We start from the raw sequence: 72,089 nt of genomic DNA, 5'->3' as shown, positions 1-72,089 counted from the left end.
CTCATAGTAGTAAGTCAGAAGTCAGCTTCCTTCCCCTTTGTGTTAGGATGCCACCATGCGTAATCATCCTGAAACAAAGGTGCGGGGGAGGATTTGGAAAACTTGTTCCTAAATAAGCTGTTTTCTAAGTTGAGCTCCCCTTCTCTAGAAAGTTTCCTTAGGAACATTATGCATATTGGAGACGAAGATAAAACCCTTTTTATTAAAGTAAAAAACAATGTTGATAGTTGTTGGTGATGTCCAAATAATATTTTCAAGTCATATTATAATGATGGGGTTTCCCCCAGTACTTTGGATTGAAATAAACGGGTTAGAATGGAGAACAGATGACAGGAGTCTTCTCTGAAATTTCTGAGAGGCCACACAATCTTAGGTTGAATAAAGAAGGAATAAGAATAGGAAATACGGGGCCGGGTGTGGTGGCTCATGCCTGTAATCCAAACACTTTGGGAGGTCGAGGCAGGTGGAACACCTGAAGTCAGGAGTTGAAGACCAGCCCGGCCAACATGGTGAAACCCCATCTCTACTAAAAATACAAAATTAGCCAGGTGTGGTGATGGGCTCCTGTAATCCCAGCTATTTGGGAGGCTGAGGCAGGAGAATTGCTTGAACCTGGGAGGTGGAGGTTGCAGTGAGCCGAGATCGCGCCACTGCACTCCAGCCTGGGCAACAGAGTGAGACTCCGTCTCCAAAAAAAAAAAAAGAAAAAAAAAGGAAATACGGAAAGATGATGATTTCTTTTAAATACATTTCCAACAGTATTTCTCTGTTTCCTTTTTTAGAAATCCTTTCTGTTCATAGGGCAGTTGGGGTAGAGATGGACACACTTAGCCAGCACGGCTTCTTCCGTGGAGGATGCACCGTGTGTCCCTGCTGTGAGATGTAGACACCTGAGTTTGTGTGTTCAGATACTTTCGAAGAAGTTTTTTTGGTGAGACTTCTTTGGCAAAGAAAGCTGCATATAAAGTTGTTGATGCAGTGTCTGGAACATAGTAATGATCGACGCAGGAGGAAGATAAGGGGGAAGGTCCCTGGAGAGTCTCCCACCAGCCTGTGCACTGGGAGGAGGGGATGGAGCGTCAGGAAGTTCTCACCCTTTGCAGCTAGGAGCCTGGCCTCTCCTGTTCCTGGGTGGTGAGTTGGGATTCAGTCTGTGAGATGGGGGCCTGTTCATAAAAACCCTTCTTGCTTTGCTGAGAGTCTTTTTCCTTTTTGCCCGATAGATTCCATAACCCCTCACCCTTCAAAGGGTCTGTGTGCGTAACTTTTCCTGGTCATGTGACAAGAACCCAGTTTTTTTCTGCAATAGTAAGGAATCAGTGAGCATTAGTATTCTTTCTCTTTTTCTTCCTCTTCTCTTTGGCAGTATATTTTTCGCTTTCCAGCTGTAGCATCTGTTAGTGTAATATTCGTATTTGCCCTCAAGTACTGCATTTTCCAGGTTTCTGCAGCTTGGACTTTTCTGTCTTGGTAGAGTGAAGCAGAGGTAGGTGGGGAGGGGAGATCAAGTGAACCCAGCCTGGCTCTCCTTTTATTTCCCTGGAGTTAGAAGCCACAAGTTGTCCTGAGGAGGCTTTGCTGTTCTTGTCACTCCTGACTTCAGCAGGAATCAAGGACAAAATAATTGAATGATAAAGGAAGATGGAAGCAGCTATAATCAGCTGTTCAGTTCCAGTAACAGGAAAAGTAGTCCTCAAACTTTAGAGGACATAAGAATGACCTAGCATGCCAGTTAAAATTCATTTTCCTGGGCTCCTCCCCAGAGATTCTGAGTCCAAACTTAGGTAATTCTTAGTTTTTAATGTTTTGGTTGATCACTAGTATTGCACAAAGATTAATATATTTTTAAGAGTTTTTACCACTCTTTGGTAAAGTTTGCTACCCTCAGGGAGCCCCAAAATTACGGCTTAGAATTCTTGGCTTAAAAAATGAGCCAAACCATCCCCATACCTATGTATGACTCTCGGGCAGTCATGTAACATGAACAAGCTTTGGCAGTGGTGTGAGACTTATTTGTAAATTGCCAGTGTCAACATAATTCTTTTCTCATTGGCATTGCCTAGTTAAGGAGTCAAGTCTCACTGTGGTTTGTTCTCTCTGTGGTTTCCGTAGGGTTGGGGAGAAGGCTACAGAAAAACGAACCCTTTCTAGTTTTGACTGTCTAGGGAGTAAAAAAAAAAAGCCTGTCATCTTTCTGAATTAGGATATAAGACGCCTGCCCTGAAGGTGGCAAATCAGACTTCCACACGCATTGCCTTCATTTAGCCAATAGCCCGCTCTGAATGTGTATATTACGATGTGCAGTTTCATTCATCAAGGGGATTTCGGGCTCCAGCAGCACGCAGCCTCCAGTCTTGAGTGACTCCTGGGCTTTGGCTCAGCAGTTAACTCCTCCATAAAAACAAGTGTGTGCATCTGGCTGTTAGAAGAATTCATGCTCATCCGGGTAAGGATAAACTGGAGAAATTATTCCTTTTTTTCCCTTTGGGTGGTTTTGAGGTTTTAGAAAAATTGATCCTCTCTTTGAGAAGAGTTCAGAACTATTTGTCTGAAGTTTTTCCATCCAAACTGCTTTATCGTATTATCCACTGTCTTACCCTTTTCCTGTGAAATCTACCCTCTTCAAAACATAGTTTCATTTTCAAATTTTAAAAGATAAGATTCCATTTTTCTTTCCGTGCATGAAACTTTAAAAATTAAATCACCACAGTTGCTACTGGCTTAGAAGTGGGGTCTTATATTTTTAGGAAGTATACTTTAAAAGTTAGGCAGAGGGGAAATCTATGTTTGCATTTGATTTATGAAACAGCGACTGTTACATTAAAGGGCGGATTTTCAGACATACTACTTGATCTGCTCTGACAAGCTATGAGCTCTCTCTCTGCCACTTTTCTCCCGAACTGTGTTCTAATGGTGGAATCAGCTCATCTTTTTTCCTTAGGCATGTGGTTTAGTCTGTGTACATTCAGCGCGGTGGCATTTTTCTTGAAGAAGTGACTAAGGCTTCTTGGATGAATTCTGTCTTTGAAAGAGGTAGTAGAATTGCATCAGAAAGGCATTTACAGTAAATGGCTACCCCCCCTTCCTGTAATGACCGCATGTGAAAGAATGCATTAATTCTTGTTTTGAGGAAATGAGAGTTGTAGAGTTCTATGAAAAACTCCCTTTTTTATCATTAGTTAGCCAGGTTTGAATGTTCACATTTTAAAAATCAGGCTCATTTTGTGCTATCTAAATAAAAGTCACAAAGATACAGCTTTCCACTCCATGTTCTATGTGGAGTAACCAATCATCCTGAACTCAAAAAGAGGAAATTATGTTGAATATGGCTACAGTTAATGGCATAAGCCTAAACTAAATTAATTTCTTCATAGTCTTTTTTTTATATTAAGTTACTGTGCTTCCTGCTATGTTGCTGATTTGTCCATCAGGATTTGATTCTCAGTGCGACGGACGATGAAGACTAAAAGGAAACTCCCATAGATGATCTGGTCAGGAGTTCTCATGGAAGCAGTACCGCCCCCTAGGTGACAGAGTGGAAATTTATGAGGGTGTTCTGGTGGTACAATGAAGGATTTTTCTGTTTTTTTTTTTTTTTTTTTTTTTTTTTTGAGATGGAGTCTCACTCTGTTGCCCAGACTGGAATGCAGTGGTGTGATCTCAACTGACTGCAACCTCCGTATCCTGGGTTCAAGCAACTCTCCTGCTGCAGCCGCGTGAGTAGCTGGGATTACAGGCCCAAGCCACCACACCCAGCTAATTTTTGTATTTTTGGTAGAGACGGGGCTTCCCCATGTTGGCCAGGCTGGTCTCAAACTCCTGACCTCAGGTGATCCGCCGGCCTCAGCCTCCCAAAGTGCTGGGATTACAGGCATGAGCCACCTCGCCCAGCCTAATGAAGGATATTTCATGAGTGAGAGCGAGAGAACTTAATGTCCCACAGTAGAAAAGATATAAAGAATTGCCCTGTAGTACACATGACTTTCAGTTATCCTGTTGGACATTCATGTAGGGAAAGATCAGTTTATAATTTTCTGAACCTAGACTTTATTTTTTCATAAAAATGCAAAATAATTTTTGCATACTTTTAATATACACAGAATAGATTCATTTTCATTCTCTGGTCCACCTATACTACTTCTTTCATTTTCCTGCACTTTTAATATGGAAAGCTTCTAATCTGACTTCTCTTAAATACAAGCTGCTTCTTTATAAGTAAGTTACAAGCATCTATTTGATTACATAGTTAATTGTACCTGAAAATTATTTATATAATGAAATGTGAAGTATTTTTTATTATAAATTGCTTCTTTTAGATTATCTTTTATGTACATTTAGGATATTCATGTTTTAAAGCTGCATGTACAGTAGTTAATATTATCAACAAATTTGATTTTAGAGTAGTAAATGGGACATGACAGAATTTTTTTGTCATATAAAGAGAGCTATGAGAATAATGGGTAGGGTTTTGAACCAATGAACCAATCCCTGCCTCAACGTTTAAGGAAGGAGGGTATGCAAATTACCCAGATAGGAGGGATGCTTATCTTCTTCATGAAGTTCCCCAGGGAAGATTTCACGTGTACCTCATTAATTTGTATTAGTATTTTGAAATCTTCATAGTAAGCTAGTTCTTCTGTATTAATATTTTCTAGGAGTCTTCATATGTCACTCTAAAAACATGACCGGGCCAGGTGCAGTGGCTCATGCCTGTAATCCCAGAACTTTGGGAGGCCGAGGCAGGTGGATCACTGAGGTCAGGAGTTTGAGACCAGCCTGGCCAACATGGTGAAACCCCGTTTCTACTAAAAATACAAAAATTAGCTGGGCATGGTGGCAGGTGCCTGTAATCCCAGCTACTCGGGAGGCTGAGGCGGGAGAATCACCTGAACCCGGGAGGCAGAGGTTGTAGTGAGCTGAGATCGTGCCATCGCACTACAGCCTAGGCGATAGAGCAAGACTCTGTCTCAAAACAAAACAAAACAAAAAACAAAACATGGCCAGGCACAGTGGCTCATGCCTGTAATCCCAGCATTTTGGGAGGCCATGGTGGGCGGATCACCTGAAGTCAGGAGTTCAAGACCAGCCTGGCCAACATAGTAAAACCTTGTCTCTACTAAAAATATAAAAATCAGCCGTGTGTGATGGCACACTCCCGTAATCCCAGCTACTCAGGAGGCTGAGGCAGGAGAATTGCATGAACCTGGGAGACAGAGGTTTCAGTGAGCCGAGATTGTACCACTGCACTCCAGCCTGGGTGACAGAGTGAGACTCTGTCTCAAAAAAACAAAACGAAAACAAAAAAAAACTGTGACTTTTGGTTACTCCCCTTCTGTAGAAAAGATGAGCAGGTATTGAGAGAAGTAAACTGTAAACTTGCAGAGGAGTTAAAAACAGACTCAGGTTTTCTTGAACAGTGGACATGGTGGCACTGTCCCTTTGTCATGAACATAGTCCACATATGCCATTACAAACTGTTGACAGTACTGTAAAATATAACACATTCTAGGTAAGGTATTGTCTATATGGTAGATTAAATCAGAAATACAAAGGCTGGGTGTGGTGGTTCATGCCTGTAATCCCAACACTTTGGGAGTCTGAGGTGGGTGGAGCACTTGAGGTCAGGAGTTTGAGACCAGCCTGGCCAACATGGCAAAAACCCATTCCTACTAAAAATACAAAAGTTAGCTGCACATGGTGGTGCACACCTGTAATCCCAGCTACTTGGGAGACTGAGAAAGGAAAATTGCTTGAACCTGGGAGGCAGAGGTTGCAGTGAGCTGAGATCACGCTACTGCACTCCAGCCTGGGCGACAGAATGAGACTGTGTCTCAGAAAAAAAAAAAAGAAAAGAAAAAAAGGAAAAAAGAAGTACAAGTGTGAGGTTAAGTTACTCAAGCATGTGCACACATAGTGTTCCCTATTGTTATTTGAGGCTTGCATTTTTAATTTCATAGAGCTTTTTCTTGTAGTTCTTTTTTGTTGTTGTTGTTATGTTGATGTAATTCTCAAGTATTTCCAGGAATACTAATAAATTGGGGGTTTTTTTTAGTTTTTTTAGAAAAAAATCTTTTTCCTAAATATTCTGTTTCTTTTTTGTTATTGTTGTTTATCTTGGTTTTTCTCTTTCATGTTGCAGACTTTTAAAATATATATTTGATTTTCTTTTTAAAAATGAAGTGCCATTACGGCTGCCTAGAAGTTCTGCATGACAGCATCTGCCTCTAGCAGGCTTCAGCCTGGGTACACAGAGCCACCCTGAGCCCTCTTGCTGGGGAACTGCTAGATGTCAGAATGAGGAGGGCTTGACTGTGGGGTTCTCTTAACCACACTAGCTATTTAGTCTTCACCAGACGTTTGTTTAATTTTTTTTAGAAAATTATCTCCCTTTTCTTATTTTTGCTCTGAAGTGGGGAAGCTATAAGGTTTTTTTTTTTTATAAAGACAGGAGTAGTCATGAAAAGAATAATTGTTATTTCCAGACTTTTCAATTACTCTTCTCCTTTCTACCTTTCTTGTCACTTCTGTCACAGTTCTTACTTTTCCTGAGTCTGGAGCCTGTTTGGGGTCCATCTGAATAAAATCAACTCTTCACTGCCTTGGCAGTACCCGCTCAGAACTCTCCGGGCTGTAAGCTGCCTCTGCTCAGCTTCATCGCTCAGTGCTCTCCCCACATCCTTCTGGCTTCCTGACATTTGGTGAAATCTCTCAGGCCCCTGAAACTTGTTGTTGTTGTGGGTCTACATACCCCTTTTATAACGGTAGTGGGGTCTTCCAGGCGCCCTGACCGCCATCATGAAAGGAGAAGTACTTTCATTTGTTGATTTGTCAGAAATATATCTGAACAAGTAAATTGGAAATACCTTTAGTCAGGCATTTAGCCAGGAAAAAGATTAGATGGAGCATGATGACTGCAGTGGGTACTGGGGCTTGGGAAAACGAACCCTCACAATTACTGGATTGGGAGGAAACAGTGGGCTGACATTATTATACAAAGATACACTTTCCAGCCAGTAAAGACATAGCCATTAATCATAGAGCCCCATAAGAGGATCTTTTAGCTTTGTTGCTAGAAGAAAGTTGCATCTTGTAAAACATCCAACTTAGTCATTTAAAAAAATCTTTAAGTAGTGGTACTTGTTCCTGATCTTAATACAAATTAAATGTGGATACGCTTGCTTGATTTCTTCCCTGCCCTTTAGCATAAGAGCTTCTGAGAGAATTTCCTATTCTTCCCTTCTGTACTATTTATTTCTTGGGCTATAGACCCTCATACTCCCTCTTCTTTTTCTTATAAGAAGCAATTCACATTCTCTTTTCCCATCTCCTTTGTGGAAAAAATCTCCAAACCCTTATTAATTATCCCTTTGTCATGTTCGTCAGGTCGGTCCTGAAAGTGTCAGCAGACACTGTGAAGATGGGAAAAGTAAGATGTTGACTAGTTCTTTAACTTTTGTGACACAAGTGGTGTCCGTTTGTGTCAGAAGAAAGCCTGAATTGATGTTTCCATCTCATGCTTCCCTCCTTTTACTTAGGAAGCAGTTTCTTTGTGAAAAATCCCTGGAGATCTTTCTCAGAGGTATTCCACAGTTAGGGCCAATTACTGCAACATGATGGAAGCTTTAGGTTCTTCTCAGGCCTAGCCTCATTTCTAGCACAATACTAGGAGGCTAAAATCTACCTCTAAAATTTGCAAAGTAATAGTGATGGATGTTAGCTATTTTTAATGTAGCTGCTTAGAGACAATTGAAGATAGTAAGGGTCATAAGGGCCTTCTCCTATCTGACCTCTGTACCCCTGTAAGTTGTTTACCAGCTTAGAGCCTCCTGTACAGTTCTAGATCAAAGAGCAGGTCCTCTGAGGCCATGCCCTTGGAAGCAGAGATGGAGAGTAGTGAAATCTACTTAGCTCTGAGGGTGTGAGCTCCCAGGCAAGCAGAACACACTTGGGATTTTATTCCTGGTATTGACCAGAACATCTATCATCAGCCTATGCCAAACACCCCCTTTCCACACCTTGTTTCTCCCACCTATTTCGCATAACTTCCTAGAGATGAAGAATGTTTCTGAGTGCGGATTGTCAGATGTCTGCTGAAAAATGGTGGGCCTAAAAAAAACATTCTGTGACTGCAAGAATGTAGAACACTCCCACACTGGTTCTGGGACCTGGCCTGTTGGTTGGCTATTACTGTTGAATGAGAGGAGAACCAGCAAATTCTTTCTTTTCCTCTGGAGGAAATACCTTGTATGGATGGTTCCCCAGAGAAGAGAGAGCCATGGCTAGTTGTGAACTGAAATAATCCAGATACAGGCACCATTTGATGGGATCTAAGTGTGCGAATCAAATTGCATTCTTCAGGAGGACATGGGGATGTCAAGACAATTAAGGAAATCCTACCATCCCTCCATTTTAATTGATGTAAAATTTACATGCATTGAAATGCACAGACATTCAGTGTACTCCTGTTCCCAGACCCCAGTTAACAGAGAGAACGTTTCCATCACCAGGTTTCCTCTTGCCCCATTCAGTCATTCCCCGCCCTCACTGGCAAAAACTTTCTGCTTTCTATCATTGCAGTCTTGTTCTTGAGCTTCCTCTAAATGGAATCATGCAGTATATACTCTTTTGCGTCTGGCTTTTTTTTTCACGCAACAGTTTTATATAGTTGTCTGTATCATTCTTCCTTTATTGCTGGGTGGTATTCCATTGTATGAATAGACCCAATTTTAAACTCTGTTCTCTTGTTGACTGACATTTTGATTATTTCCCCATTTTTGGCTACTATGAATATTAAGCTGCTGTGAATGAGTTTTCTCTCACTCTCACTCTTTTCTTTTTCTTTTCTTTCTTTTTTTATTTTTTATTTTGAGACAGTCCCACTGTGTCACCCAGGCTGAGCTGCAGTGGGGCAATCTCAGCTCACTGCAACCTCTACCTCCCAGGCTTAAGCGATTCTCCTGCCTCAGCCTTCTGAGTAGCTGGGACTACAGGCACGCACCACCACACCTGGCTAATTTTTAAAATTTTAGTAGAGATGGGGTTTCACCATGTTGGCCAGGCTAGTCTCAAACTCCTGACCTCAAATGATCCACCAGCCTCGGCCTCTCAAAGTGCTGGGATTACAGGCGTGAGCCACCACACCCGGCCCACTCTCACTCTTTTTTAGGTTTAATTGCTGCACCGTACACTAGGTGTATGTGTACCTCTGTAAGAAACTGCCAAGTCATTTTCCAAAGTAATTGTACCATTTTACACTCCAACAAGCAATTTATGAAAGTTCCAGGTGACCCGGTATCTTAACATTGTATATTGCTGGTTTTTCTACTTATAGTCGTTCTCTTGGATATGAAGTAGTATCTCATTGTAGTTTTCAATTTGCGTTTTCTAGATGAATCACATATACTTATTGGCCATTTGTGTATCTTCTCTTTTGAAGTGTCTGTTCAAGTCATTTGAGTCTGTTTTTCTTTTGCCTGTTTTAAAATTGGACTGTCTTATTATTTTGGTTGGTAGGAATGTTATACATATTCTGAATACAATATTCTTGTCAGAAGTTTATAATGCAAATATTTTGCCAGTCTGTGGTCTACCTGCTGTTTTTTAAAAGTGTCTTTTGATGAGCAGAAGGTTTTAATTTTGAAATAATTTCATTGATCAAAAATGTTTTTCCTTTGCGAGGCCAAGGCAGGGGAAGATCGCTTGGGCCCAGGAGTTTGAGAGCAGCCTAGGTAACATAGCAAGACCTCAACTCTCTACAAAAAAAAATATATATTTTTAAAAATTAAAAAAAAGATTTCTATATTATCTGTATTTTTTGTTTCCTAAGTAATCTGCCTCCCCAGGATTGTGCAGATATTTCTCTGTGCCTTCTGTTAGAAGACTTATAGCTCTAGCTTTTATGCTTTAGTTTATGATCTATCTCCAGTTGATTTTTGTATATGGGGTTAAGTAGAAGTCGAGGTTCATATTTTTGCATACATTTTCCCAGTTCTAACATGGATTGTTGGAAAGACTTTCCTTTTTCCATTGAATTGCTTTGGCGCCTTTCTTGAAAATCAGTTTTCCATATATGTGTGGGTCTATTTCAAAGGAACTTAAAGAATGTTTGTATAGACCACATGCGGCATGTACTCAAGTCTAGGAAATAACAGTTCACATTGGTCAACCCTCAAGTGACTGGCATACTCTTTAACTTCTATATCGTGAAATATTTATGTCAAAGATCACTGATAGAAGCTGTATGTGGTGGGAGGCATTTTTTGCTTGTTTTTTGAAGCTAACCCTACTGAAGCCTCCAGAAGTTCCAACATTCCCATGTTAAATGTGATGTTCTTATCTGCACAGAAATAGACCATAAAAAGTGAGATCTAGCCTGAGCCTGCAGGCGACTTCAAGAAGAACAAAATTAACTTCACTTTTCTTATCTGAAAAGTTGGATATGTGTGGATTCAAAAATGAGTGATTTGGAACTTATTATAATGAAATGTGGGCCAGACAAAAAATAAATAGTCTTAAGAAAGATGTTTTTCGTAATGTAAAGACGCTTGTAAAGGAAAAATTGTTTTAATAACAAGTATATTGTATGCAAAAGTAGATCTGATTTTAAAGAAGCCTTGTCTATGAGTAGAATCTCTACTTGGAAAGGTTTTTGTAAACGGTTTGGTTGAGCATATTTATTTGAATATAGAACTTTCTTTCTTTTAAAAGATTCCTTGATTTGGAAACCAAAGGCTGAATAGAGTAGGAAATGCACCCAAATTATTCTGTTAGAAAGGTACAATAAGTGGTGATGCTCTCTTTTGACACCCTAAATTTTAGGACTTTGAATTTGGTGCTTTCATGGTGTGGTGGTATAGGGAAGTGATTAGCGCGGGACTCTGAGGCTGGGCTGCCTGGATTGGAATACCAGCTCTGCTACTGAACACCGGCGAAGGAATCGACGTTCCTGTGTCTCTCCCTAAATGGGGAGAATAAGAGTACCTGCCTCATGGTTTGGGTTAAAGTATACAAAAGGCTTAGAGCTGTGCCTGGTTCATAGTGAGCACTATGTAACTGCTGGCTGGTAATAATATATTAACTTTATAATAAAGGAACACCAAAAAAGGAATGAGTAAAGGAAAAACATATAAAGCAAAAGTGCATTCCACTCTGCTGTGATTCAGCTGTCTCACTCTTCATAATAGACTCCCCAGTTGGCTGAATCGGTCACGTTTTGTTATTAATTCCCATTCTCTCAAAAGGATATAGAATTGAAGTGTTTTCTTTTGAGCTCCTTGGGAAATGCGTGCTCTGAAAATACCCGGGGATGCTTCATATTCGTTACCAGAATTATCTGTCTCTACAAAAGGACTTTGCAAGGAAAGACGCATTTCAAGTTGACGTCGTCCCCTCCACTCATCTGAAATACCACCTTCCCAAGCCTGTGTTTGGACTTGTATCTTTGTGCTCAGCTCCTGGCCCCTGTTTCTGCTTTCTCTAGCAGTTTCCTGGCAAAAGCGGGAATGAGAGCCGAGCCTGGGAGAAGTGGCCAGGACAGGCCTCTACCCACTCAGCTTCCCACCATCACCCGGGCAGCCAGGAAGAGCCTTGACTGTGATCACCTGCCCACATTTAGTAGGGTTGACAGCACCAGAAACAAAATCTGGCTCAGACCAAACATGAAGGTCTGTTACTAATGATGTAATTTCCGTCAAAATCCCCCATTTGGGTTGCACAGACAGACTGGGTTTGACTATAGAATGAAGAGGGGTTGTGCTGCACGTTGTCATGGGGGGCCATCGTGTTCTGTGTAGACCATTGTCTTTGTTGTACATATGCGATGAAGGCCTACAGAAAATTGATGTCACTTACTACAGCTGACTTCCCGGATCTCACTGTGTGGAAGATGCGACTTCTCACAAGGCCCTGCTCAGCATAGTAACGGTTTTGTTTATGTTCTTAGTGTTGTTTGATAGATGCCACACACGCATAGAGGACTGGGATGTGGCGCCCATGACTTGGCAGGCGGGAGAAGCACACTTGAGGAGGCAGCTTTCCACTCTCCAGCAGCTGATCCGTGCCATCCCAGTGCCCCTGCATCTCCCAGCGGTTCTGCACACACTGCCCACTCTCCACCTCCTGCATCTCACTACTTACTCTCAGTAACTGGCCATCCCTCCGCTGTCACAGAGGGAAGAGAGTCCAGAAGGTGGACTCACTTAGGTTCTCGCTGTGAATGAGCACTCCTCATCTGCACCTGCCTGGCTTTCCTTGCCTCCTGTTTCAATGGAAGGGGAGTCCTTCCTCGTGCCCAAGGCCCTGAACCCCATGCCCTTCCCTCTCACCTTCTGAAAGACTTTCTCTCTCTGACCGTGTACTTTTTTTTCCCCACTGACTTTGTCCTGCAAGCACTGAAACCTACTTAAGTCTTTCCCATTTTAAACAACACAGGCCTTCAGTATCACCCTGCCTTTCATTACCTCTCCATTCACTTCTCCTGCCAGGGCCAGCCTTTTGGATGGATTGTCTCTAGTTACTCCCTCCCTGTCCTCACTCCTGCCCACCCCTCAGGCTGTTCCAGTCTGGCTTTTGCACCGGTGACCAAGTGGATTCCGCTGTAGCCAAAGCCAATAGTCGCCCTCCTCTCTTTCCTGTGGGCCACGTTCGTCAGATGCATTTGGATTCTTGTCTTCTCCAACCTCTCAGTGGTGAGCAGGCTTTGACTCGTTCTCCTCCCTGGCCTTTGAAGACTCACCCTACCCTTCTTGCTTTTCCTTCTCATTGCCCTTTTCAGGATCTTTCTATCAGTCTCTAAGCTCCTTACTAATATTCCAGTGCCCACTGGGCATCTGCACTTGGATATCTTGTTGGCACCTCATATCCAAGAGGTTCCAAATTGATCCAAATACCCAAGCTTGAAACCTATGACTTATTGATCCTTTCTCCTCACCTTCAGAACCCAGTAAGAAGGCAAATCTGGTCAGAATTCTACCTATCAACAATTTTCAAACCCATCTACTTTATCTGTCATGTCCTTCTTCTTGGTCACCATGACCTTTTATCTGTGTTAATGGATTAGCAACTCTCTCCCTGCTAAATTTTCCCTAATCCATTCTCTGACTGCCTTCAGGGCGATGCTTCTAAAAGCATCCTCATCCTTCTCCTTCCCTGCTTTAATTCTTACCCATTTGTTAAATGTCCTGTACCCAGATTGATGGGGGCCTCTGCAGAGCACGTGTTCCAGCCTGTGCATAACCAGGTCATCACAGCACTAACAAGTTCATGGGGAGTTGGAGAAGAGAGTTGTTTCCCACTCCACAGAACTTTATGAAAATCCCAAATGTAAATCAACCACTCCTGCCCCAGAGCTCTTGGTCATGGGCTTTGTATCCCTTCCATCCTTCCTCAGCCTCTCCCATCTGTAGTAACCCTACCCTATTTCTCCCTCTTTACTTATTCAGAGCATCTCAGTTCTTTCCTGAATGTTCTGATCCTTAAGTTTCATTCCTGTCTTGTCTTTGTTTGGGTTTCCCTAGAAGCAGATTTTGAAAAAACATGCAATCTGGTCTGACTTCACTACTGAGGAGCTGTGAGACCTCTCTGTGCCTCAATTTCCTCATCAGTAAGATTCTACTTTATAGGATTGTAGGGAAGATTAAATTATGCATAGAAAGTTTTAAAGCCCTATCTGACCTATAATGGTGGTCAATAAAGCTTGCTGTGATAACAGTGATTACTATTATTATTAAAAATATCACTACCTTCGGGTTGCCATCCTCAACCAATCTAGCTAGACCAGATTAGAGCCCCCTCTTATGTGTACTAATAGCATTGTATGCCTCCTTTACATTGTAATTGCCAGTTTGCTACAGGAAGGATGATGAAATATTGTTCATCATCTAGCACCTAGCCCAGTGCCTGGCAGAGTTATACAAGATGTACTCAAGTATTTTTTGAACAAAATTAATGAATAAAATGACTTGTAGAAAGAGCCTTCCAATTACACTTGCTTTCTTACCTTTAAATAGCCACCTCTTTAAAAAAAATAAAACACGGCCAAGCGTGGTGGCTCATGCCTGTAATCCCAGCAGTTTGGAAGGCCAAGGTGGGCAGATCATCTGAAGTCAGGAGTTCGAGACCAGCCTGGCTAACATGGTGAAACCCTGTCTCTACTAAAAATACAAAAATTAGCTGGGCATGGTGGCGTGTGTCTGTAATCCCAGCTACTCAGGAGGCTGAGGCAGGAGAATTGCTTGAACCGAGGGGGCAGAGGTTGCAGTGAGCCGAGATTGCACCATTGCACTCCAGCCTGGTCAATAAGAGCGAAACTCCATCTCAAAATTAATAAATATATTAAATAAAACACAACAAACAAAATAGAACTCTTCTCCAGGGGCTTGTCTTTAAATCTGGCATTTCTCAGTGACCTTGGGGAAGCCTCTCTAGACATCTGAGTCCTGGAACAGTTCTATCTGAGAGCTTCTGTCCAGCTCTAGAATTCTTTAAATCTGTGGTAATAGCACGAAATGGGTATCGAGTACATTTTAAGGACACTCAGAGTTTCCCTTATGCTTATGTTTTTTCCTGTTGATGAGAAAATGTCATCATGTTGCTTGGATTTGTAGGTTCTTTCCTAGTTGTGGGGAATTTTTCCAAGCTGGCTATTATGAGAGGGTCTCAAAAAAAACCACAAAGAAATTTGGTATATTATGTTCAAATTACACACAGTATCCCTTCTTATTTTCACTTTTGATCTGGATTTTCACTTCTGAGCTGACTTCTATAATTTATATTTAAAGAATTTAGTCTCAGAAATAAGGTCATTTGATGCTTGCATCATTGACACTCCTAAACCTTTCTTGCATTCCAAATCGGAAACTTATTCAGGACTTCTAATTCTGATGATTTCTTTCTTTCTTTCATATATTTATAGATGAAATATATATATATATACACACACATACACAGATAAGACTATATCTATATGTAAATACAGATACTTAAAATATATATGTATATATTTTAATCGTGGTAAAATATGTAACAGAAAAATTACCATCTTAACCATGTTTAAGTACACAGGTCATTGGCATTAAATACATTCACGTTGTTGTGCACCCATCACCATCATCCATCTCTGGAATCTTTTCATTTTGCAAAACAGAAACTCTGTCCTCATTAAACAACTCCCCATTCCCTCCTCCCCCCAGCTCCCCTGAAAACCATCATTGTACTTTCTGTTTCTTTGAATTTGACTATTCTAGGTACCTCAAATAAGTGAAACCCTACAGTATTTGTCCTTTTGTGACTGGCTTATTTCACTTAGCACGATGTCCTCAAGGTTCGTCTAATGTTGTAGGATTACAACAACATTGTAGCATTGACATGATTTCTTTGCTTTTTAAGGCCGAATAATATTCTGCCATGTAGATATGCCACATTTTATATATCCATGTGATGGACACGGGTTGATGGACACGGGTTGCTCTCATGTTTTGGCTGTTGTGAATAATGCTGTTAGGGGCGTGGGTGTACAAATACCTGTTTTAGTTCCTGCTTTCAGTTCCTTTGGATCAAATAAGTTATTGATCCTTCTCTATTGACGCTTCTGTTTTCATGGACTCTTGCCTTACTCTTTTGATCATTTACTGTTCCTCCCCCCATCGACCTTTGGGCCATTTTTCTGGTAATGTCCCTACTATCAAGGTTCTCATACTTCAGTTGAACCCTCACAGAAAGGTTCTCATACTTCAGTTGGACCCTCACAGAATGCTGCCTGGAGAAAACAGTTTGACAGCTAAAAAAAAAAATATGATTCATTATCACCTCCTACACACACACCAATTCCTACTGTTTTCTGAAGGTATACCAGTGGTTCCTAAATTAAAAAAAATAAATCTCTTGGTCATAGGGCAAATTTTTATAGCTATTGATACTCTGTATTTTGAAATTTAACTGTTGATAATAGCAGCTTCTTGATGTATTAGTCCTCTAATTGTGAAACTGTTATCTGTTTCTTATGAAAACAATATATGACAATCACAGAAAATTTGTAAGGTGTAGAAAAGTATTACACACAATGGCACTACCTAAAAGCAACAACTATTAACATTCTGATGCATAGGCTTCCAGTCTCTTTCATGTAAATTTTTACATAGTAAAGATCACATTGTTTTGCACCTTCTTCTTTGCATTTAATAATAAATATAAGAATTTCTGGCTGGGTGTGGTAGTTCATACCTGAGTAGCTGGGAGATTGAGATGGGAGGATAGTTTGAGCCCAGGAGTTCGAGGTTACAGTGAGCTATGATTGTACCATTGCACTCCCCCTGAAGACCCCATCTCAAAAAAAAAAAATTTCTTGTTCAAAAGTATTTGCAAGTATTTTCATGATTTTATAAAGCTGAGACATATTTAGAGGGTGGTAATTAGCATAAATAGAATTTTTCCAGTTATAAAAACAATATATTACAGAAAATGCCAACCATCTCAAGATTATAAAGAAGTAATAAAAAATCTAATGTCTCCGTCTGCCCTTTTTAAGCTTTTTTAATGTATCCTAATCCAGTCTCGAGACCAGCTTGTCCCTCCCTTCTTCTTCACTTTCTTTCTTACCTGGCAACATTAGTATCATGTTTATGTATGATTTTATATTCAGCATTTGCACCCAATATTATATTTTGTCATTTCCAGTATCATGAAGCATTCTTCACAAATCATGATTTAAGCGTATGAATTTTTACTGTGATCTGTTTAGTCACATGCTCCATTCCATCTTTGGATGTTTAAGTTGTTCCCGATTTTATGCTTTTGCTAAGTATGTCCTTGCCATAGTTATCTTCCTATGTATCTATGATTATTTCCTTAGGAGATACTTATAAACATCTTAGGAGTCAAAACAGTTTTAAGGCTGAAAAAATACATATATTGCTGATTTCCTCAAATGGTTATCTCACCTCACTTAATGAGCTTTCCTTTTTTTGTTGTCCATCTTTGTGATTGGTGAAATGAATTTCGGTGTTTGCTCATGAAATCGAGCATTTTTTTCATATTAATTGGCCTTTTATATTTTTGTGTGAATTGTCTGTTATTACATTTTACCTTTTACATTCAAATACTATAAAGAATATTATCCTGTTACAGCTATTTTATTTTTTGCTTACCTTTTTATTTATTTAGAGACAAGGCCTCCCTCTGTCACCCGGGCTGGAATGCAATGATGCAACCATAGCTCACTGCAGCCTGGAACTCCTGGGCTCAAGTGATCCTCCAACCCTGGCCTCTGCTAGGACCACACATATGTGCCACCATGTCTTGCTAGTTTTTAAATTTTTTTGTAGGAACAGGATCTCACTACATTGCCCAGGCTGGTCTCCAAGCCTTGAGCAATCCTCCTGCCTCAGCCTCCCAGAGTGGTGGGATTACAGGTGTGAGCCAACACACCTGGCCTTTTTTTGCTTACCTTTTAATTCTGTTTGCTGTTTTTTGACATATAGGGGTTTTAAATTTTGTTGCAGTTGGATTACATTGCCTTTTGTTACTTTTTTCATTGCTTCTATAAAGCTAAATCTTCTTTTCCCATTCCAAATTCAGAAATAATTTTCTACTAATTTAGTTTTCTTCCTTTTTTTTTCCTTTTATATTTAACTCTTTAATCTCCACAGAATTAATTCTGGTGAATCTTATGAAGTAGGAGTTAATTTTACTTTTTCTAGAATATTATCTGGTTCTTGTGTTTATTCAGAATCCCAGTATAGCTGTGACATGAACCAAAACAAGTGATTTTTCTTATTTTAGTGCTTTGATTTTCCCATTAGGAAAAATGAGGAAGCTGTGAGTACCAGTGGAAGGAATGAGCCAGGAAGAGGGACTGGAACCATCTCAGAAGCCATGCCCCTCAGGCTGGAACTTGCCCTGTCTCCTCGCAGATGAGGTAGGAGGCTCAGCACGGGCTGGTGGGAGCAGCCCACAGCAGCAGTGAGGGTCAGTGGGCCTGTGAGTTAAGAAGAAGGTGGCACAGAGCGAGGGTCTCTGGATCCTGACTGTTTGACTTTTCCATGATTAGGATAAGTAGCCAGGGCTTGGCTAGTTGGAGAGTTACTCGAACCTCAGGTGACAGTTGTAAGGCAGCACGTAGTGAAAAAGAGTCCTAGCCTGGGAAAGTCCAAAACCTTAGGTCTGGTTTCAGTTCACTCACCTATCTCTGTGACATAGCAAAGTCTCTTAATTTCTCTAATTTTCTGATTAGTAGTATAGTTGCAGGAATGAAATAAAAATGGTCCTGATTACTCAGAGATTCATTTACTGATTACTCTTTTTGTGACCTGAATAAAGAGTACAACATCTCTCAAAAGGTAACAATATGATGTTTCAGGAAATTAGAGAAGTTAAGAGACTTTGCTGTATTTACTATACAGATAGTTGACTGACAGCTGAGCCCGGACCCAAGATTCATTTATAAAATGAAGGAGTTGAGAAGTACATACTCTGAGGTTTATCCTAAATAAACTAAAGTCTAGGCAAGTGGCTGAGCTAGGTTTGCCATGAATCAATCTGCTGAGTATATTTCTTGGTAACTAGTTCATCTTTCCTTAATTCAGTCAACAAATATGATATCAAGTTTAGTAAGATGATGACAGATGTCATGTAATACTCCATCTGGAAGATCGTATGCTTCTCAGCTTCCCTAACTTTTCTTAATCTACCTTAAGCTTCCTTTCTGAAAGGTTTCTGTCTTTCCTAACAGTCTCTTCTTTCCGCCAGCTACCTCTTGTGTTTAAGAATTAAAGGAAGATGAGCTAGGAATCAAGAAATATGCAGAACTGATTCCTGTCACTGGCGCCACCCTGCCACTTGCCCAGAGCTGTGGTATAAATTTTTTTAATAGGCTGAAATAAAAATATGAATAGTATTTTGGTATTAAGCATTAAATTGATAAAGGCTATGAGATACACCTGCTCTCAACCATGTTAATTTTTTATTATTGGTATTAATAAATTATTACTTACTAACATATTAACAAGAATTGCATTGAGAAACAAAGCATCCACAGGCCAAATCTTCTGAATTTCAAATGTTTATATTAATGCGTTGTATTCTAGAAAAGTAGAATTGTCTTAAGTAGCTTTGTAATATAAAGTCATCTATCAGCCCATTACACCTATTAGAATGTTTTAACCTTTATCTCCCACTTTTTTGTTTCTAGACTGAGTGTACTTGGTCTGGTATTTGTGGCATAACTTACGGAACACATAAGAATGATACAGATACTATTTAATGATGACCTAATACAAGCTTAGATAGCTAAGGTGAAAGCTTCTATGGCCTTAACATTTTCCTCTTGAAGAATGTATTTTCTGTAATAAAATACAGTGGCTACTTGAAATCTATAAACTTATGTGAGGTCTGGATAAATCTGAGCAACTTTCTTCTTTGTGCTCCAGGAACCTACGCACTATATATATAAATAAAGCTTAAGTAAACATCACTGCAATCTGTGTTTTGTTTGATTATATTACGTATTGCCTGATCTTTAAATAATGATGAAAAATAGCCTTTAACATAAACCATGAATGGATATGCACTCGAGGGAAACAGTTTCTTGGATAATTAAACTTTAATTTCTCACCGTGGATTCCTTGGATCTTGTAATATTTTTTAAAACAGTCCTGGGGATTTATTTTTAAGGCGCCCAAATGAATTATTAGTTCTCAAAAGCCATAGTATATTCATGGGTCGATATATCCTCAAAACACTATTTTTAAACAGCTTAGTTTGTTTTTCTTAGCGTGCTCATCTGCTGCATAATTTTCTTTGCTATGTATGGGTCACATGATTCCTCCCGTCCATAACTCACGCACTTAAAATTCTCACTTCCTGATTGAGCCATCAGATTACGTAAAATGTAAATCAGCCTGAATACCTAGGAGCAGGAATTTTAAGGGAGAAAATGCCGTTTTCTTTTTCTGTGTCATTATTAACCCTTAAATATCAGAGTGAGCGTCTGCTCACCTATTTGTATTTGGAAACGAGATACTGTTAGGGGTTTTTCTTGGCCCTTCCCTTTCAGATTGAATCAGACTTTGCTGCTTTCCTTATACAAAATAATGTACCAACTAGATAGACGGTGGGAGTGGTATCGTTGCAGGAATGAAACCAAAAGGGTTCCGATGATTGAGAGAGATTCATTTATTTTTTAACTCTTCTCATGATCTGAATGAAGAGTACAGCATCTATCAAAAGGTAACAATCTAATATTTCAGAATTGCAAGTGGCCATTTAGCCTTTCTGCTGCCTGATATAAATGAAAGTAATTCCTAGCAGGCAGGATGACACTTGTTTTATCACGAATCTGACAATCCAGCACATTTTCTCAGAGCAATTTTGAAGTTGTCATAGTAACAGCATGGCATTTGGAGGGTCTTTTTAGTAGTTCTTTAGCTAGAGTTAATTAATTGTATTAACTCTGGATGTTTTTCTTTTTACTCCTCTTTGACAAACAAGGGCTATAATTGCTCAAATATGTATTTTGTGTTCTATATTTTTTGGTGACTATAGTTTAAGGACGTGATGTTTTTAAGTGGTTTCAGTAAAAGGTTATCAGTTGATTTCAGACACATTAAACTTGGGTTTTTAATTTCTCTGTAAAATTCCACTATCATTGTAGGACCAGGATTTAGTTTTATTTAAGAAGTGAATCTGGGGAGATACTTGCACAAACTGAATTGTGGCTTGCTTCCAGTGGTTGCAACTATCCGTTGCTTTGATTTTGGTGTAATTAGAAAAAGAACTGGGGAATGCAGAAAGGGCAATGTGTCAGGCTTACAGGAGAAAATTGTTTCTTTAAAAATGCAACAGGCAGGCACACCACCAAAAGCATGTTCCATAAAAGAAAACAAATAAATTTGATTTTGTGAAACTTAAGAATGCAGTGCTCTTTGAAACTCTAAAATATACTTAAATAAATTCTCCCCTAGGAAGATTTGTGGGAACTTTTTATTGGTGGAAAGTAGGTTGGAACTTCTAGTATTAATAGTAAAACTCTGTGGCAGAAATTCTTGCCAATATGGCGGTTGGTGAGAAAGGAATCCCGTTTCTTGGGTAGGGAGAGGGTCAGAAGAAAGAATTGTCTGTACTCGGTCTGGATGCCGGGACTTAAAAAGTATCAGATATACAATGCTTTTGTTTTCTTGTATAAGTGAACAGAGAGATGTGACACTTCTAAAAGGTCTTGTGAGTTTTGTGGGTTTAATGCTAATGCCACTATCCTTACTGTTCTGTGAGTATTTGTTCAGCCACGGGTGATTCAAGAGAGTTGGGGTATCAGCATGTGCAGCCAACAGCAGTCCAGGTGCTAATGCACCACCGGTGATGTCAGCAGTTACGAGACAGCGGTTTCAAAACACTGCAGTAAACAAGGTCAAAGTGTCCCGTTTCGCTGGAAGAAGTTTTGTTTTTATGAGCTGGACAGTACATGGATGAAGTAATTTTTCAAAACAAACTTTAAATTTATACATGTGTTTTTCTTCTTCTTCTTCTTCTTTGGATTAAAATAAATTGGCCCGTTGAGATTAAATAATGGTTATGTTTTTAAGCAGAATTATATTTCATATGTTTTTCTAGTCTTTTATTGATTTTCTGTTTTTCACAGAAGAAATGAAAATAACTTCTGATGTAGGGTTTCTTAAATGCAGTTTGAGAGAGCAAGATAGGACCCAGTACTTTCAAAATACGGCAAGTGCAAGTCACAATCCCTAGTAAGATATTCCTTCTCATTTTGTGCCTTTGACTCTTATTTAGACAGACTTTTAAGTACGAGAAAGCTAATGGCGCAGATTCTGCTGACTGTGTGGCTCTCGTCTTAATGCGTTTTCCAACCTTGAACCTGAGAATGCCAGAGGATTGAGTCTCTGGACGTTCATCTGAGCAGATATCTGCTGGCCGCCTGGTTCCTGAGCTAACAAGTGGGTGTCCCGGGCTTGTGTGTGTAGTCACAACAGTGGAGGTGCCACGTGGCACCCAGAGGTCGACTGGGGCTACCGCGGGGCTTCCCGATCCTCACAAGTGTGTCTTCAGTGTCTGACATGAACTGGGAACTTGGGGCATCTTTAGAAGCACAGACATTTGGAGTTCCACGGCAAACCTGGATGTAAGCACTCACACAGCTTTTAAAGTGAAAGCAGGGACCTTGAGGAAGGAATTGCCGTCATCTCATTGCCGACCTGCTTACTGTGCTGGGAAACAAAGTAAGTTCTGTTTGTTTCTTTGTTAGTCTCTCCTGCGTGTTTTTTCTTGCTAATGTTATTAGACACTCAATATCCGGCAAATGCCAAGTTTTTTCCCCTTCATTGGGAAGTAGGATATAGTTTATTCAATAGCTGATTGCTTCTTTTATCTTTTCCCTCTTCCCATATCTAGTGTGCCGGCTTGCTGTTTAGAGATAGGAAGAGATTGAAATTTATTATCAAGGAGAAAACAAAAAGTGTTTTGTTTTGTTTCTAAATGGTCCAAGAACTTTGCCATTAGGTAAATGACTATGACACAGACAAGGCGTTTTGCATGGTATGAGCAGGAGCACCTCTAGCAAAACAGCCCCAGTTCGCCACCCTGATTTCCATTTGGAAGCAGGCACAGTGGGTTTCCCCAGGACCGATGTTAAGGCAGAGGGTCCTTGTGCAGGAATTGTGCAGAAACTAGGTGGGAAGGTGTCACAGACAAGAGGCTGCAATTTAAAAACGCATCAGGAAATGGAAAAGAGCTGCGAGAATATCAATTATTTAATGATGTTGATAAAAACAAATTTAATATAAAAATGAGATACAATGTATAGAGACCTAACCCTGTCAACAGCAACTAAACTTTACTTTCATGTTAGAAAGTTTTGTGCCATGTAGATTTATGGAAAATGTGCTTAATTGCCTCTAGAAAATAATGAAGAGGCTTTGTCACCTCCGTAGAAGATCCTGTGACACTAGCCTAATTCTGACACGTGGCTCCTGTTTTCCATTTTGTTTGTTTTTTTATGCTGATCCTCTCTCCAGAGATGTGATGTGGATTGATTAACTTGTAATACAAAGTTCTATGGTTTCTGAAAATGCAGAGCAAATAGAGATGAAGACTGGTTTGTGATCTGTTATTAAATGATCTTCCCTTCTACATTTAGGACTGATTTTTACTGTAGAATTTTTTTTTTTTTTTTTTTTGGTCAACTTGAACAGCAATACCTTGAAGGTAAAAGGTGGGAGCACGACTGGAGTGTGGAACTGGAAAGCAGAAACCAGGGGTGTTACTTCTATGTCTAGTATGGAATGTTGTGAATTTAAGTTAGAGCTTCTGTGTCCTGGGAATTCATATTTTATCTCAAAGTGGTGCTGATAGGACTGGAGGTAGCTGTATTTCATTTGAAACATTCCAGCCTCTTTATAGGAATATCTGTGAATTTTTAATTCAGCAAACATCTTTTAAGTGTGTCCTTTATGTATAGCGTTGTAGTCAGAGCTGAAATTGTTTCACCATTAAATTTACGGAAATTCAGTTTGTAAGTGAAAAATTAAGAACAGTTTGAAAGAAGGGCGAATGAGCAGAGCATTGCCATCTAAACAGTCTTGTTAAAGATAGTGCCAAGTGAGCAGGACTGTCCCTTCTAAGCTGCCCCTCCTAATTAAAGGGAAAGGTGGCTGCCATCTGTCTTCTTTCATTCAAGGCAGTAGGGGGTCTAGGGTGGAAGGAAGCAACCCCCACTTTATTTTTCTCCCACTCTTTTTTATAGTCAGCTTTCTCCCTAGTCAGTGACCCAGAAGGTCATTGATGATCTGTCTATCTCAGAATGAATAGTAGCATAAGCACGCTTGGCACTTGCAAAAAAAAGAAAGTTTATAACATGCACTGATCCATTTAAAGTTCTGCTTGAATTATGTCTGAGAGTATTGTAATCTCTGTATTGGTGTCTCTGCCCTGTTTGTTACCAAGGGCACTACTGGCAGGAAAAGTGGGGAGTTTTACTTTTATTGATTTTGCTTTTTCATGAAAAAATGTTTACACTCCACTGGGCATAATCAGAAGATGGCAGCACATGGCTATGTACAGGAGATGTGGGGATGTACAGGAATATTATTCTTATCAAAATCAAGGACACCTATTAATGATGATACATATATGTCATCTCAGGGGAAAGCATGAACAAGCATGGCAACAGATGTCCAAGTTACTCAGTGGCCTGCTGCAGCTTTTTGGACCAGTTATTGAAATAATTCACATTGTTTAGCTTTTGTTAAGCAATAAGGCTTTTAGCCTTTTTCTTGTAAGAATACGTTGCAGGAGAATTTAGTTTGGGGTCATGTCTTCATTGCTTTGGAAATGTAGAATAGTCCTCCAACAAAATGACTGCATTTGCTTGCCTTCATTTCCACCTCTGTAAATAGAAGAAATATCTGCTGTTTTTATAAATATATAAGAGAATATGAAATATTTTCCATCTTTCATAAGAACTGTGTTATAACTGAAAAATTCTCAAATCTTCAGTTATGTTTATTTTCAATTTTTACACACTTAAGCAAGGTGTTAACAGTCTTCTAAAGAGATTCAGTTGTTACAAGCCTTGTTTAGTTCCCAAGTAGCAGGTATGGACTTCTCAGAACATACTGGTTTTTAGAACTCTCTTTGTGACACAGAAGTGTGGTATTTCTTAAACCCATAACAATATATTTGGAGAGCTCAAATGTGAAAGTCATGTCTGTAATTTTATTTAGAGCTTTTTTTTTTTTTTTTTTTTTCAAATTTGTCACCAACTTGCAATGAGCTTTCTTGGAAACATAGACGTGTTTATGTTGTTGAGTCTTAAGATGAACATGTGTGGGCTTCTGACGACACTGATGCCCAGTTTGTATGATTGGATGATACCTGAAAAGTGGGTCACTTCCTAGTCAGTGAAGGGTACACAGGGCTGAACAGGCAGGGCTTTTTGGCTTTTTCCATGCTTTTGTTTTTGTTTTTGGTGTGTGTGTGTACTAATTTTAGATACTCAGCTAGGTACTTGACTGGCTATCCTTTTTAGCATGTGATTTAAATTAATTTGGTTTTACCCATCAGTATTTATTTCAAGGGGACTAAATAAACACATTAAATGAAGCACTTAAGAACTTTCTATCTTCTTTTGACTATCCACAGCGGCGGGAAATCTCTGTCCTTTGAGGGTAGGAGGGAGCCAATAGTTAGGTCTCATGAATATGGTAGGTGATCAAACCACTGATTCAAGTCATTGTTTCATGTTATAAACATGGACTGAGCCAGCTACTACATTTCAGTAGAAGGTACTGTAGATTCAAAAGTGAACATGGGTCTGGCACTTCAGAAAGACACAGGTTAGTGAGATAAATGACTATAAAAAGAGGTAGCACTGTAGACTGATGTCCTGTAACAGAGGTACACGTGTGCTGTTAGAGCCAAGAGGGGGTCAAAATAAAAAGACAGGGCACACGGTGGCTCATACCTGTGATCCCAGCACTTTAGGAGGCTGAGGTGGGAGGATCACTTGAGGCCAGGAGTTCAAGACCAGCCTGGGCAACATAGATCCCCATCTCTACAAAAAAATAAAATAAAATAAAAAAATAAGCCACACATGGTGGCATGCATCTATAGTCCTAGCTACTTGGGAGGCTGAGGCAGGAGGATCCCTTGAGCCCTGGAGTTGAAGGCTATAGTGAGCTATGATCACACCACTGCACTCTAGCCTGAGCGACAGAACAAGATCCCATCTCTGAAAAAATGGATGAGTGAATTAAATTTCAAAATAGAGATTTAATGGAAAAATGAGAATTGTTGTGTACATGATTTATGAAGTGGCTTACATAATATAATTTTGGACATGAAAGCCCTGAAAAATAGCTTCTTATTTTAAGGATGAACAGACTGGGATTTATTTCTGAAATTCTATAACTCTCAGTCAGTTGTAAGGCTTTCATTATATAATAGACTTTTTTTTTTAACCAACGGAAGTTGGACCTCTTCAAAATGTGAGATCCAAAAAGGTTTTGGATATTGTTTGAATAACTCTCTTCTCCAAAGGAGACTGTTTTTGAAAAATGATTCTTTCTGACATGTTAAAATTGAATATTTCTGACACACCAAATGCACCAAAGTATTATATGTCATATTGCCGAGAGTAGCTATATAGCTTGTGGGAGACAGTTAACGTGAAGCTTTCTTGCATCTGGAAACATGGGGAGAGAGATGGCTTCTTCACACCCCCTTTCATGTTATATTCTACAGGGAAAGAATTTCTATCATGTAGACACTAGGTGACTCCCTTGTGGATAATTTCATTTAACAATGATTTCTGGGTGTTGCTCTATGCCAGGCACTGTTCTAGGAGCTGATGCGAAGGCTCAGCTGATGGGCTACAGACCTGAAGGCCTGTGCCCCTCAGTGGCACTTTGTAGGTAGATACAGAGCCACCATCTACTGGGTGCTTCTCCTGAGTGTGACAGTGTAGGCTGGGACACGATGCTACCCTTCAAGGAGCTTGAAGCTAAGGTTCTGTGCACAGATAAAATTAGAATAAATGCAGAGATGCTATAACAAGATGTCTTAGAAAAAAGAAAAACAAAGAATAAATGCAGAGAGAAAGAGAAATGTATAAAAGGTAGAGAGATAAACATACCACAAGTTCATAGAAAAGAAAGGTTGTGTGTTTATCTGTGGCTGGGATGATCAAGAAATGCTTCATGGATAAAGAGCCTTTGAGCCAGACATTGAAAGAAAGGTAATGTCGGACTTGAGGTCTTGGAGTATCCTCGTTGAAGGAAACATGAGCAAAGGCATAGGTAGGGATGGGAAATGCCGGGGTGCAGAGTGGGCAGGAATCGATTTGTAGTTGCTGGGCAATGATGTGTGTAAACCACTAAGGAGAAGATCAGGTAGCAAAGGTCCTTGGAGGCCAGAACCCAGAGGGCCTTGAATGGCACGTGACTAAATGATTTAAACTTAAGTTACTGGGGAGCAATGGAAGAATTTGAGTGGCTAGAGTCCCCATCCTGAAGAGGCCTTGCGGGGATCAGCATGTGGGTGCCTCTGGACTGTGAAATAGCCAGAGCTGGGAAGCCTTTTAGAGCTGCTGTTGTGGTCCAGGAGGGAGGTGGGGAGGGCCTGGGTGAGGGGAAGGCCACTAGATGGAGAAATTGAATTTATGAGATGGGATTTAGGAACTGCCTAGATAATAGGGGTTGGCCGATGGGAAGCAAAAATGCCCCCAGAGCTTTGAACCCAGGTGCCATTCATCATTTCTATGCCATCTGCCAGGCATTGCATAGCTATTATCTCATTTAATCTCCTCCTAATCTTGTGGGTTGGTATTTTCATCCTTATATCAGAGACGAGAAAACTAAGGGTCAGAGAAAATTAGCAATTGGTCTAAAATTGTACAGTTGTAACAGGATCTAGAACAGGGACTTCAGTACAGGCCTCCCTGACCCCCAAGCCTGTGTTCTTTCTACTGTACTAGGCTTGGAAGACAGCGTACGTGAGAGCAAAGACAAGCTCTGTCCACTCTGTGCATATTCAGTGTAGGTGCTGGTGAGATTCCCGCCTTCAGGTGTCCATCAAGTGGTTGGAGACATGGAGCCGAATCTCAAGGACATTGGGAGGATTGAAGGTCAAGGCTTAAGAACCATCTGCATCCTCATTTATTTATTCAGCAGCTATTTGTTGTGTCTTCGTGGGCCAGCTTGGCAGCATGAATGCTGTGACCAACAAGAGAGGTGTGTCCTTCACGGAGCTGCCAGGCTGGGAGGGAGCCCTGATGGCGTGGCTTGAGTGTAAGGCAGGAGGTGTGCAGATTGGCTGTAGGAACTTACTGGCCTAACCTTGTCAGGTCAGGGAAGCTCTCTAGAGGCAGATGTGGTTCTCAACATGAGACTCAAATGATGAGGACCCAGATAAAAAGTGGGAAAACAGCATACCCCAGGCTGTGGAAGTAGCGCGTACTCAGGCAGAGCAAGATAGGAACACAGTGTCTTTAAACCAAAAAAACGACGTGTGGCTGGAATGGAGGGAAGAGCAAGGAGATAAGACAGGTGAGCAGGAACCAGAACAAGAAATGCCCTGGAAGCTGTGAGACGCTTGGAATTCACCTGTGAAGAAAAGAGTAGCCTCATCTGAATTCCTTGCCTCGATTATGGTCTCCAATAGAAGATTAAATGGCTGTGGAGTCTAGAGGTTTTTTCCTTCGGTGTGGGCATCACCCCTTCTGAAAGGATGGTGTAATGGCTAATTGTATGTATCAGCTTGGCGAGGCCACAGTACCCAGATACTTGGTCAAGCACCAGTCTAGATGTCGCTGTGCAGGTATTTTTTTAGATGAGGTTTTACATTTATATCAGTAGAAGGAGTGAAGCAGATTATCCTTTGTAATGTATGTAGGCCTCATATATCATCAGTTGAAGGCCTTAAGAGAAAAAGATTGAAGTCCCTAAAGAAGAAGGAACTCTGTCTCCAGACTCCCTTCAGACTCAAGACTGCAACATCGGCCTGGCACGGTGGCTCACGCCTGTAATCCCAGCACTTTGGGAGGCTGAGATGGGTGGATCGCTTGAGATCAGGAGTTCAAGACCAGCCTGGCCAACATGGCAAAAACCTGTCTCTATTAAAAACACAAAAATTAGTTGGGCATGATGGCAGGCGCCTGTAGTCCCAGCTACTTGGGAGGCTGCGGCATGAGAATCACTTGAACCCAGGAGGCAGAGGTTGCAGTGAGCTGAGATCATGCAACTGCACTCTAGCCTGGGCGACAGAGTGAGACTCTGTCTCAAAAAAAAAAAAAAAAGACTGCAACATCAACTCTTCCCTTGGTCACCAGCATGCCCTGAAGATTGTGGATTTGTCAGTCCCTGTAATTGCATGAGCCAGTTCCTTAAGGTAAATATCAGTATCTACCCCCACCCCCACCACTCTCTCTCAATCTCAATCTCAGTCTCTCTCTCTCTCAATCTCAATCTCCCTCTCAATCGCCCTCTCCCTCTTCCTCTCCCTCTCCCTCTCTCCCTCTTGGTTCTGTTTCTCTGGAGAACCCTGACTAATGCAGATAGGAAGATAAATAAATTTAAGTTGTTTGGCTCCAGTTGATATTAGCAGAAAGCTGCATCAGGCTTCTCTAGGTGTTCTTGGTGTGTGCGTATATTGCTTTTTGTATAGATGAGAATAGTGAAATATAGAAGGGATGTGATGCACCCACAGTCATGCCGACAGTTGATGGGAGAGCCAAGGAGAAAACTCAAGTTTCAAACCTCTGGTGTAGTTCAGTCGCTTTCTTGCTATTTGGCCCTCATGTTTTTATTAGCAAGGTAATAAAGTTATTGAGTTTGCCGTGCGTAATTACTGGTAATGTTTATGGAATGTTCTCTGTATGTCAGGTGCTGTTTTAGTTGCCCTACAGGTGTTAGTGATTTTAATCCTTACAACTACCTAATGAGACAGGGAATAATACTATCCCATTTTACAGATTTTAAGCAATGAGTCCAGTGAGCGATGTGGTCATTGCTACACAGCTAGTGAGTGACAGAGCTGGACTGAAGACTCAGGCAGCCTGGCTGCAGAGGTTGTGCTATTGACTACTCCACCGCTTCTCAGCTTAATGCCCCGAGCACAGCTTTTCATCTCTCCCTTTGGAACCATTGTCCAGAATATTTATTATGGTAGTGTGCTCTTGGTAGGGCTTGTATTGAAAGAGAAAATGCTTATAAGTTATTTTTCAAGAGACCATCCGATAATGCTTCTTAGCTCATTGAAAAACAGAAAACATTCCCATTACAGCAACACTGTAGACCACCTACTGGAGTATATTTTTAGCAACTAGACTTTGCTGTCTAGCCTAGTGACACTGGTGGGCATCTGATTTGCCCAGGGTCATACAGGAGCGTGATAAAGTGGTGATATGAGTTGGCTCCTGGTTCAGCATTTTGGGGTGTGTTCTGGGGGAGAAAATAGCAAATCTCTTTGTGTGTGTCCCTTGGATCTTTGAGAGAACAATCATCATAACTCCCATTTATTAGGTCTGTTGTGTGCTAGATGCTGTTGTAAGTGCTTTATAAACATTGTCTCATGGAATCTTCTCAATAGCCCCGAAAGGCTGGCATTACCATCCCATTTTACATATAAAGTAAGCAGTGATTAGGGAGTCACATTTCCAAAGCAAGTAGCAGAACCAAGGATTAAACCTCATCTGAATGACTCCAAGCCAGTGCTCTTGGTCACTTGGCTATGTCTATACTGGGTGTCTATACTGGAGCTCTCTCTATATATACTGGGTATCTATACTGGAGCTCACCATTCTTCCCCATAGACTATGAACTCCATAAGGGACTTTCTCCATTGATTCACCACCATACTTCAGCACCTGCCAAGTACACTACCTGACACATAGTAGGTACTTAATGCATATACAGTCATGCGTCATTTAACAATGGGGATAGGCAGTTTTGTCATCGTGTGAACATCGTAGAGTGTATATACATAAACCTACATGGTATAGCCTACTACATCCCTAGGCGATATGATATGGCCCTATTGCTCCTAGGCCACAAACCTGTGCAGCGTACAGTACGACTGTACTGAATACATTGTAACACAATGGTATGTGCTCATGTATCTAAACATACCTAAACACAGAAAAAGTAAAGCACTGCAGTGTGTTACAGTGGCTACAGTGTCACTAGGCAATAGGAATTTTCAGCTCCATGTAATCTTACGGGCCCACCATCATGGGTGTGGTGCACCATTGACTGAAATGTTATGCTGCACATGACTGTATATTGAGCGAATAACAGACTCATTGTGTTCTCTGTGATCGCTTCCGAATGGTGAGAGGGCCAGGGCCAAAGGGCACAGACCTTTGAGTGTGTTATGGACTCATGTGGGTTTAGCCTTCACGACATATATGAATATATCATAATGTGTGTATCTAGTGTGTGAATATATATCATAACTTATCCACTTTATGGATATCATAATTTATCCATTTTAGTGATTCCAGGACATTTTGTCTATCTATGCTTTTTTTTTTTTTTTTGAAATGGAGTCTCACTCTGTCACCCAGGCTGGAGTGCAAGTGGCACAATCTTGGGTCACTGCAGCCTCTGCCTCCCCAGTTCAAGCGATTCTCCTGCCTCAGCCTCCTGAGTAGCTAGGACTACAGGCACATGCTACCACACCCGGCTAATCTTTGTATTTTTAGTAGAGATGGGGTTTCACCATGTTGCTGGTCTCAAACTCCTGACCTCAAGTGACCTGCCCGCCTCAGCCTCCCAAAGTGCTGAGATTACAGGCATGAGCCACCGTGCCTGCCCTCTAGCTATGCTTTAAGACAGGCCTATCAGCCCAGACTGGAGTCATGTAATACATGGCTCTGTCAGTAGCTCTCCTTCCCACAAATAAGTCTTGATGATCTTACACTCATCCCTGCCATTAGCATTCAGGACCAATCTTCTATAGCCTATACACCACACTGGTCTAGGACAGCACCTAAATAATACTCATGCTATAAAAAATTCATCAAGTTATATATTTTTAAAAACATCCCTAAAATTATCTTTTTCCTCTACTGAAAAGAATTTCAGGATTCCCTCTCTCTCACTGCCTCTCTTCACACACACCTACCTTAGTTGGTCACCTATTTTGTAAACATATCTTCTTTAAAAAAAGAAAGAAATGGCAGTACATGAAAAACTGCTTCGTAAACAGAAACTATATTATTTATATTTGTAGCATTTTTTTCCCCTTGAGGTTAATTTCCTTTGCTTCCCATAACTGGAAGCCAATGATTCAGTGCCATTATATAAGCTTATTTTCCCTCTTGGAAATAGTAAATTATAAGAGGTTTGACCCAAAAATATACATCAAAATTAGGCAGTATTTGGTGTTTAGCCTCCATCTGCCTTGTCTTCTTGTCTTTAGTTGTGCAAGTAGATGCTGATGATTTCTGGCAGAGCTAAAGTAAGTAAATCATGTGAATTTATTTTTTTTCCTCATAAAGCAGATGGCATGGTCTAGCTCTGGGCTTGTATGTTTCATGAAGTACATGGGTCTGAGTGCATATTTATTTTGTGAGCCAAGGTTTATGCCTTCTTCTATAATTTTCTTTCACCGAAAATTACCTGGAGAGCTAGAAACTCCATTTTTGTCAGTGTAAGAAGCTTTAGAATCTATATCCAGACCAAGGCCATGGAACAATGTAGATTCACTCAGTAAAAACTCACTAGCGGCCTTCTTTGTACTAGTCTGTCACCTTTGCTTGGCTTTGGGAAGCTTCAAACTAGGGCAGTTTATGTTTGGGAATGACCAGTCAAATAGCAAGACAGACATAGGCAAGGATGTAATTTTTAAAAATTTAAGTGGGGAATGGTGAAGCATGAATCAAAACAGAAGGTAGTCTTACCTTCTTGGAACTGTAAAATAAATGCATTTGAAAAAGGCACCCTCTCAACCTTCTGCGAGTCAGAATTTTTGCTGCCACCCCTCATTTTGAATCTCTATTCTGCATTTTTTATTCTTTTTTTTAGGAAGGAGGAAGAAAAATTTCTCCTGAAGAATTCATTGGAAATTAAAATTAACTTGCGTATTTTGTATTCTTTGGAATGTGATGAAGACTGATTTGAAAGGGCAGTGCTGGATTTGGTCAGGCATAGGAAAGGAAGACATGCAGTCGTCCTGCCTAGCTCATCCCCGCCACGATGGAGAAGTGGGGTTGCTTTCGTTGTACTTTTTTTCATTTGTTTCTTGCCAAGCCCAGTGGCTTCTGTTATAACATGTGGCAGCTTCTCCCTTGGAGACTGATTCAGTCCAAGTTACCATAATATTTAGGACCAGCTACAGAGACGTTTCTTCCCCTAAACCCATGCCAAATCTAAATCAAACTATCTTCTTCTCCTTAGCCGTTCAAATAGCTCCAGCTCTTATATAAAAATACGAGAAATACACAGGCCTCTTTTCGTTTTATTCCTGTTCAAACAGATAAACAAACAAGGCACATCATGCCTAGGTTGCTTTGAGCTTGATCACTTCCTCCTAAAGCAGTCTTACGCTGTGTTGATTTTAAGAATTGCAACTTAGGTGTTCTAGAACATATTCTGAGAGCATAGTCATAGTCTGTGATCTCAGAATATGTTTGCTTCCTTCTAGAACATCTGAGTTCTAGAAATTGCGTACAATAAACTGCTGTCAGTGCTGCTGGAGGAAGGAAGAGTAACTCTGACATCACTGGCCTTCAACAGGTGTGGCGCTGAGCTTCTGGGCCTCAGAAGCCCTGACTTCTAGAGGCTGGGGGCCAGCGGGGCAGGGAGGTGATCTCATCGTGGATGGCCACAGATCATCCACCTGCCAAACAGTTAACCCTGAACAAGTCACGTCAATTTATTTTGCTTTTAAAAAAGAAAGTTTGCAAAATAGAAAAAAAAAAAAGATTCTTCATAAATACATTTGTTCTGATCTGTAAATACCCTGGTCATTTCCCCCTTGGCATTTGATACACATAGTATAGACATATTTTAGTCATCCTTGCTCAAGTAATTATATTCCATAACCAACTTTATTAGCATAAATTAACTTCCTCATATTTTTAGCAAGAGTTACTTTCCTTCATTGCTTGGCTTATTGTTTTGAAATATGAATTACTTCAGCACAGTTCATTTTTGTGGATGGCATTTCTTTTTAATTTGTAATTATTTGATATATACAAAAGATGGTATGTAACATACAAGTAAACTCTAAAGCACAATTTTAAAGGTGCTCCAGTGAACCACCATCCAACTTAAGAATTGGCTCATTACAAATACTTGGAGATCTCGCTAAGTATCTTATTCCTAGCATTTTCCTGCTTTCCCACTATTCCGAAATTTGTATTTATAATTATCCTGATTTTTAAACAAACATATATTTTTATCACAGTGTAATGAGTAAATGTGTGTTGCTAAAGGTATTTTGAGACATATAAAAATAGTATCGGACTTTGCATGGTCTTTTTGGAACTTGAGATTTTCCTCCATATATTTGCAAAATTCATCCATGTTTTCAGGAATAGCTACAGTTCCTTCATATTGCCAGAATATTCTAGTGTGTGAATATATCATAATTTATCCACTATCTTATTTATTGAGGGGGGGTGGGAAACAAGGAGCTCTTTTTTTAGACATGTTGAGTCTGAGATCTCTATTAGAAATCCATTGGAAATGATGAGCAGGCAGGTGGATGCAGTTATTCAGGAGAGATGACTGAGATGGAACTAACAGCGTGTAGATGGCATCTAAAGCATTGTCTTCCCAACTGTTCTTAGAATGATGGGCCTGGGCCGTTTAGCCCATCAACTGAGATTTTTGTGTTAACAGTTTTTTGTTTTTTGTTTTTTAATTTCTTAAAGGTCTATCTGGTGTTTTTTGTTTGTTTGCTTTTTCCCAAATCTGCCTGGTCACTTTGTTCAAGTGTGACTTGTAAGGGAGTAAACAAGGAGAGTATGAGCTTCAAAGAAAATGGGGGGAAGTATTTTGCCAGCTCTCATGGAGTTTTGTGAGATCCAAAAGAAATGCTATATGTAAATTTGCTTTGTAAACTGAAAAAAGTTATGCACTCAATTATTATATTTGATGATGGCACCTTGTTGGGTTCTGGTTAATGCCTCATATTCACTGAGTGCTTACTTTGTCTATATTAACACATCTCATCTTTATAGCAATCTGTGAGAAGTAGGTACTGTAGATTCATATTTTACAGAGGAAAGTACAGCTTATAAATGGTAGACCCAGGATTTGAATTCATAGAGTCTGCTTCTAGGAGCTGTGTTCTTAGCTCCAATGCTATGCTGTCATATTGATTTCCTGCCTGCCTTCTCCTTCCTTCCTTCTCCCCTCCCTCCCTCCCTCCCTTCCTTCCTCCCTTCCTTCCTTTCCTTCTTTTTTTTTTTTTTTTTTTTTTTTTGAGAACGGGGTCTCACTCTGTCACCCAGGCTGGGGTGCAGTGGCATGACAATAGCTCACTGTAGCCTTGACCTCCTGGGCTCAAGTGATCCTCCTGCCTCAACTTCCTGAGTAGCTGGGACTACAGGCACATCCCACCATGCCTGGCTAATTTTTAAATGTTTTGTAGAGATGTGGTCTCCCTATGTTACCTAGGCTAGTCTCAAACTCCTGGACTCAAGTGATCCTCCCACCTTGGCCTCCCAAAGTGCTGAGATTACAGGTGTGAGCCACCACACCTGGCCATAGTGTCCTTCTTTAAATGACAGGTTTCCTCCCACTCCTTCAGCTTCAAGAGTACACACATTTTAGGGTCACATTTCAGCATGTCCACCTTGAACCCAGCTACAAAAATCCCACCCCAGGCAGTGGGCCCCCAGCAAAGGGCCGTGTGTGCTGACCTAGTTTCACCACCGAGCCCAGCCCCAGACCTCACAGGGCACTGCTCACCTGCCAGGTGCCCACTCTGTGCTTGCTGAAAATGGTGTCTTCTTGATTTCACTTATTTGCCTGAAGCCACCCAATAAGTCAGTAGTGGGCCAGAGAATAGAAACCAAGTCTCCTGCCTTTCAAGTGTCACATTTGTTTTGTGTTAATAAGCTATATACCTCCAGGGGATCTGGCAGAAATCTGAAGGTGGTTAATTTTACTGCAATAAATACTTAAGAATCCTTTTTAAAGCAAAGAAGTCAAGCCCCCACCAGGGAAAACACAATCTGCTCTGAGGGCCTTTGACAAACTGACATGGGCACTAGGACTAGGTCATGGATCATTGGCCCTTGATTCTGTCTCCCACTGAGCATCCCAAAGGGGTTGAGACCTCTGCTGGAGCCACTAGGCTTCAGCCGGACCTGGAAATGTTCTCGCAAATGAAACTGGAATGCATGATGTCCTGGATTCAGCGGGTCACAGCTGACTGCCATCAGGAGGTGTGACGGAGAAGGTTCCATTTCTGCGACCCTGTGGTGATACAGGTCAGGACCCAGGCGAATTAGCTCAGCCATCTGAATTGGCACCTCTCTGCTTTTCTCGCTGAGTGACTGGTGCCTTGCAGTTGGCTTCAGATGTTTGTGAATGTGCTGTGTTTCCTAAAGCCATGTCACTCAGGAAGAAGATGCAGGTATTCAGGAGGAGGGAGAAGAAAATCTGAATTAGAAACAACGTGAGGATGGAGAGCACAGGGAGGGATGGGTTACCTTTGTCATCAGAAAAACGCCAGGCAGATTTTAGTCCCTCAGCTAATAATACTATTTGAAAAATTGATGGAGAAATTTAACTGGAAGGTTTCAGCAAGACAAAAGCTGCATCTCCAAGGCCGGACTCAGCGTGTTCAGGTGGGAACTGGGTGTGAGTGTAATTGTCAGAGGGGAGGGTTGTCACAGGAGGTGCACGATATGAAGAGTCACAAGGGGACGCATTATTTCCATGAGTTCTCACAGTTCCCAGGGCAGCCACAGATGGTAGTGGTTTATGTCTGTCTCTGCCTTGACAGAAGGGCAGTAGGCAGTTGTGGCAAGAAAAACGGACCAAATGAGGGCTGCACTCAGCAGGTTAAATTTGCTGTCTGTTAGTGTTCCTAGGTGAGATGCTTCAAAACTAGAATGCTCTGCTGGGACTTTTATTTCCCTTAGAAATAAAAGGCCAGGCGTGGTGGCTCATGCCTATAATCCCAGCACTTTGGGAGGCCAAGTCGGGCAGATCGCCTGAGGTCAGGAGTTCGAAACCAGCCTGGCCAACATGGCAAAACCCCATCTACTAAAAATACAAAAATTAGCCGGGTATGGTGGTGGTGGGCGCCTGTAATCCCAGCTACTTGGGAGGCTGAGGCAGGAGAATCACTTAAACCTGGGAGATGGAGGTTGCAGTGAGCTGAGATCGTGCCCCACTGTACTCCAGCCTGGGAAACAGAGTGAGACTCCATCTCCCAAAGAAAAAAAAAAGTTCTTTGTTCACACTTTCTCTGCGCTGCTGCAAGTGACTTTGGTGCCGTTTCCTGCAGCCTGTGTCGGTGGCTGGGACTTTCTCGACAGCAAGGCAGGCCGTGCATGAGGCCTATAGGACCCAGGGCTGCCTCCCAATGCTGACGCCCCTGCGCTGTGTGAGCTTGGGTAAGCCAGTTTGGCTCGCTTCACCTCAGGTTCCTTGTTCCTATGTGGACAGGTTGCTCGTTTGGAGGATTAATAATGATGGGGAATGCAAAGTGTGGTTGGTTTTGCTGGGGAAAAGAGCAGGGAAGTGGAGACCTAGGCAGGTGATGTCACCTCTCTGATGAACTCCAAGGTCTCTGTCAACACCGGTGCCCTTGTCCTGACATTGCGGGGTTTGTGGCATGATTGGAGAGACCTTGCGTGCTCTCTGGGCAGCCCTTGTTAGTGTCCCCCAACTAGCTGGGAGATCCAGAGTTTCATGAGAACCCTCCCTCCGTGACAAAATCCGCCTTCCTCGCTATCAGGCTCAGGTTGTCCTGTGCCCCCACTGAGCCTGCTCATTATTGATTAATGAACTTGTAAAATGAGAAGTATTGTTTTACCAGAAGCTACATGTTTATGTGGTTGGTAAAATGAGAAGAGTTGCTTGAGAACTGGTTCTCCTTTCCATGAGTATATACAAGGTTCAAATCTGGGCTTTGTGGTTATAAGACATGTTGAGTGAATAAAAATGAAGGAAATGCTGGGCATTTATCACAATTTTTTTTTTTTTTTTTTTTTTTTTTGAGACAGGGTCTTACTCTGTCACCCAGGCTGGAGTACAGTGGCACGATCTCGGCTCACTGCAGTCTCCACCTCCCAGGTTCAAGTGATTCTCATGCCTCAGCCTTCCGAGTAGCCGGGATCACAGGCGTGGGTCACTGCACCCGGCTAATTTTTGTATTTTTTGTAGAGACAAGCTTTCGCCATGTTGGTCAGGCTGGTCTCGAACTCCTGGCCTCAAGTGATCCATCCGCCTTGGCCTCCCAAAGTGCTAGGCTTACAGGCATGAGCTGCTGCGCCTGGCCTTTCACAATTCTTAAACTGTTGACTTACAGAAACACAGACCTGTATGAACACACAGATCACTTTAGAGGTCCGTCTCAGAACTACCTGCTGTCATGAGTGATGTACAGATAAAACATGGAAGATCTAGAAACTAGTCATTCCTAATCTCTGCCATAAGTAAACATTTTAGTTTAATGTTAAAAGGTCACTCAGGGTTATTGTGAGATTTGATGAGATCATGGCTACAAGGAACCTTTAACTGTATGAATGAAAAATCTAATGAAACTGCAAAGTCACTCCTATTTACTAAAACCAGTGTAGTGGCTGTTTCTGCCTCTTTTCTTTCCCTCCTCCCTTCCCTTTTCTTCTCTGTTCTTTCTGTCACTTTCCTCTCACTTTCCTCTCCCTTCTACCTTATTTTTTTCTTCCTTCTCCTTCCTCTCTTTCTGGCATTAGCAGTTTGTTTGTTTGTTTTTGTTTATTTTGAGACCGAATCTCGCTCTGTTGCCCAGGCTGGAGTACAGTAGCCCAATCTCGGCTCACTGCAACCTCCACCTCCCGGGTTCAAGCCATTCTCCTGCCTCAGCCTCCCGAGTAGCTGGGATTACAGACGCCCGCCACCACACCCAGCTAATTTTTGTATTTTTAGTAGAGATGGGGTTTCACCATGTTGGCCAGGCTGGTCTCAAACTCCTGACCTCAGGTGATCCGCCCACCTCAGCCTCCCAAAGTGCTGGGATTACAGGTGTGAGCCCCCACACCCGGCCCTGGCATTAGCAGTTCTTACACAAGAACAGCGTAGGCATGAATCCTGCCTTCATGGCACTTACACACTAGCAGAGGAATCTGGCAGCAAATAAGCACACAAAGGCAGCTGCAGGGTATGATGTGCCGTGACGTAAAGGGACAAACACCGTGAGAGTCTAACTAAAGCCTGGCATGTGTCAATCCTGTGTACCTATTCAGAAACTAGGGTTCATGACGGTGCTTCTGTTGTTACCTATTAGAAGTAGCTTTGTAAGCACAAAGATTGTAGTTTTGTGAAGCTATGTAGTACAGAGTCACTCTGGAAGGTTAGCATTATAGAGTTTTTTCATAGAAAGGATGGATAGATAGAAGTTTTTCCTAACAAGCACAAGTGGCAGTCTTTGAAAACTAATTTTTTATGTGTACATTGTAGGATTGGAAGATAACTGTGGTTGAGTGTGATAAACTGAAACTTTTTTAAAAATCTATTATTATTTTTTACAAGTTAAGTTAGAGCCAGATATGCTGATTCTCTATCATTTTCAAAAGAGGAATTGGAAAAGGGAGAGCTTGTTTATGTGGTATTCACAATAGCGTCTGCTCCTGAAGAAAATTTTTGGAAAAATCTCATGAGTGTCCTCAGACTGAAAACAGGGATCCAGTCTGTTGTTCATGCAGGACTCAGGAGGCGAGCGAGCATGTGATACCAGGAAGGGTCCCATCCCTGCCCTGCTGGGGAGCCCTCAGTGGCGAGGTGGCGAGTTCAGGCTTCACTTCAGAGCATGGATACTGCTGCATAGGTGCTGGAAGGGTGCTGCATGGGTGCTGGAAGCTGCTTGGCATAGTGCATGTCCTGTTTCCTGCCACTTGGAAAGAGGACTGTGGAAGTCAGGTCTTCCCAGTCCTCACCAGTGAAGCAAGCAACGAATGCCTTCAGTCCAGGTAATATGTCCAGGCTTTAAATTCTCTGGATCTGTCTTTGGATACCCTGGGAAAAGTCTTGTCTCTTCTTAGGCCCTTCTGACTAAAAGCAGCCAGGACTTTTAAACTGACTAATTTTTAAAGATTTCCAAATAGAGAAAATTAAAGCAAAAATTTATGAAGGCTGAAAATGATCTTTCCAACTTTTCTCATTCAGAGTAGAACACTGGAGCATTGAAAGTTTGTTCATGTTTGTGATTGATCACATATTTAAAAAATTGTAAAATAAAGACCTTACTTTAATGTTAAAAGTTCACTTCAACACCATCATTTCTACGAGGTTCTAGGTCTTTTGTGAACAAATTAAATATAGTGCTTTCTTTATAACATGAATTAAATCTAGATCCCAATGATATTTGGCACCTTCTAAATACCCAGATGGCCACTGCGTTTGCCTTGAAGTGAAGACGTGTGTAGAGTTTTAATCACATGTTTTATTTTTTCTCTTTTAAATATCGCCTTTTCAATAGTTGCTTGTTAATGAATGACTGATTGTTTACTGCAGTTTATAATCAGGAATTTGAACATTAAAAAATTCTAATCAGGATACAGGTTAAAAAACACTTTCCCTCTCATTCTCTCTTTCCTTATGCTAGAACAATAAAAATAAATTGTCCTCCCCTTGAAAACATAGTAGTTTAAGAAATTTTATCATTCTCTTCTTGAAAACTTAAGTTTAATAAAACAGTTCAGAGGAAACTTAATTATAGTTCTTATACTATAAAAAGCTCTTATAAAAACAGGGGTAGGGCCACAATAAATTTCACCTCTTGAGCATAACCACCACTTGAAAAAGAAAGATGTAGTTAAACAATTATTTTTGCTTTATCTTCTCCATTGTTTAATGCCTGAACATACTTGGATTTTTTAACAGCAGGAACAAGACAGAAGACTTTGTTAGCTACCCAGGTAAGATCACTTGAGTCCAAAGACCAGATTCCAGAACAGACCGCAGATTCCTGTTGAGGACATGGGTTGTCAGGACAGCCTGGAGGCAGAGGGGTAGATTCTGTTGTAGCGTCGTAAGTGACATTTTGGATCAGATTTTTTAACCCTCTTTTGTTTTTGAAAGTGAGTAAATATTCATAGCAGATTATTCTCATGAAACAAGACTGACACTATGACCTCAGGGAAAGAGTGCTTTGGGGGGAACTGCGTATTTAATTAAGCAAAGAAAGAGCTGATGAAAGGGGCTGAGTGGCTCAGAGCTGTTGTTTCTTCTGCTGAATTTTTCCACATAGGAGCACAGAAGTCCTGAGAACACTGCCTCTCTATATGTTGTGCTCGGTCCACACACTGCCAACAAATGTGCATACACACACACACGCACACACCTCAAAGACAACCCCTCCAGCCTATGGTTTTCCTGAACTAGCTTTCCCAAAGTACCTTGAGCACTATGGGTTCAGACTGGGGTTTGGGTTTGGTGACAGCTGTCAGTGCTCCAAAGGCAGAGGACTGAACTTAGGGCAAATCTGTGGCAACAGAAAGCTCTTTTCTGTTCCATGAAAGTCATGGATGATGCTTTCAGATCCTGTCTGCAAATTGCCCAACATCGCATTGATAATGGAAACAAATGATCTGACACTCACATAGCTAAATATAATTTAGAATTTTGATGTGAGGTTGAAACATGAAAGATCATGCTTTTCAAACTGCTGTGATGACTTACACAGACAATTCATTTTAGATAATGGTGAGTTAAGCCTGGCAGCCTCTGAGCGTTTTTCACTCATTTGTTCAAACACCTGCAGTTGGGTACTGATGCACATGTTTAATTGCTTAAACTTAAATTATAAAATCCCTAAAAGGATGTTTTTCTCCTAGAAAATAAGTCAGGTCTCTTGCAAAGGCTGCCTGCTTTCATGAGCTTCTTGTATTTCCCGGGATGCTTATGCGCCAGCCCCTGTTAGAAAAGGTCTGCTTTTAAACACAGGAAGTTGAGCCCTTCAGGGAAAGTGCCGATGTCTGAACCATCAGCAAAATCACTACACCCATTCCCTGGGAAGTCTAGTTCATCAGAAACAAGTTTAATTCAGGAACTGTAGTTTATCCAGTTTCCGTGAAGGCAATTAGCACTGGGCAAAGGGCTGTTTGATCAGCCTAGAGAGAGACCGCCTTTACGCCTAAAGCTCCAGTCATTTGTCTCTACTCCCGCCGACTCGCAGCGGCCACAGAAGACATCAGAACTGGATGAAAATGGCCCTGCCCCTGCGACAGGGCAGGGCGCTTCTGGCTTGCGCCTTGTTATTTGTCCCTTCAGTGGTTCCTAGCTGTTGTGACGTCAAGGCTGCCATTCAGAGCACAGAAAAAGGAAACCATGGCCTCTCTTCGCATCAGTAGCCCGGACAAGCTGTTGTTTCTCAGGCATCCAAAGCGCTTTCTGTCTGGCAGAGCTGTGCATTCCATGCCTGGGTGACCTGGTTAAATGGAGGAAACCAAATGCTATCCGCTGAATGCTCTCCAAAACAAGCATTCCGCCCTGCGCGTCTCAAGCACAGGCTTCACTGCCTCCGAGGACTGTGAAGGGAACAGCAGCACTGCCTGCATTTGCTGCTGGCATATTCAGCTTCTGGTCAGGGTCTTAAAGGAGAAAATAACATCCTCAATGGCCTCGATTAATGCACACTCACCAACGTGTTTGTGCTGCCTTTGGGGTCAGTGCTACAAAATCCTTTTTTAAAAAAGGATTCGGAATCACAGTCAGAAGTTCAAAACTGCTGAACTGCCACCTCTTCCTTCCTGTCTCACTTCGGCTCACGCCATTCCCCAATTTCAGGTTTCTGAATTCCAGAAAGGCTCTTGTGTATGTGAACATATTAATCTTGCACCATGCCTTACTGAACGTGTGTATGTTTTGCACACACATGAGAAAGACTCACAAGTATAATGCGTGGATCACAACTCTAGGATTTTCTCAATGAAGAGTAACACCTTATGCTTTTCAGAGAAAAGGGGCTATTTCACAGTGTCACAGAACTCTCTTTAGGAGCAAGCGAAGATCTCTGTAGCAAACATCAATCCTGCAAGGCCAAAAGCTCACTAATAAAGTTCTGATCACTTAGAGTGACTGCCTAAGAATTGACCAACTTCAGACTAAATTTTCTGAGGACATACCTTCTTGGGTTTCTTTCTGGCATGAGAGACTATTTTATTAGATTCTTGGATTCAATTATAGTCACCAGAAAAAGCAAGGTTATAACAACCACGCTTTGTGTTCCAGAGTTGTCTTAGTTAACTCAGTATTCATTTGAGGTTTTATGTTACAAATCCCATTAAATCTTTCTCAAAATAGCCCTTCTGTGAACATTTGATGGAAGAATATTTGCAGGAACCAAAACCATTTGATATATACACCGGTATATGTCAGGAAGGATCGTGATACAGGGGTGCCTTTTTAAAGTGGGTTATTATACGACAGAATTCTTCCAGGTCCCTGACTCTTGTCTTCTGAAAAAAAAAAAAAGTGGAGATCTTCAGAGGACTGGATAAAGACAGAATGGATGGGGTGAATTATGTAAAGTTAGGATTTAGACTGAGGGTTTACAGGGCTGCAGTCTCGTTTTGCCTCAACAGTCAGACTTTCCCAGGGTCTGGCCTAATACCATACAAATGTCATATCCACACTGGCATTGATACAGTGGTGGGAATGGGGCATGGGGGTGATGAGTATAGCTTCTTGCTGAGTGCTCTGGTCTGGGTGAGCCTGAGATCTTGAGAGAAAAACTAGGACATTATTTCCATCGTGGGCTGAAGAATTAGTTCTGCTACTTGCATATCAGTTAATCCTTTTCTTCTTTTTTTTTTTTTTTTTTTTGCTATTACTACCATTTCAGGAGGTACTTGTTATCTGAAGATAACTGATACAGGACCACTACTGCTGTTTTAAGAGGATTGACTTAAAACTGAATCACACATTTAAAAACAAACAGTCACTTTTTTTTTAAAGATCTTATTGGGACTAAGTCCTGAAAAAAATAAAACTAAAGTTGAAATTTAGTTTGTTTTATATAATAGAAATTTGGGATATGATGCAACAGCATGTTATTTCTTAGAAGAAAGATTGAATGTTGACTTCTAAAGCAGAATCATATAAAGAAGATGATTTTTGTACAAGCATTCGAATTTCCCCAAAGGCCTCTCTTAATCTTTTGATATACAAACCATTCTCTTGAAGAGTCTACCTCTCATGTAATCACCTCTGTTGACTTTCTCTTCAATTGTTAACTGTTGAAACTGTCTTTCATCTTGTCAGTGACCCTATGTGACTCATGCAGTTTGCTGGTATCATTTTTATCAACTGTGTGAAAATCTGCAATTCCACCTTACAAGTGAGCTACATTGGATTTTCATTTTATTCTATGACATTATTCAACCAAGAAAGTGAGCAAGAATCGATGCTGATGTTAATGAGGACTAATAATAAGTGATCACTGTATTTGTCAATATTTTTATATGATGATGACCTTTGCTTCCTTATGCAACTTGGTAACTACAGGGATTCAGATAATGATTACTCGAGTAATGAATCCCCACCCCCTGCCAAATAGTATGTTGTATTTAAAGTACTCAGTATGGTTTAGTGGGCTTTATAATCAACCACATGTAGATTTGGAAGCCACCCCTGACACTTCACTGAGTTCTATAACCTTGAGTGTGCTATTCACAGAACCTAAGATTCTTGATCTTTTATGTAGAGTAACAAAACCAACCTTGCATCATGGTCATGAGGATTAGAACCCATATGTATAAAACCCTGAGTAATACCCTGTGCATGAGTTTAAGAAATAGTCCTGTCCTCATTAGCGCTGTGATTGCTTTTGTGTGGTACCTTACATTTTATATGAGACTTTTACACTTATTTTATTTAATTCTTTATATAAGCCCAGAAGCTAGAGAGCTTAAGTTTTACCCTCTAGACATTGCAAAGTCACAGAAAATTTTTGAGGAATGCAGCGACATGAATTTTACTACAGTTTAGAAGACCACAGCTGGGGACTCTGTATGCCCCGCATCAGCTAATACCATTTGATAGCCATTTTTTTCATGGCATAGGTGAGAACACTAAGGCCCAAGGATATGATGTACTTTCTTGGCATCACATGGTTTGCTTCTGGCACAGCCAAGCCTAGAACCCAACCTTCCTACTGCCTGCTGTGTTTCTTCACCACCCAGTTGCTCCTTGGCAAGTGAACCAATTACAAAGGCTGTCTTACTTGTCCAAGGACAGAGAGAAAGGTGCATCCTGGGTGACTGGAAATGGGAGTGGGAGGGAGAGGATGGAGGCAGCAGACATTGAAAGTAAGTATTGACTAGACTTGGTGACAGAATGGCTCAGCTCGGCTCAGTGAAGAAGGGAGTCCAGAGGCCAAACTTTCAACCCTGGTGGGATGGCTATACAGTTAAGTAAAGTAAAATCAGTAGAATGGTGTTGGTTTTTTTGCTTCATGATGAATTTAAAGGGACTGCCTTATCCAGATAGAAATATGTTAAAGATATAGGTAGGAGAGGTAGCTACCATTAAAGATACAGATTTGAGATTAATGCCACAGAAGGAGAGCTGAAACCACTGTACTACATATAACCGTGTGTGTGTGTGTTGCACATATGCGCACACGCACTTGTGTTAAACTGGATTTGTTGGCGTATCTCCAATTCAAACCTGGGTCAGGTGATTATGTTGTAACTTACTGCCCAGTTATAATCACAAACTGTTACACCTTCATCAGAAGGAAGAGCGAGTTCCCTAGATCAGTGTGTTTGTGTGTTTGTTTTGTTGGATGGATCCTGCCGAGGCACTGAGAGACAGACTTTGCTGGGCCCTGTTTTGTAAACAAATCTGTTCACGCACGCTTTCTTCTATCATTGGATGTGTACACTGGCTCTGATTTTCCCACCCGACACGCCAAAGCCTAAGCATTTAGAAGCTTGTTTTCTTTTAGAAGTAGGCAGGCACCAAAGAAAAACCTGCATATGCATTTAAAGTGTGCACATCTACCCTAAGTAAGTCTTTGGATCTTTACAGTTTTAACTCTGGGCCATGTACAGTGTATTTCAGCCCACTACACACGGCAGACCTGCGAGATGTCCTGACAGCCCCCACAAAACTATGGACTGAGCTTAGTGCAAAAGAGAAAGCCCTTCTTACCCTTAAAGTTCATTGTACGGGCCATTGTGGGATTAGTCACCCCAGATGATAAAACATAATACTGGTTTTCCTAAGTAGGGGTGATTCAGCTTTCTCTTAGATTGGAATATGAACTTAATGTATATAATACATACAGTCACTTCCTGAACTTGTAGTTTTTTGCATGTTTTATTTAATATTCTAGCCAGGTTTAAGTTTTTATGGCAGGAAGTATGTGAATGGTTATGACAGGAGTAAATAACATTTGATTTTATGATTACAGTACAGGAAGTAACTTTTCACACCAAATAAATCTTTGGGAAAAAAGTGCTGGCTTATAAATTTAACGTACATAAATTTTCCAGAATCTTGCTTACAGTCGCCTGTGCTCTCTTAAATGGAACTAAATACCTGGCAGGTCTTTTTTCTTTTAACTTTTTTTTGTCAACGAATGTCTTTGTTTTAGAAAGAGGCATTTTCAAGTGTTTTGATGTGACCCAACGTGACCTAAAACCATTAAAAGATTCTAAGCAAAAATAATAAGGCCAAACTTTAGTGTAAATAGCATGAAAGGCTTGAAAACTAAATACAAAATTATTTTTTCCTTTAAGAGTAAATAGCTAGGCTAGGCATGGTAGTTCATACCTGTGAACCTGTGAACCATTGCTTTGAGGGGCTGAGGTGAAAGGATTGCTTGAGCCCACAAGTTCAAGACGAGCCTGGGCAACATAGCAAGACCCCTTCTCTATTAAAAAAAAAAAAATAGCCAGATGTGGCACACGCCTGTAGTCCCAACTACTCAAGAAACTGGGGCAGGAGGATCACTTGAGCCCAGGAGTTTGAGGCTGCAGTGAGCTATGATCACGCCACTGTACGCCAGCCTGGGCAACAGAGCGGGGGCTCTGTCTTAAATGACCAAATCATTTTTCATCATTAAAGCCCGGGAAGCCTCCAAACTGCCACCGAGGCAAGTTCCTTCCAGTGACTCCTATAGCCATGATCTGCAGGCACTTGGGAGGAACAGCCTGTTAACATCAGAGAGGCTGTTGCATGTGAACAAGTTTACAGAGAAGAGGAAAGAATTGGATAGAACTTCAGTTACATTTCATCATAAGCAGAGCTTTAACAGAGGCTTTGTTTTTCCTTGAATAAAAAAATGAATAGCAGGAATACAAGATTTAGAAAAGATTTCTTTCTTCACCCTTTTCATCTTAAAGCCTAAAGATGTTGTAATGAGAAAAATATTGTGACATTCCTTTCTGAAGGTTACTATTACACACACGTGAATTATGTGAACGAATGGGTGGATGCCTGGCAGATTAAAATGTAGAGTTCCAGATGCATTCATAACCACCATGTGGCTATGACACAGTGGCACATCATTGGGCTGGGAGTGAAAGGATGAAGGTTCAGACTTCAGCCCTGTGTCTGGGAGCCTCACCCAACCACCCTGACGGAAAACAGCATCTCTGAATCCCTTCTACCTCTACAACTCGTTACCACACATTGTGCAACTAAGTAACTTGCAAGTTATGTGAAACTGTTTTCACAGGATCAGCAGAGTTACCACTGCTTCGTTGTCCTGAATCTTCATTACATTTTTACAGACAATATATTTGCATGTGACATGGTTAAAAATCTACCTTGTGTTTTTATGGTCTTTGTAGGTTTTAAGGTAGTTTCTTATATGCTGTTTTCCTTGCTGTGCAGCCAACCTGGGTGTTACTGGCAGACATGCTGAGGGCAGGCTCTGGATGTGGAGTCAAGGTCAGGCTCCCTGGCTCTGAATCCTGGCTCAACCACCTACTGATTGTGTAACCCTGGGCATGTCCTTAAGCACCCAGGGCCTCAGTTTCCTTATCTGTAGGATGAGGATTAAAAATAGAACTTACCTCCAGGGCTGCTGTGAAGATTAAACGAATGGACGGATGTGTAGCTCGTGGTAGCGCCTGAGCTGGCCCTGCATGTCAGTGTGCTGTTCTCGCTGATGATGAAACTGGCTTAGCGAGGTTGGGTGATATGCACAAGAGCAAATTAGCAAAAAAGATGAGCCAGAACTCAAACACGGCCTTAGGACTTCTCAGTGGCTGGTGCCCTTCCGTTGTGAGACCACTCTCTCTCCTGCCTATAAAAGTGCCACGAAAGAGTGCGCTCCATTTCATTGTTTAAAAGAGAACTGAGTAAATGTTAAACATGAAGGACATTTGTCACGGGGTTTTACTTTGTTCGGAGAGGGTGGACTCTATAACTCTTGAATGGTGTCCACAGCATAGCAAGGACCTGGACAGCCTCCATGGTTTCATCACATTCTCAACATCCAGCCTTAGAAATAGCTCCCTTTAGGTCCCCAAATTAACAGGAGTTTCTAAAGGATAGCAGCTTTTTTGCAACTGCTGCATCTGTTAGATTCATGTTCTCTTTGCTCCCCTCTCCCCAAGCTTCTATTTCATGATCTTTTTGTTGTTTTGCTCTACTTTTCCTCTTTTTAAAACCTCTGCATTGGCCACCCAGGATTTAAGAGGAACTTTTCTGGAAAGCTGTCTGAAACAGGAACAAATTACACAGAAACACTGAGAGCTGTGAACTTGTGTGTATACCTGACATAGTGGGAGAGGGGGGCTTCCTTCTAAGTAATAGAGAAGAGTGAATATTCTAATCATTGAGTAGTGGTCAGGCCTGTAATCACTGCTTTTTCTTTTGCTGAGCTCGGTATCAACGGACAAGCTCAAAAATTGTAGCTATTTAAAATTACTCTCCATGTAAAGGGTTCCTGTTCCTTTGATCCTATCACAGACGATTCCTTTTTTTCTATTGAGGAGGTTCATAAGATCTCGTGGGCAAGGGCTGAGGAGATGACTATTGCACAGTGTAGTTGTTTTAAATTAAAAATTTACCTCTAGTTATAGGTGCTACTTTTTACTCACCCTCAATTTGGAGATTACATCATGCAGGCTGGGCACAGTGGTTCATGCCTGTAACCCCAGTGCTTTAGGAGGCCAAGGCGGGAGAATTGCTAAAGGCCAGGAGTTAGAGACCACCCTGGGCAACATAGCAAGGCGTCATCTCTACCAAAAAAAAAAAAAAAATTATCTGGGCATGGTGGTACTTACCTGTAGTTTCAGCTACTCTGGAGGCTGAGATGAAGTGAGACCCTGCCTCTAAAATAAATAAATAAATCAATTATGTATATCAGGCAAATGATTTCCATACTTTTCTTGTTAAAATATCAGTTTGGTAAAGATGGTAAAAGCTTATCACATCCCAGGAAGTCGAGGCTTCCGTGAGCCAGGATCACACCACCGCACTCCAGCCTGGGCGACAAGAGTGAGACCCCGTCTCAAACAAACAAAAAAAAAAAGTGAAAATTCCCTTCCAGAATTTCACATCCAAAAATGTGAAATAAAAGATTTGGGGTCTAAGTGGCAAAGTGCTGCCGTGTTTCAAGTTAAGGGCTTCCATGGATTGTGTGATAAATACAGGTGTGAATTTGGGTGATTTGTTTTATTCTTCAGTGCCCATTAAGTAGAAGCTTGTATTTTCCTCCTTCCCCCTTCAAGAGCCCCCCTCCCCACCATGCAGGCACATGGAGGCCCCAAGTTGGAAGCACATTCACAGCCTGAAGCTGAAGGACAGGCTCTGAAAAATCTTTCTTTCAGCAAAACGTCTACTAATCTCAGAAAGTGAGCTTTGTCACCATTGATACTCTGTAAGGTGGGATGAAAGCAAGTTTTCTTACTCATTTTGCCCAGTTGTCAAGAAATGCTGCTCTTCTCTCTAACATAAATTAACAGGTTTGGCTACAGCCTAGAGAAATACAAAATGTCACATTTTAGCCTTAGTGGCCGGTTTTCAAAGGGTGCCTGAGTGTGAACACCATGTCGGCTGCTCTGTTAGTGTGGCTGGGTCTCATAAATAGGTATTTTTCTACCCCTGTGATGGACAAATCTGAAAAAGTTTTTTCATCTTACAAGCCCAGAGGATGGTATTTAGAGGCTGATTTTTGGTATCTCAGTTCCTGGTAGGGAAGATGAATTCCGTATTTGAAATTTGGGGACAAACAAAAATAATTCTTTCTTTTTCCTTGAAGGGTTAATGCTCCAACCAGCCTCAGATTGGTTCGCTTGAATCTTAAAATTACTTTTCTGGTCACGCGCACCGAAGGTCTAAGCATTTGTGAAATGTCTTTTTTTTTTTTTTTTTTTTTCCCTCTTGATGCTGTTCTCTTTGGGCTGTCTTAATTACACAGGGGTTGAGAAACCAAATTAAAATTAGGCGTGTCTGGTCAACAGTGATCACGTTGCATGCTTTTAGCTTTGCTTGTTGAAGTTGCTTCTCCTCCCTGAGTGGCTTTCCTCCCCACAATTTTTTTTTTTTTTTGAAGGAAATATCATAAGCTCTTTCAGAAATACTCACAGGAAGTGAGAGTCCGTATGCTGGTTACTCACCAGCAACTGAGTGTTGGCAGGTGGAGAATGCTACCGCAGCCCGCCCAGACGGATCTGCAGACTGGCCCCATCGCAGAGGATTAGACACAGGGTGCATGGATCATAGGGTTTTTGAACAGAAGGGAGTTTTAAGAGGAAATTGGTCACTGCGTGTCATCTCGAGGGGTGGTGATTCAGGGAGCAGGGCTGGGGGTCAGAAGACACGTGGCTGCCATTTCAGAGGTTCCTGCTCACTTCTCAGAGGGCAGGCTGGCTTCTAAAAATCAACGCTCCCTCCACCCCCAAACAGCGATTCTTCTGCAGTGAATCACTTCCAGAAATGAATAGCCACAGTTTTTTGGAATGAACGTTGTGAAATCCCTCCTTTATAATGGCAGGTTTTCAGTTGGTGGTTTTATCAGAATTTCTCAAGATCAAAACGAAACCTTCTCTTTAAAAAGGAAAGAAAGTACTATCGATACAGAAAGCAAAAGTATTTCCAGTCTCCTACTGAACTGTCACGGCAGACCTCTCTGTATCTATATTTAGAGCTGTATGTCCATATATTTGCCTGAATGTGTGAGTTCTTGGAAGTATGGATTCATTGCCAGGAGCTGGTGATTTCCTAAGCAGAGGTCGCTAACTACAAGAAATGTTACACTCGGTGAGTAGGTGGTAGTTTCTGAAGATTATTGGTAACCCAGTGTTGGTCGTCTTGTCATGGATTTAAATGACGGCTAGCAAGCTCTTAAACACCTTCTGCTTTATATGATACAAAGTATGGAACTGCAGGACGCACAGACAACTGTGAAGGGTTTTTAAGAATATGGATTCATTGAATAATCAGTGAATCTTGTGAATATACTAGACCTTTGGAGGAGGAAAGGGTGTTTTACAGAAGGAAGTGGTTTGTGGGGGCTTTTAAAGGTACAGTTATCGCTTTTCTATATTTATTTTCAGCATCATTCAGTCCTCCTATATGAAAGAAAGAAATGGTCTCGATAGAGAAAAAGTTATGCTGACTCTTTAAATGAAGAAACTTGATCCTCATGTTACTCTTAACTGGACTTTTTTCCTCCTAAATATTCATAAGGGAAACTATCCCATGAAGGCAACTAACTTTCTGGCAATCTCTACGATGTGTCTAATTCAGAACCCGGTGGGCTCTCCATGCATTATTGGCAGCACTTTTATCCAGGGGCACAGACAGGGAATAGGGTTACTGGAAACAGGGAGTGTAGCTCAAGGAATTGTTCTCTCTCTGGAGTGGATAAGTTGTTTGACCTACTGACTCATTTCATAGGAATTAGGAAAACAACCTAGTGTGGTTTTTATTGTTAGTCCTGGAGGATTCCAAAATCTGTGTGCCTGCAAATAAGATGAGCTGGGGAAAGGGAGCACCGGCATTTGGTGTTTCTACTTGCCTCTTTTCCTGATGGAATCCAATCCTCTGCTTCCAGGACAAGTCCTGCGCTTGGGGATCCTCTGTACGCCCGTTCACTGGTGAGTATGTATGACAGCAATTTCTGATTTCACTAGTTCTTGCTTCTAACACCTAAATGGTGCTTTGTCTAGGGAAACGCTTTAAAGAGCATTTTCCCCCAGTACGTTTATAATACATTTCATATTTACCTACAGAAAATACTGTGGATGTGATAATAATTATAAAAGACAACCCACAGACAACAATGAAAGTTAAGAATTAAGATATATTCTGATAGATTTTTGCAGCATATTGACATAAAGGCAGTTTTGGTTTTGACATATGTACACTAAAATGATATCTGTAATGCTATTAAAACTCAAGTATACAAGGCACCAGTATATTCTGGCAAAAATAATATAATGATCAACAGTTAATGAAAGGCTTGTGCTTTGAGCTTCTAACAAAATGTTAATATGTAGAGAAACTTGTGATTCATGATGCTTTGGTTCTCAACCAGAGTTATCAAATAAGCTAAAAGTATCAGAAGAGGACAAAGAAAGTACGTAAAACATGGATAAAAGCAGAAACCGAGAAAAGATAGCTTTGATATTTAAAGTGTTAGATTATGGCCTCTATATAATGTCATATATGCCAGATCCCCCCCCCAAAATCACACCCTCAAATTATGATCTTCATTATTCAAAAGATGTTTGGCGTGTTGGTGGTACAGTGGTGAGCGTAGTTGCCTTCCAGAAGATGGTTGGTGTATAATTACTATAGAATTTCTTGCTCTCTTGGGAAGTGGCTTAGTAGAAGGTTGAGTCAGGCAAGCTGGGGCTGTTTATTCAGTGTGCTGTGCTGTGCTGTGCTGTGCTGTGCTGTGTCTGAATGCCTGGGAGTTTGCGTTGTTAACCTTTCCAGGGTGCTAGATCCCTTTGAGATTATGATGGAAGCCATGAATCCTTTTCCCACACCTGTATGCAAACATGTGCCTGCCCATTTACAGACCCAAAGAAGGACATCCATGTACCCCACGTTAAGAAGGCTGCCCTGGACTAAGCCCTCACTGTGACTCTGCTGTTCTTAAGCTTCCCAGGAAACACTGTTATGTAAAAAGACGAGCCATCCAGGTCAAAAAGAAGTCATTGTGGTTGCTAGGTGGGGGTGCAAAGCCAAAGACAAAGGGTGGGGAAAATACATGACTAATAATAAATAAAGAGCATGGTTAATACCAGAGTCTCCAAACTGATAGCCCAGAATCCCTCAACATGTAGCCACGAGTATTTGTAAAGTACGTTGTGAATTCAGGTAGAGGGCCGAAGACTCAACATTAAGCAGTTGGGCAGAGTTTTCATACATATATTTGTCTCTGCCTTTTGCACAATATAAAACTATGAAATCTCTTTTCATTTTTCTATTGTGCATGCTACCACATTAGGTAGGAATCAAAATCATCTCAACTCCAGAAGTATAATTCATAACAATTATAACAAAGCAGAAAAATGATTCTACATTAGCAGAAGAAATGTAGTAGGAATAGATTTAAAATAGCATGGTTGAGTACAAAAGAAACATCGTTTTTTAAAAAATGGCAGCCTTTATCACTCATCAGCTAAACTTAAAGTCAATGCTGTGAGGCTGTTGCGGGAAAAAAATAGTCATGATTCTTGGGTGTATTAAAAGGAGTATGACATAGAAGGGTAAGAAAACAAGACGTAGTGTGTTTGTCAGACTCATCATTGTGTCCTGTTTGAGTCACACTTGAAAAAAGAATTTGGACAATTGTGAAAAGCTGATACACAAGCAACAGAAATTACACGCCCTTCCAGGAAAAGATAAGGCAACTGAGGATTTTATTCCACACAAGGCTGGAGGATTTCTTGCTAATGGCCTTTAAGTAGTAACAGTCTGGTTTATCCTTATATTCCTAGGGCCTTCCACACTGCCTGGTGCACAGTACTTGAGATGATCGTTGTGTTTAGTGATAATGAGTAAGGTTCCTGTGAGAGACTTAGCAGGAGTAAGTAGGTTCAAATAAAACCAGCGATAGTGTCATGACAGATGGTATATAATACATGAATTTGCTGGGTGATTAATACATAAGGATGACTGTCTCACTTGTGAGGATGATATAATACTTCAGCAGCTAACTGGGGGAAGCTACAAAATCTTGGTTTGATACCTCTTTTAGGATGAAAGCAGATAAGTCTGCTGGGGTGGTGGAAACATTCATTCATTCATTATACAAACCCTGAGGGCCTACTTGGCTAGGTGCTCACGGTCTGGTAGAGGAGACAAAGATACAAAAACAGAGTCACAGTGTGTAATGAGTGCCATGGGAGCATAAAAACAGCATGCGCAGGGCTTGTGACACTCAACCGCCACCCCGCGCAGCTTCCAATGGAGGCGAAGTCACAATTGACCCCAATAGACAGGCTTGACAGAGTTAGTTGGATGGGAGGCAGGTGGGGCAGCCTGTCCAGAGGCGCAGACCTGTGTGTGTGGGGAAGGGGTGATGGGAGATGCAGACTCGGCAGTGCTTGTTAACAGAGGTGTGAATGCCGCGCCTTGCTTGCCTGAAGATTTCCACCCAGGATCCTGACAAAAGTCAGATGTGCACTTCAGAAAGGCCAGGCGGGCTGCAGTGAAGAGAATGACTCGAGGGGGTGCGGGTGTGGGACGTGCCATCGAGGCAAGGAGGCCAAATGGAAAGCTTTGGTCAGGACACAGGTGGTGATGGATTCCGGGGAGAAATGGGGGAGGGTGACGCAGGCAGAGTGGCCAGGGTTATCAAGTGGCATCATTCACCACAAAATGCAGTCCAAGAGGAAGCCCAGCTGTGAGGGGGGACAGGTGGCATTCAGACATGTCAGTACACAGAGTCAATGGCAGAGACAGAGCCAGTGGGCAGTTGGGCCATGTGGATAAGGACTTGAGTGAGACCTGTCTCCAAAGCAGGGGATCACTCTTCTAATTTTTTATATGGTGTTTTTCATTCTATTCTGACTCATTTGTAATAAAACCTCCTTTATTTTTTATCATATATATTTCAGGTGTCAACATGCTGGTTTGATATAACATGTACAAAGCAAAATAATAACTTACACTCAAGCTGTGAGTGTACCATCTCACAGTTACCTTTTTGTGCATGTGTGTTAAGCCCACCTAAAATGCACTTAGAAATATTCAGTATCTTCACTGTGGTCATGCTGTACTGCAGATCTCTAGATGTATTCATCTGACATCATTCCAGCTTTATACCCTTTGACCCACATCTCCCCATCCCCCCCAACCACCTCTCTCTGTTTCTATGGACTGTATTTGACTATTTTAGATTCCACATATTACCTCTAATCCTCAAAGCTCTATTAGGGTTTTGTGTATTTCCTTCCAGCATTTTCCTACATACACACAATTTGCAGAATCAGCATGATTCTGTATAGGTACTTTATTTATTTATTTATTTTGAGATGGAGTTTCACTCTTGTTGCCCAAGCTGGAGTGCAGTGGCACAATCTCGGCTCAATGCAACCTCTGCCTCCTGGGTTCAAGCAATTCTCCTGCCTCAGCCTCCCAATACAGGCACGCACCACCACGCCCAGGTAATTGTGTATTTTTAGTACAGACGGGATTTCACCCTATTGGTCAGGCTGGTCTCGAACTCCTGACCTCAGGTGATCCACCCACCTCGGCCTCCCAAGGTGCTGGGATTACAGGTGTGAGCCACCACGCCCAGCCTGTATAGACACTTTCCTTTTTTTTTTTTTTTTTTTTGAGACGGAGCCTTGCTCTGTCACCCAGGCTGGAGTGCAGTGGCACAGTCTCGGCTCACTGCAAACTCCACCTCCCGGGTTCATGCCATTCTCTTGCCTCAGCCTCCCAAGTAGCTAAGACTACAGGTGCCCGCCACCACGCCCGGCTAATTTTTTGTATTTTTAGTAGAGACGGGGTTTTACCATGTTAGCCAGGATGGTCTCGATCTCCTGACCTCGTGATCTGCCCGTCTCGGCCTCCCAAAGTGCTGGGATTACAGGCTTGAGCCACCGCGCCCAGCCTGTATAGACACTTTCTATCCCACTTTTAAAACAGGCATGTTCTCCCTATGCTTTAAAATGCCTTTAAAATATTTCTAATGGTGCTAATTCTCTAATTTGGGAGTGTCTAATTTGCTTCCAGTTTTTAAAAACTATTTTTTATTATAGTAATTAACCTTTTAAATACATGAATCTTGGGCATATTTTTAATGATTTCCTTAGGAGAGATTCCTTACAGTGAATTTCTTGAGTAAAAGGAGGTTAACTGTAAGATTCTTGATATACCTTGCTAAATTGTTTTCTAGAAAGCTTGAACCAAGTTCTGCACATTTTAGCAAAGTATGAAATGTCCTTCTCTCCATATCTTCATCAGCATTGAGTGTTCTCTCTTATCTTTAGACAAAAAGGTTACATTCTTTTTGGTTCATCTACTCAGAAGCTATTTAATGAATGTTCACTCCATGTCAGGCATGTGGCATGTTTTCATCTCTACCAGTAACGCTGAACTTTCTTCTTGTGTGCATCAGCCTGTTGTTTTCTTTCGTAAATGTTCTGTTCATGTCCATTATCAACTTTCCTATTAGGGTGTGACTGTTTGTATGATATATTTATAACGATGTGTGTGTGTGTGTGTGTGTGTGTGTGTGTGTGTATACGATATTTGGGGTAAATACTTTTCCCAGCTTCTTTGACTTTTAATTTTGCTTATACTTTATTGGAAATACAGAACCTTTATTTTATTATTATTATTATACTTTAAGTTCTGGGATACATGGGCAGAACGTGCAGGTTTGTTACATAGGTATAAACGTGCCATGGTGGTTTGCTGCACCCATCAAACCATCATCTACATTAGGTATTTCTCCTAATGCTATCCCTCCCATAGTCCGCCACCCACCAACAGGCCCTGGTGTGTGATGTTCTGCTCCCTGTGTCCATGTGTTCTCATGAGAACCTTTATATTTTATGTAGTGGAGTAAGTTATTTTATCTTTTATTTTTCCTGTGTAACTTCTGTTACCTCAGGCTTAGGAATTCCTTCCTACCCAGAAGTTAGAAAATATTCATCTATTTTTTTTTAAAGTTTCATTTTTAACATTAAACTCACCAAATTAGAAGTAAGATGTGGCCAGGCACAGTGGCTCACACCTGTAATCTCAGCGCTTTGGGGGGGCTAAGGTGGAAAAATCACTTGAGGCTAGGAGTTCAAGACAAGCCTGGGTAACACAGTGAGACCCCACCTCTACCAAAAAAATTTAAAAATTAGGCAGGCATGGTAGCATGTGTCTGTAGTCCTAGCTGCTTGGGAGGCTGAGGTGGGAGGATCACTTCAGCCCAGAAGCTTGAGGCTGTAGTTAGCTATGATCATGCTATTGCATTCCAGCCTAGGCAACAGAGCAAGAACTCTGCGTCTTTAAAAAAAAAAAAAGTGTGAAACAAAGATCCAAATGGACTTTGTTTCACAGAGTAAATCCCCCATCATGTTTTGAGTCATGTATCTTTCCCTATTTAATTTGTGGTGCTTCCTTTATTTTATATTTCAAGACTTTTTGCTATTATATCCAGCGGTAGGAGCCCATGAACTTGTTGGATATTGGTATGCACAGAAGATGCGGTAATACTTTTTTCCAATATTTTATTATGAAAAATACACTGGCTAGATTCTATAATTAATATTCTGTCACTTTATCATCTATTCACGTAATAATTCTTAAACTTCTCAAATCATTATTTGAATTTCAAAGTGGACTATCAAAGACATTTTCTCTAACCCTATTTTTCTCTAATTTGCAGTTTTGATTTCCAGGAAGCCTTTAACAATTTATATTGTTAGTACAGTAAGAGAGTAAACAACACACAAAATACCAAGAGAAACTACTTTCCAAAACATGTTTTAGTCGTTTAACTTTATGAATATGGCTAGCAAGGGGGCTTCCTGGGGGACAGTGCTGGGGAAAGAGCAGGCCCTAGGAATGGGCTTTGAAAGAAGACTTTTGCCACCGTCAGGTCACATTTGCAAGAGGTCATCGTCGTGGTCTGCCAGGGAACCCTTAGCAGAAAGGCTGCTTTGCCCAGGATCTGGCTTGCCGCCCCAGACCAGCCCTACCGCTGTCTGGCATTGAATGTCCCTGGTCCACAGTGAGTGGCCAGTTGCATAGACCTTAGATCAAGGAGCTTAGTCACCTCTTTCCAGCCTAAATCATGAGCACCCTAAATTCCCATGGGTTGTTGAGACCTAATAGCATCCTGGCTTAGAGATGGGATTGCAGCTGGGTCTGCACAGGAAACTGGCCTACTGTGTCTGCCTCTTGGTGCAGCATACAACCAGCCACATGGAAAAACCCAGCCTGCAATAAAAGACTTGCTTTGGTCACCACCTGACATTAGCTGTGGTTTAATCTGTGTAATGTTTTTCTTCCCCCCCATGTAAGCCTCAATTTCCTATCCATAAAATATGTTGGTTTTGGCCAGGTGTGGTGGCTCACGCCTGTAATCCCAACACTTTGGGAGGCCAAGATGGCCTGATCACCTGAGGTCAGAAGTTCAAGACCAGCCTGGGCAACATGGCAAGACCCCCCTCTCTACTAAAAATACAAAAAACTAGCTGGGCGTCATGGCACATGCCTGTAATCCCCGCTACTTGGGAGGCTGGGGCAGGAGGCAGGACAATCGCTTGAACCCGACAGGCAGAGGTTGCAGTGAGCCGAGATCGTGCCACTGCACTCTAGACTGGGCCATGAGTGAGACTCTGTCTCAAAAAAAAAAAAAAGTTGGTTTTATTAGATTACAGAGAATACTTTCTCTATCCAAAATCTGTGATTTTAATCTAGAACACTGAATGTAGGTCAGTATCCACCCCATTTTCAGAAATCTGGGAAGATCTTTTTTTGTTTTTCAGCTTCTCAGAATAAATACTTTCTAGGATGTTACAAACATGGATGAAGTTCACCAGAACAGATCCAGGGTTAACCTTTTAAAGTCATTAGATATGGCTCCAGTAAAAGGCATGAGAAGGCACCCGTGAGACCCTGCAGAGGAAGCCTCACTCCTGGGCAGCCTTACGGCTGACCAGCTACCTTACTGAGCATATTCCTGCCTCTACTCCAGAGACTCACTCTGTGGTCCGATGTCACCTCGATTCTAAATTCCCTGCTTCCTGGTGAATGATGCTATCACACTTTAGAAACCTGGCCAATAAATGCTTTGAAATTTAAGGATAGCTATCCTGAAAAAATTTAATATAACCTAAATTGATAGTCTAATGACATCAGTATTCAGAAGAGGCATTCTATTTCAGCAAGTGGTTTTCAGAAAAAAAATAAATAAATAACCTGAGTTTTTCCCCTGCCACTCTCCCCTCTTGCTTTTATGCTGCAAAAAGAGCTTGTTGCTTGCCTGACACACCGTGTTGTTCTCTGCCTTCGAAGATCTAGCTCCCTCAGCCTCCCCACGTTGTCCACCTCTCCAATACCATTGCTCCACTGGGAAGCTGGCCCGGAGGTGCTCTACCACGTTCATCTCTCGCAGCCCAGGGCTGTCTTTAACGTTACAGAGACACAGATATCAAAGTGTTGCAATTTATTTGGCTTTCATTAATTTGCCGGAAGCAAGGGAGGGTAGATACAAAGTACTCCTCTAACCTGTTATTTTCCTTGCTGTTAAAGTGTAAAGAAGACTGATGTAAGAATCTCTGCCTTCCACCAGTCATAACCACGGTATGCACAGAGCTTATGAATCATCTTCCAAATTCACAGCTAGTTTTAAAATTTAGCTTCCAGGCTAGATCTGCAGGAAATGATTGGGAGATCGTAAGTGCTATGGAGTGAATATGAAGTTACTTACCAGATCCCATAAAGTTAGCTCAGGGAATCCTGAGGAAGGTGTCACTCAGAAAGCTGCTTTCAAAGCTGAGTCAGACCTGCATGGTGTTTATTACCTCCATTGTGTTACCATGCCAAACATATAAATAGCTTCAAAGTGAGTTCAGATTAAAACACAGAAAAATCTTTGGATATATTCACAGGCCAGTGGGGGTCATGTAACAAGTCAGCAAGGAAAATAAAAGATATTTGAGGTACAGCCTCAACTTTTTAAGATGGATCTTGAATAAAAAGGTCTAATGAAATATTCTATGGTATTGCTCTCTGGGATTTAAAAAAAAAAGCAAAACAAAAAAACGAGGGCACTGGAACAATGTTTTAGATAGATCACGGGTGTTTTCCAGTATGCATTTTTAGTGCACTTACTTAACTGAGAGCCCTCTCATATGAAACTGGAATGTCACCACCATGTGATAAAGCGTAGACTAGCTGTGACCTAATACGTACTGATCATGACTAACGCAGAAGTCCAGGTCACTGCGGTTGTATTTCCTGTGGCCTCAGTGTTCTGGGGTTAGGGTTAACAGGGATAATTCATTTCTGTGTTCAAGTCTCTAATTCTTCCATCATGTAAACTATAAGTGGGAGCAGACTGGATTCAGCATTGCTACAAGAGAAAAACAACAAATAGGAACACCACCAACACCATGTGTTGGGAGCCCCATGTGCCAGGCACTGTGCCAAATACTCGATATTGATTATCTCTTTTAATACACAATCCTGTGTGGCAGATCCTACTATGAGACCCATTTTACAGATAGACAACTGAGGCTGGGGGAAGTTGGAAATGGAGGAGCCAGGATTCAAGTCACAGCAGTCTGGCTCCTGCGCCCAAGCTTTTAATTTGTATCCTATTCACTTTTCATAAATAAATGACTCGTGTTGGAGGTGTTTGTATCCTTGGGGCCACTCAGTTTTATTCAGCCAGCTTTCCTTCGTTGTGGTTTTAATGTGTTAGGGAAGAATGAATGTATTCCCCACAGCTGGGCATCTTTGTGCTGGATCACCTGGCCACAGCTCATGAATAGTGCAGATTATCACACCCCACCCCCATGACTCCAGCAAATGTGCTGTGGCTATAGGAGAGTATGTTCAAAAAAGGCAATTAACAAAGCAACTGTCCCAACTACCAAGAAAAACAAATGTGGCATAACCCATGATAGAACCCTCTTTTTTCCTTATTAGACATGAACAGAAGCTCATTAATGCCGTCCAGTAAGTTCAAGCCGCATAACTTACATACACTGTCAGGACCCAGAAAGAAACCTGTTGTCTTGTGATGTTATTGTTGCTTGGTTGACCTCATAATGTCTTGACAGGGCTCAAGACACCCTTCATGATCTGGTCTTACCTCTCAGGACTCCCCCCATCCTTACCATTGTTTGTTGATCTCTGGTGCAGCCAAATGAAGCCCATCATGCTTGTCCTCTGCCTGGAAGCTCTTCCTTCCCTCTTCCTGGCCAATGGCTACTGTCCCTTCAGAGCACCTGTTCAGATGAAACCTCCACCAGGCAGCCTCTGCTGACTCCTAAGGGCTGGGCTAGGTGCCCCTTGGGTGCTTCCACAGCCCTTTCTGCTTACCCAGTTGTACATGTGTCATACTGTGTTCTGTAATTCCTCTTTTTGTCCATCTTCCCTGGCTTGCATTGACCCCTTAAAAGCCATGATTAGGGCCGGGCGCCGTGGCTCACGCCTGTAATCTCAGCACTTTGGGAGGCCAAGGCAAGTGGATCACAAGGTCAGATCGAGACCATCCTGGCTAACGTGGTGAAACCCCATCTACTAAAAATACTAAAATTAGCTGGGTGTGGTGGCACACGCCTGTAGTCCCAGCTACTCGGGAGGCTGGGGCAGGAGAATTGCTTGAACCCGGGAGGCGGAGGTTGCAGTGAGCAGAGATTGCGCCACTGCACTCCAACCTGGGCAACAGAGTGAGACTCCATCTCAAAATAAAACAAAACCATGATGCCATGATTACGTAGTGTTTACTTTTGGATAAACACCCGGACACATGATAGAGAATAAATGTTTGAGAGAGAGAAATGACCTACTGGGTAACACCAAAAACTAATGTATACCATGTCTAGTGTTTACAGTTTACAAGATGCTTTCACACACGTAACTTCATTTGATCCTCCCGGCAACTCTGCAAAATAGATTTCTGCATCCCTGTTGTACTGACCAGGAAACATCAGCCTGCCCTGATGGCAGGGATGTGGTTAGCAGGTGGAAAGCCAGGACTCAGGCTCAGGTCTTCGAACCCAGATTTTATGCCCTATGTACCGCCATGTGGATATTCTCAAGGCAACTCTCTGAAATATTTCCAGAATCTTTCACAAAAGTCCTGTGTCGTCCTTGTCCTGGCCAACTAGACTCAGAGGGAGGACTGATGGATTTTCATCTCCCTCTTCCCCTTCGTCTTTTCTTCTTAGCATCTTCCTACCCTCCCCACCACCGCGCTTCTCCACCAAAAGTCTGATGCTGGCATGTAATGGACCCTTTCCAAGTTTCAAGGTGTTGACAGTAAATCTTTTGTATTTAGACCGGGCCGGCTGCTTTCCTTTTCTTGTGGGTAGAACTCTGGAAAAGTGGAGGGGGGTGGGTGGGGCTTCAGGTAAAGTACGTCAGCAAATTGGATAAGTCGGATCTTCGTTGTGTTAGTGGGTAAGAGATGAACTGGGGGGAGGGGTGTGTGTTTGGGCAGTGAGCAAGCCAGCAAGAGAATGTGAGTGGGCGGCCAGTTGGTTGGCAAGTGAGAGGCTGTGGAGAGGTTGCTGCTGGGACGGGCTGTGCAATTAAACAGTTGAGCAGATCTTAATAGCAGACTGGGGCGGTGCTCTCCGCAGGCCTGCGGGGAGCAGGGAGCAGGGGAAGCAAGCGAGCTGGAAGCATCTTTGGGCACAGAGCTAGATACGAATTTCATAAGCACATAACCTGAGGAATAGAATGCAACCAGAGGAGGGAGAAATAGAGATTCCAGGCAGCGTTTCCTAAACTTAAAAAGTTTTGAATACCCAGTTTTGCCTTGTTCTGGGGACCTCTGGCAATGTTGTTCAAGGGAGGAATTTTTAATTTCATAGAAAAGTGAATTTTACCACCACAAGAGAACATGAGACCAAGGTCATAAATCCCTTTGTTTGGAGTGTCCGTTCTGAACTCCTTTTGTACTTTTATTTGCAGGAAGAGGCTATACCAGCAAGTATTATGGTTTTACTGGGTGGGGCGGCAAGGCCAGGAAGAGATGGAGATGCTGTTAAAGGTCCTTGCTCCAGAACATTCAGAGATCAGAGGAACTCAAGAGGTCAAAGTAGGCTGATGTCATTGTTCATCCATTTATTCAGCAAACCTTTCTTGAACACCTACTGTGTGCCAGGCACTGGTTGGCAGTGAGGTGAAGACGATAGTGATGAAAACACAGGCATGGTCTCTGTCATCATGGAACCTAAGTAAACACATACCAAAAAAAATGGCCCAAGAAAAATCATGCCCTGAGGGGAAGGCACTCAGATGAAAAGGACCTTCTTCCCAGTGGTCCCCTGAGGAGGTGATTTCCAAGGTCTCAGCTAAGAGATGAGCAGGAATGTGTGGGTGCAGGGGGTAGGGGTGAGAGCTCTCGGCATAGAGAGAGCAGCACATTTCAAAGGCCCTGGAGTGGGGAAGGAGGTGGCAGGTGCAGCTGTGTGGTGGCTACTTCCACTTCAGAAGTCTTCTGGAATGTCTTTTTTTTTTTTTTTTTTTGAGAGCTCTGTTGCCCAGGCTGGAGTGCAGTAGCACGATCTCGACTCACTGCAACCTCTGCCTCCCGGGTTCAAGCAATTCTCCTGCCACAGTTTCCCAAGTAGCTGAGATTATAGGTGCAAGCCACCATGCCTCGCTGATTATTACATTTTTAGTAGAGACAGGGTTTTACCATGTTGGCCAGGCTGGTCTCGAACTCTGTCTCCTGGAACCTCTTGATGAGCCCCTGTGAGGTTCCCCAGCCCAGGGCATCCCCCCAGGTATTCAGGAGAGACCCGTCCCCAAGAGACTGCCTGCCACTTCCTCTTCCTGTGAATGTCACTGTGAGGGGAATAAATAAGGATAGACCAGAAAAGCAAATTGTAAGAAATTTGAAACCAGTTGTCAGTTTTCAGGTGCCCAGGAGCATGACAATATGCCCGAGGGACCATAACAGGACTTGACATGGAGCTGGGTCTAAAGCAGATGACCTGGTGGCTGCAGTGTGTTCCACACAGGCGAGCACTGTGAGGCCAAAGGACTGGTGTTGAGCAGAATGAAAAAGCACAGTGTTGGTTAATCCTGAAAAGTGAAGCCTGCAAGAAATGAACTTCGACCTTGGAGTGGGGGTGGGACAGGGCCTAGAAGGAAGAGAGGCTCGGAAGTGTGTTGTGTAAACGTGGTTCTGTTTTGTCTAATCTTTTACTACCTGTAGGGACAGGTGGATGCAGTGGAGCTGCTGGCAGGAAAGGTGGAGTTTTTTCAAGGTCACGAGTTAAGCAATAGAGTAGAATATCTTTGCAGCTGCAAGAGGAGGTGCGAGCAGCTTGTTCACAAGGTATATTTTGCAGGAGTTTCCCCTTAAAAGATCTTATTTGCTTGAGAGTAGCGTTAAGGATTTCTGTGCCAACAGTTAGCTGGATCTCTGGGGTTGAATCGTTATCACCAATCTATAGTTAAAATAAGCATTAAAAAAAGAAGTCTACTTTCAAAGTTTTCCCGAAGTGCCAGTCTGAAGCAGCTACCTTTAAAAGCTGTTCTTGAATAATAGGTTGCTATATCCTAGTCTGTAATCTTGGACTAATGTCTGAGGAAGGAAAAAAAAAAAAGAATATTCTCTCTTTGTCCGATTAAGAAGTGGAGGTAGACAGCGATTCGACATGTTGTATGGGCGAGGCTGTGCTGAGCTTGCGTCTGGGACAATGACCAGACAGATGAAAGGAGAAGTGAGAGATATTTTTAGCACATCAGGACTGCTTTGAAACATTGATTTTTTTTCCATCTCCTCCCACCCCCCATAATTCCAGCAGGAAGATTCAGTGGCAGGTGCTTTAATTCAGTGTAAAAACATCTTCTATATTACACACTAAAATATTCATGAGGAAAGGGAGTTGCTGATTTGAAGGCGTAGCTTTAAAACCCACGTCTGTGGGCTTGGTGGTCAGTGTCCCGCCACACAGTCTGGAAGTGTGACGTGGCCAAGGAGGACCCCCAGAAGGATCCTGTGTCTTCCGTGGGGACTACTCCTTTCCTCAGAGGAGCGGGTTCACAGGAAACTGGAGCAGAAGGATGCCTTTAGCCCCACTCCTGTTGGTCCTCAGTCCCTTCTCCTTTGATCAGGTGGTTCAAGCACGCCTTGAAGTTCCGGTGTTCAAACAACGTGACCTCTGCAATTACATTCTAATACTTGTCGGTGCCCAACTTAAACCACTAGCAATGTTAGTTAAAAACATCAGGGAGGCCGGGCGCGTGGCTCATGCCTGTAGTCCCAGCACTTTGGGAGGCCTAAGCGGGCAGATCACTTGAGGTCAAGAGTTCGAGACCAGCCTGGCCAACATGGTGAAACTCTGTCTCTACTGAAAATACAAAAAAAGTTAGCCAGGTGTGGTGGCGGGTGCCTGTAATCCCAGCTACTTGGGAGGCTGAGGCTGAGGCAGGAGAATCACTTGAACCCGGGAGGCAGAGGTTGCAGTGAGCTGAGATCGTGCCCCTGCAGTCTAGCCTGGGTGACAGAGACAAAAAACAAAACAAAACAAAAAACCTCAGGAGGCTGTAAATCAAGCACAACTGAAGCAAAGATAAAAACGGGCAGTCTCAGAATCACCTTTGAAGGTGGAAGGAAGGGCGTTTGTGTGTGACAAGAAGAGTGTACATTCATACAAGGGTTTTTACTCCTCCTCTGAAAAGTCCTGCTTGGTGGCTGGCCAGTTTGTCATGCTTGGCTGCCCAAGCAAGTGGTGGCAGTCGGAGCACAGGAGAAAGCCGCAGGGGGTGAGGAAGAAGTGCTGGAGAGGGCGCTCCACCTTTCGGCTGCCCTGACCTGTCTCCAGCCCCAGGGCATGTGGTTCTGGGCCGGGCACTGGCCCCCTCTCTGTGGACTGTACCAGGCAGCAGGTAGCGCACAAGCTCTGAGGTCAGGCCACCTGGGCCTAAACTCCAGCTCTGCTCCTTGCTAGCAGTGTGACTCTGGGCACGTTCAAGTTACTTCATGCTTTGTGCCTCAGTTTCCTCATCTGTGAAATGGGGATGGTAACAGGACCCTCATCCCAGGACTGCTGTGTGGATTGAAGTGCCTGCAACGGGATTTGTCTTTTCTGGGATCGCGGTGGATGCTCTATTCCAGGTGAGGGAGTCTCTTGCTTTCTCCTACCTCTTGCAGCCGCTTTGCCTCTGAGTGGCAAATAGCAAGTGGCTGAAAATCACAATGAGCCCGTCAGAGAATGGGGATGGGCCACAAGGCCACAGTCGGATGGGTTCTCCATGCCCTCGACTATGCAGTGGGGTCAGGGCATCCCTTCCTCCTGGGGTGCCCACATCATTCCCTTGGAAGTTTAGACAGCAGCCCTTGCCTCGCCAGACGCAGCAACCCCTCCCAGCTACACGTGGAATCTGTGGCCCAGCCTCCCTCAGATGACCCGCATTGCCTGACAGAGACCAGGGGCCCTGAGGGGTGGCTGTCGCTGGCCTGGGACAGGGTCCCTGCAGGTTTTCAGGGTCCTCAGCAGCATTCGCCAGCGTCGGGTCAGACTGAGTCATGGGGCCCGAGCTCTCCACGAGTTGGTTCTCCAGTTGGTTCTCGTTGGGGGTAATGCCCTTCATTGAACCGCTTCATCCCCAGCCTGTATTGTCTCAGTCTCTTCGCAGTTGTCAGAGGGCTCGGCCGCCACCCTGAAACAGCCCAGAGCTCTCTGAAGAGCACGAGCTTTTATGCTTCTCTCCCCAAATCAACTGACTTTTTCATTGCTTCTGTGGAGGCTTTCTGTGGGAGAAAAGCGTGTTTATGGGGCAAGCTCAGAGAGCTCCTGTCCCCGTGGTGGAATTTTTTTAGTGGCTCTGCCCACGTGGTGGTGAGCGCCGGTGAGGATGGGACGCATTTTCTGCTAAAATGGCTGTGCGAGGCTGCCACCTCGTGGCCAGCACAAGGCAGTGAGTGTGTCCCTTGCTGGAGCTTCTGGGTGAAATAAACTCATTTTAAAGGTCTTCAGCAAGGACCTCACTCCCTCACTCTCTCAGTGTGCATATCATTCCAGCTCCAGGGCTTAATGCGTCTGTTGTGGCATCTCTCAAATCTGTACTTTGCTATCTCTTTGACTACAGAGTCACTACCTTCCGATAAGCCCTTCTGCTGTCTCCAGACCGATCCTTCTAAAGCGTAGATGTCATTGTCTTTCTCTCATTAAAGCTCTTTCATGGCTCCTCATTTTCCAGGTTCCAGCTCATGTCTCAGGAGGCCGCTAAGCCCACTCCTCTGCCCCAGCCTGTGTCTGCGCACGGCTCTTCTCCCTTCCTCCTGGTTTCGTCTGGCTGATACCTGCTCACCTGAAAGTCATCTCAGGTGCCACCTCCTCCAGGGATTCCTCGCATTAGATTAGCTTCCTTCTTCCCCATTCCTAGCTGACTTCCTTCATTATGCCTCAGATCCTTTTTTTGGAAGAAAAAGAAAGAAATGGAAGACAGACTGGCCAGCAGGGGGAGAGAGAGGGAGGGAGGGCATATCAGAGAATTCAACATGCTGCGTTTTAACCAGATACTTTTCTTCCTCTCCCACAAGGCATCAGAGTAGAGACTGCCTTTCATCTCTCTCTCCCTTGTGTAATAGCACAGTGTCTGGCAGATAACTGTTGCTTGCTAATTATTAGAAGGAAGAAAGGGAGGGAGAATAAAAGCCAGCATCACCATGTGATCTTCCTAAGTGCGACGGATGTGAGAAAAGAACTACCTTAAGCTCAAGGGGCCCTAGAGGAACGGCGCTGCGTGCTAGTGCAGATGGTGGCAAACGCTCTCACCTGGCTTGGCAACACTTTTTCACCTCTTCTTTCTACCACCACAGCGACTGTCTCCCTCCAGCCCATCCTACTGCCAAATTCATCTTCTATTAAGCATAGCTTCAATCACATCATTTCTTTATCAAAACACTTCTACAGAGGAGTTCCAAATGCTTTAGCCGGGCCGTCCAGGGCCTCCACAGGATGACCCCAGCCCATCTAGTTTTCTACCACTCTTTATGTGTTTCCTAAGTACCATTCATTATTTTAGGACTTGGTATTTGCTGATGAATTTACTTACTTACTTGAGAGTGTGGCAAAAGCACATCCTAAACTTTCAGTTAAAAGGAGTTTGAGTGACCTGCTCTGAGTTTAAGGCACGTGCTGGTCACTGTGGGAGCCATTAAAGAAGGTATTGTTCTGTGGCCGCCAGGAACAGATAGCCCAGCTGGGGACAAGACAAAAAAGCAGGGGGCATTAAGGAACAGACAGCAGAAAGGAACATGTCACAAGTGCGCAATTAATCGCCAAATATATGGCTCAAGAAGGGGTGGTGATGAAACCAGATAATGTCTGTGAAAGTGCCTCTCTCCTGCCAAACTCCCAATTCCGAGCAGTCCTACAGTCGGCCCCTTCCACAGGGCGTAGCCCTGTCATTCCACCTCAAACGTCGTACACACTCGGCCTGTCCTGCAAAGTCCTTCGTGATAAGGCCTGCTTCTCCTCCCCACCTTGTGGGAACCCCGACCCTGGAACCCCGAGCTGCAGAGCTGGAGAGAATGCACTCTGTTGTTTGGTATACGTGTTCCTTGAAACATTCACTCCTCCCCATTTTCCTTCGGTGTTTAACCTGTTCTTCCTTTAAAATTCGGCTTTTCCTTTCAAATCCAGCCTGGAGCTCCCCAATGAAGACTTCTTTGGCACTGCAGGCAAAACTCATCACCTGCAGAGTCTCTGCTCTCCCTTGTCAAATACGCGTTGTGACATACACTGGAAGGCATCGGGCACATTTCTGTCGTCTGTGTGACTGTGGACCTCTCCCGCAGGGGTCATGTCCTTTCCCTTTACAGTGCCTGATGAGGTACACGTCTTGTCAATGTTTGTCACGGACTGAAACTTAACACATTAGAGAGGACAGCAAAGTCAGTTGACTCTAAATTGTTAAGGCACAAGCTCTGTGAGTTCAGAAGAGACATGTGCCAGAATCGGTCCAGGGAGGTTCTTAGAACCTACCAGTTCTAAGTAGGAGTTCTTAGAACCTACCAGTTCTAAGTAGGAATTCTTAGAACCTACCAGTTCTAAGTAGGAATTCTTAGAACCTACCAGTTCTAAGTAGGAATTCTTAGAACTGGAAGGTCAAAGCTTTGTACATGTGAAATAGATCAAACAATAAAAAGAATTCCATGTGGAATAGCTCAGTGTCTGTGGCTCCTAATGGCTCCCCCATTCTCTGCACCAGTCAGCGGGAGGAGAAAGCCTGCAGAGTGGGGGCAGCGGAGACAGAACATCTTAACCCCAGCAGAGGCTTTATCTAAGGAAGTAGAGCGAATGCCCTGAAGGAGGGTTGGACTTAGGTGGTGGAAAGGTTTCAAATGTACTCTGTTATCTTGCAGGTAGTGGCTGCCATTTATTACTTTAGAAAACCATGGCGACTTCATCAAAGTGGTGTTTTAGAAAGATGATCCAGGGCCGTCTTTTCCCTTTGAGAGTGGGAGGCGCCCCGTGGCCCTACCTTCATTTTCTGTGATGGTATTCCCAGTGGTTTCCTCCCTGTGGCTTTGCGGCTTAGTGGTGAACCAAGAGGCTTAGGATGCAGGTGCAAAGCCCCTCTACTCTTTAATGCCTCACTTCAAGGTGCAGGATCTTTCCCTCTGTAAACAAAGGCTTTCCTTCTGGCACTGCCCTTGACCTGCTCAGAGCTGTTCTCTGATCCTTTGGGTCTCTCTGCCCTCGTGACTGGCAGTGACCTGCTAGGCAGCAACCCCCACGCAGCAGGTGGTCCTCCAGAGCTGAGTCACCACCCCGGGAACCGTGCCCTGGTGAGGCCATCCAAGGTAGACCGGCACCGGGCGGGTGTGAGTGGCCTCTCCACCTGGCCCCTGGGTCTGGGAGGGCTCTTTCAGCTTGACAGAGAGAGCAAAGGAAACTCGGATTTTTGGCAAAGCAGAAAAACATTTTACCTGTGATCACAGTTATGGGCCTTGGTCAGTCATTTGATTTCAGCACACCCAAATTGTCCATTTACAGATACCTTGAGACATGGAAAGGGAGGAAATTTTTTAATGATGTTTTAAGATTCTATTTGACCTTATGAATTAAGAGCGGTGAGAAGTAATAGAACACGGAGAGATACGTAAGCCATTGATTGATATTGTAGGCAATGAACAAGTGAGATTCAGATTATTTTTTAAAATTTTTTTCATGGGCACTGATGGATGTTTAAAAAATTATGACGTGTTCTGTTCATGACGCGTTCTGTTCATTTCCAGAGAAGAGAAAAATGTGGTTGCTTTTGAAAGGAGGTTTTTTGTTTTGTTTTGTTTTGTTTTTAAACGTCTAGCTTATTCATTACACCAGCGAATAGCAATGACCTCAGTCTAAAAAGCAAGTTAACCATCATCTCTCTCCTTGCCTGGGAAAAGAAGCCTTTATCTAAGTAGCCAAAAGATGGGCAAGGCTGACCACCCAGTCATTTCGGCTGATCAGGATTTTCCAAAAAACAAAAAGCTCTCTGTTTTCACAACTGAGTGACAACTCTTAGGAAATACTACGAGCTTACTCAGTTCGAGTAAGGCCATGGAGAAGTCTGGTGACAGTTAGTCAGTTGCCTGGATGCACATGTTACACATGGCTAACAATGCTGTCACCACTGGGAGCTTTCAGAATTGGAGAAAATAACACCGTGTCTCTTGCTTTCTGAACATGGAATTTTTAACTTTTTTTTTTTTTTTTTCTGGAGACAGAGTCTCGCTCTGTCGCCCAGGCTGGAGTGCAGTGGCATGATCTCAGCTCACTACAACCTCCACCTCCCGGGTTCAAACAGTTCTCCTGCCTCAGCCTCCCAAGTAGCTGGGATTACAGGTGCCCACCACCACGCCTGGCTAATTTCTGTATTTTTAGTAGAGATGGGGTTTTGCCATGTTGGCCAAGCCGGTGTTGAACCCCTGGCCTCAGGTGATCCACCCACCTCAGCCTCCCAAAGTGCTGGGATTACAGGCATGAGCCACCCCATGCCCAGCTGGAATTTTTTAACTTTAAAAAAAAAAAATTCAGTGTTTGTCCTTACCCATTATGTGCCCAGTTAGTTCTATACCAGTGAAAGTTCCCCCTAAAAGAAAAAGAAAAAAAAGACTGTCATTTTCTTGAGCAGCTTTCTTGAGCTCTGTGTGTGTATGCCTATGTCTGGGGCATACACAAGGACTCTGGCAGGCCCACTAAACTCTACCACGTAGTTGCCAGATATGCTGTAAACTGTGACCTGGAAGTTGGGATTTACTCTTTTATTTTTCTGTTTATTTTGCATGAGTACTGTATGTATAAAAAAGTAGCCACATATGGATGGTCAAAGGGTTTCCTAGAAATATGGATAGTCAGAGGGCTTCCTAGAAATATGGATGGTCAAAGGTATCCTAGTTTTTCAGGTAAACTCCACTAGAAACCAGAACCATATCCCAATTCCATAGCCTTTATTGTTTCAGATCAATAGAAGCAGAATCAAAATGCATTTGGAGCTTAGAGGTCAATTGATTTGGAAACCGCTCCGGTGCAAAGAATCTCTAGATTCACTGATTTTGGAGTATTGTTTAGGGGAAAAGGACTTTAAAGGCTGGGCGGGGAAGCTTTATTCTTTACTTTATAACCTGTGTGGGGCAGGAGAATTAACCTGCTTTTGGATAGAGGCTGCAAAAAAGCCAGTTCTGGTGACCACACTAAAAAGATTAATGAGCACTTAGCACCAAATTAAATACCCCCCTGCCCCCGCCTTTATGAAAGTGGAGTTAATAGTACAAATGTGACAGCGTTAAACATTGAAGCCATTCGAAGGAACGTGGGAAGTACTCAGGCACCGATGAGTTAAAAACACAGAGACATCCAGTAAGTGAGTTCCCGCTGGGCACGGGTCTGTTTATCTTGCCTTTCTGAAGTCAGAGCCAACATTCTTAATGGTTTTGAATGATTCAGAATGTTTCTTTTTTGGCAGGGCCAGTTTCCACGCATGGGCTTCTGACTAAAACCCCTTAGGTGAGGTCCAAAGCAGAAACCAGCCTAACACTTAATCTCGTATTTCAGAATCATCTTATTTTAGAGCAAAAGGAAAACTATTAAATATAGCTTGCTTATTTCAGACATGAAGGGACGGAACCAGGGAGGCTTTGGTCAGCCAGAGGTCACAGGACTGGAGAGAGAGGCCAGCCCGAGGCAGACCTCTGGGTTCTGGGCCCAGCCCTCCCTCCTCTGCACCACACAGCTCTTGTCCAGACCTCGGAAGGAGGTTCCAGCGTGGCCTCAGCCTCCCGCTGGAAGAGGCAGCTTGCCCTTTGAG

At 42.4% G+C, this 72,089-nt stretch overlaps 1 long non-coding RNA gene across 1 annotated transcript; it reads right to left on the bottom strand.

Moving 5' to 3' along the window:
- Window positions 1–25,474: 25,474 nt before the first annotated feature.
- LOC134730718 (uncharacterized) lies at window positions 25,475–51,108 on the bottom strand. The gene is made up of 2 exons (XR_010112646.1): window positions 47,693–51,108; window positions 25,475–42,093 (listed from the first exon to the last, which is right to left on the bottom strand). It is a non-coding gene; the product is annotated as an uncharacterized LOC134730718 (long non-coding RNA).
- Window positions 51,109–72,089: the final 20,981 nt, after the last annotated feature.

Source organism: Pan paniscus, chromosome 6 (genome assembly GCF_029289425.2).
Source record: "Pan paniscus chromosome 6, NHGRI_mPanPan1-v2.0_pri, whole genome shotgun sequence".
NCBI lineage: Eukaryota > Metazoa > Chordata > Mammalia > Primates > Hominidae > Pan > Pan paniscus.
The sequence above is the reverse complement of the archived record's forward strand: the minus strand, read 5'-3'. Positions and strand labels throughout refer to the sequence as shown.